The sequence below is a fragment of the Sorghum bicolor genome, chromosome 1 (genome assembly GCF_000003195.3).
Source record: "Sorghum bicolor cultivar BTx623 chromosome 1, Sorghum_bicolor_NCBIv3, whole genome shotgun sequence".
Lineage (NCBI taxonomy): Eukaryota > Viridiplantae > Streptophyta > Magnoliopsida > Poales > Poaceae > Sorghum > Sorghum bicolor.
Window position 1 is genome coordinate 27,356,911 of NC_012870.2, and position 72,089 is coordinate 27,428,999.

The following is a 72,089-nucleotide window of genomic DNA, read 5'->3' on the forward strand; positions in this document are numbered from 1 at the left end:
AATCATTATGCAACATTGAATTATTTTCAATCAATCTTGATTTTTGCAGAAGTCAAGCTCGGGGGATATGCTTTGACAGATACATCTATTTCAATGTTGCTACATCATCTTGGTTGTCCCTACCTTTAAGATATGCTCAATTTGCTAAACAATAATGATGCTCTATCATCACTATTTGAGTAAACATCTATAATGCTCTCAGGCTACCTTTGTTTGCTATAGTATGTGTAGGTTTTAAAGTCTTTTCAGATACCTTTTTAAATTAGGCATGGTGCTTAGTTTAAACTGTTGTTCTAACTTAAATTAGACAAGGTGTCTAGTTTAACTCTTGGACCAAAAGGTGTGTTGATCTTACCTCTAAAAGGTTTTTAAATTAAGTGTGGTGCTTAGGTTGAAATGCCTTCCTGAATCAAATTAGACGTGGTGTCTAGGTTGATTTTTGAGCTGATAATATGCTATAGTATATATTGGATATTTTGTTGGACTAACCCCTGCAGGAAAACTTTATACCAAAATGGGCATGTCCTAAGTTGAACTCACACTAGAGATGAAGAGAGACACAACTCACTCATATCCAAGAAAAAAGAAGGGTGCCACAAAATATGAACCACAATCGAAGCACTCACTCCATGGAGTTACATTCTCTTGTCAACCACTCATTATCAGGAATCAAGAAAAGATTGACAAGAGAAGAGCATGCAACGTTCTGCACCCTCACCTCTGCGGTCGAGAAGCTGAGACATGAGGAAGAAAAGGTCAACTTCTTAAGATGATCCAACCAAGTTCTTCCTCATCTCATGCTCTCATCGCTCCACATGCTAGTTTGCAATCTTTAACTTCACTATTGCTTCATTTCTATGAGTTTGAGTTGATTCATAATGCCTATATTTGATAATCAAAACATAAGGTGGGTAAATAAAATCAATCCTTTAGAAAGAAGTAATTGTGAATAATAGATGTGCTATGCTAAGTATGCTCAAGCAAGTTCTTTTTTATAGCATAGAAAGTGACCCTTAGCTGTGTTACAACAATGCCCTTGTCATTACTTGTATATTCCTTCGGGTATGTGTTGTCCACTAGTGATTTGCAGGAATAAAAAAATAAGAAGAGCTAAAGTCCAAGCACAAATTAGACAGAGAACAAATGATGACATAAGGTAAGAAAGGAGTGCAACAAAAAAGATAGTTGGTGCATGAACAAAACACATAACTAGTCAAGCAAGAAAAGCTTCCACAAGGTGTTATGGCTTCAAGATGCTTCAATACTCGGGGGCAACTTGCTCGCGGCGGCGATTTTTCCACGTACCACTTGCGTACTGCGAACTCCCTGCCATCCATATCCCTCCGCCAGCTGCAGTCGCCGAGGCGCCGCCATGGACCTCGATCATGGCCGTCCCAAGGAAGAAGATGGTCATCTCGTCTTTTTTTTCTTCTCGTGATCATTCTAGCCTGCCATAGCCACCCAGGTGGGGGATCTGCGGCAGCCTAGAGTGCACGCGTCATCGGTTAACACTATCCGTTGCAAGTAAGCCTAAGAATTCCAAACAGTACAACATTTTACTTTTGTTCAAGCATGTTCGCTTCATGGCTGTAACTACTGTTTACTAATTTATTATAAAAGAAAAATTGATTGGTGGAAAAAATACGGCTTATAAAACAAGCGAACCAGGCTAGTTGAAAACAGAGCATTCGGATGGAAAAACACTGTTGTTCAGCAATAGTTGAAGCGTTAAAACTCTAGTTGTGGTCAGAAATCTCTGTCAAGTTGCGCACTGCATGTCTGAATTCTTGTTACGTATAAATATCTTTTCATGGGCATCCATTCATAATTTTATTCTGCTATTGAAAACAAAGCATTCAGATAGAATTTGTGCATGCCTACTTTCATTGTTCCTTCGGATCATCTTTCGTTAACAAATACCCGTCATGTAGCAAAATTTTTCAAGAAAAAGGGTACAGTGTGTCCCACAGCAATTTCACCAGAATAATAGTGCCTTATACCAAATAGATTATGATCCTTACTTGTAATTTGTAAAACTGGCTGCCTCATTCCAGACGACATTGAGTGCTTCCTTTCAACATGATATGAAGATTTTGAAATCCGATAGAAAGGGGCACACGTGACTATGAGATGTTCAGATCTTTGTCTAGCATTAGCCACCGTCTGGTATAGGATTCCAGTGTCGTGGATGGCCAAATGCTAGAGTGCTAGCTAAATCGGGTAGGGTGAGGAATATATCAGCTGCTTTTGATGTGCGCTCTCCTTTAATTTGTTGGCAGGAATGTCGCCTCGGGCGTCCATGGAATCCGTCGGTCCTCCTGCATGCAGAGTAAAGAACGTCAAGGAAGGGGGATGGACGGATGGAAAAGGGAAAAAGGAAAAAGGAAATCGACCGGGTTCCCGCATACAGGCATACAGCAGGACACCGCGTGAGTCTAACGCAAGGCATATGCATGTGACGAGTCATTCGCCAGCTTTTTCCCCATTTGTGTTGAACATTGGCATTCACAAAGCAATTGTTTGGTTGAGTGTTGTTTTTTCCCCATTTGTGTTGAACACTGGCATTTACAAAGCGATTATTTGGTTGAGTGTGATAAAATTTACCGCTCATCGTAGTATAGAATGTTTGAACACATGCATGAAGTACTAAATATAGACTATTTATGAAACTAAAAACACAGCTAGAGAGTAATTTATAAGACGAATTTTTTGAGCATAATTAATCTATGATTAGACACTAATTGCTAAATAAAACAAAAATATTATAGTACCTGTTAAACTTTAACAACTTCAACCAAACACCCTCAAAGTCCAGCAAATGCCTGGCAGGTTAAAGGTCCTTTGGATATGTCAAACGCCACACGGGTTAGATCCAGTTCTCAGAAACCAAGGGTCGGGGGCGATCCACTCCTTCGTCCGCTCATCATGTGTGTGCTTGCGCAAGTGCTTGGACCATCCTTTCCATTCAGCTCAATAGTGAAACTCTAATGGTGAACATTTTGAACTTAATCATTGCGAAGACTCTCCGATGACATCACATTGCCTCTTACTGGAACATCCTTGCTGTTGTCATCAATATAGTATTTGGAACTTTGCAAAAAGCTCTAGCTTCAGCAAATCATCCGAAGATTATCCGATGTTCTCCGCCATCACAGTTGGACCATCCACTATGGAATGGGGTCCATTCACTTCCAACTTCCACCGAGGTCTAACTTGTTATATTAGATTCCTTGCTATATGATTAAGCTCCCTTGACCATTTGTTCACCATGTTGAGTTTCTCACACATTGAACACTTGGTCGAGCTTTTTTGTACTTGAATATGATCCCCTTCCGGTGATGCCTAATTTTATTGAGAGATCTTTAACCTTCATTTCGATACGGAGTCCTTGATCACCTTTTCATCATCACTAAGGGACATCTTCATATGTTGTGACCTAACATAAAACATGTTTCTCCAAAAACATTCATCAGTTATACATACAAAGTTGTCATTAACCACCAAAACCACTTACCTGAGAGGTTGGGATTCTTACAACCATTGTTAACACATACAAACCATCGATTTTACTTTGCACGGATATTGGAGGCCTTCACTTGAGAAGAAGAAAAAACGCGTGAGATCGATTTGCTTTCGTGCTAGAACATGATAGGGAGGTGAAGAAGTCGCGTGACTTTCCATTCACGTAAAGATTGGTAGCTTTTTGTGAGAAATAGTGTTGGAGGTTAATTTTTCATGTGCCCCCAAAAAAATGCCAGCTTGATAGAGTCATTTTATCAAACTCTTTGAGATGGTCGATGGTTAGTTGTTGCGTTAGGCTGCAATTCAACATGCCCTTGCTAATGAGACCTTGTTTAGTTCAGAAATTTTTTTGGTTTTGGCTACTATAGTAATTTTATTTTTATTTAGCAATTATTGTCCAATCATAGATTAACTAGACTCAAAAGATTTATCTTGCGATTTACATACAAACTATGCAATTAGTTTTTATTTTTATCTATATTGAATGCTCTATGTATGTGTCGTAAGATTTGATATGACAGAGAATCTTGAAAGGTTTTGATTTTTGTATTGAACTAAACAAGGCCTGAGTAGGAATGTAATATTTGGGACATACTGTTACCTCTCACGGTGAAAGAGAATTCTGACTTTGCAAATGAGATTTATCATAGCCAGTGCGAATTCGCCTACCAGACATGCTCGATCGTCTCGTCTCCTCACAAACATTGACCCCATCTGTCAGCCAGTCGCGGTCAACGGTTCGTTTGAACTAATAGCTGTTGCTAGCGGCGCGGCTGCCCGCTGCCTTGCAAGAATCTTCTAAGGCCTTGTTTAGTTTCGAAAATTTTTCGGTTTTCGAAACTATAGCACTTTCGTTTCAATTTGACAAACATTATCCGATTATGGAGTAACTAGACTTAAAAGATTCGTCTCGTGATTTACAAGTAAACTGTGCAATTAGTTTTTATTTTCATCTATATTTAATACTCCATACATATGCCGTAAGATTCGATGTGACGGGGATTTTTGAAAAGATTTTGGTTTTTGAGGTGAACTAAACAAGGCCTAATATGGCCATGTTTGGCTGACGGCAACCACCGCCCACACAAGAGAAGCGGTCATCGTCACTCAGCTTCAGCTTCTTCGTCTTGCCGTGGCCGTGTGTGTCCCGTGTCCGTGTGGATTCAAATCCGCTGACCGGCGGCCGCCTATTTATGCCCTACCCCGCCGGTTTTCTCTTCTCCTTTCCACGCTGGTCCACGCGGCTCCAACACCTGCCTGCCTGCCTGCCTGTTACACCAACCACGCGCGCCAAGCCGAAGCAGCCGTCGTCTTCCACCGATCCGCCCGCCCGCCCGTTCCCCATTGCTTGCCAAATTGCCATGGCGCAGCAGCAGCAGGTGGTGAGGCGGGTTCTGAAGGTGGCGCCGCCGGGGAAGGGCGACGGGGAGTGCTTTCCCACGGTGCAGGCGGCGGTCGACGCGGTGCCGCTGGGCAACCGGGCGCGCGTCGTCATCCGCCTCGCGCCGGGGGTCTACAGGGAGCCCGTCTACGTCGCCAAGACCAAGAACTTCATCACCATCGCGGGGGCCTCGCCCGAGGCCACCGTCGTGTCGTGGGACAACACCGCCACGCGCATCAAGCACTCACAGGTACGCGGCGGCGTCTGCTCCCTCACTCTCTCCGCCTGCCTGCGTCCTGCTCGACGAAATGCCCGGCAGGCTTGTGTGCATGTGCTACGGTCGGTCGCTGTGATTAGTAGGTTCATTCCAAGGACTGCGGTTGCCTGACCTGATGTGGATGTAGCTGGTCAATATACACCTTAGTTACTACTTCTTCCATCCAAATCATAAGACGTTTGACTTTTTTATCTCAAGTTTGACCACTCGTCTTATTCAAAAAAAAATTATATAAATAAAGTCAAATTTAAGTCATATTTTTAGAACTTTTATTAATAAATCAAGCCACGACAAAAAAAGTGAAATTTTGCACAAATTTTTGAATAAGACGAATGGTCAAACTTGGTGTCAAAAAAGTCAAACGACTTATAATTTGGGATGGATTGAGTAATTAATAAGAATTACATGTGTTTCAGGCTTTGATCGTTGCACGCAATGAACCTTTCTTAGTTTCGGTCACATAGTTTAGTTTGATCAAAGTCATACAAACCTTTAGCCTTTGGGGGTTTATTATAAGATAAGATGCATGTTTCTTTCCCCTCCTTTCCGTATATCAGCCTATAAGCATGGACAATACAGCTGGTGCATAGAGACAACCGTAAACTGTTTTCACCAATTTTGACAGAGGTGTATAAGATTCTCATATCCTATGAGCACAAACGGATATTCGATTAGGCAATTCTGTAGCCACACCCCCTTGAGTTTACTCCTGATCACAGCTCTAAATGTGCTTAACATTTTGAATAATTCTTATTTATATCTCATAATGATGAACTGTGCTGTTTTTTTCTCATAAAGTCATCCAGGGTTATAGGAACAGGAACATTCGGCTGTGGTACGTTCATTGTTGAGGGGGAGGATTTCATTGCAGAGAATATTACGTTTGAGAATTCAGCTCCCCAGGTATTGGTTCTTTGCTTCTTCTCCTGGCATAAACAGATGATCATGCTGTTGGTGTGAGATGGGAAGTTGATGCGTGCTACTCATTGATACAGGGCTCTGGGCAGGCTGTTGCACTCCGGGTGACCGCAGATAGGTGCGCTTTCTACAACTGCAGGTTCCTTGGTTGGCAAGTACGTCTGTCTCTTCAGCTCCTAGTGAAATCGCCTCAGCAACCAGGATATAAGAATCAACAATACTTTTCAATAACATTTGGAAACTCTGACTCCAATCAAATTTTAACAGGACACATTATACTTACACTATGGAAAACAGTACTTAAGAGACTGTTACATTGAAGGCCACTGTGATTTCATCTTCGGTAACTCTATCGCCCTTATGGAACATTGCCATATCCATTGCAAAGCAGCAGGATTTATTACTGCTCATAGCCGGAAGTCCACATCAGAATCTACTGGCTATGTATTCTTGAGGTGAGTCTGTTGTATGTTGTTTGTTTAATATGGCACTCAAATATTTCGTATTTTTAAAACTTTATTTGCTTGGTTTGTTTTACAAAAACTATTAAAATGTTTCTTTAGCAAGTTTTTGCTCTTTTTGTTTTGACACTTCAGGTGTACTATTACTGGAAATGGAGATGGTGGATATATGTTCCTAGGTCGGCCATGGGGGCCCTTTGGAAGGGTTGTCTTTGCATACACTTTTATGGATCGATGCATTAAGCCTTCTGGGTGGCATAACTGGGACAAATCCGAGAATGAGCGAACTGCTTGCTTTTATGAGTACAGGTAATAATTGGACAATTCCATGTAACTATCAGCTAGTGATATTAAACCTCCATAGTTGTCTTGTCACTAACACCAATCAATCCTCATGAAGACTATCGACTTATGTTCTTTGGTTGTTCTGGTTGTAATATGATTGTGTTGTTGTGAATCTAGTGTATTGGGGATGGATGATGTAGAGCATAGACTGACTGCAGTGGTATCTGCTAATTAACACTGGTTTCTGCAGGTGCTCCGGGCCAGGCTCCCAGCCGTCGAACCGGGTGACCTGGTGTAGACAATTGCTGGATGTTGAAGCAGAGCAGTTCCTTGCACACACTTTTATCGATCCAGACGTTGATAGGCCATGGCTCCTCCAGATGATGGCAATAAGAGTACCAGCCTCAGCATAGTTTGATCCGAGGTCCTGGTTCATGCCTCCTTTGTAGCCCATCTAATAAATAATAATAAAGTTGGTGGATGCGGATGCATTTTATATTTATATAAGTTTGTAAAGTTTGTTCAATTGGTATCCACTTTTTCTCATTGAGGGTGGTGGGGGTAGAGAATGAGAGAGGTTTTGCTGTGAGAAGCTTGTAACGAACTCGAGCACTGGGCTGAAATACATGCAGATATTATTTTGCATGTCCTGTTTTTTTTTCAATCTGATAAAAGTGCACAAACGTTTATACATGAAGAAAATGTGGCGTCCCGTTGCAGTTGCAGGTTTTTCTCCCCTGAATGCAGCGGTGAAGCTGCCTGCTGCAGGTGTGCAGTGCTGCTGATTTCTGGATGAAATTCAGCCACGGACCAGTATGCAGATTTTATACAAGAAGTTGTGCCGCTAAACTTTTTTTTAAAAAAAAAGAAGTACCTGAAAGGAACCCTTTTATGATGTGGGTACAAGTGTAGAACCGGTTGGTAGTGGATGCACAGCTAGCCTGTTGAAGTTAGACACTGACCAGTCGCGGAGCTAGAGCAAATATGAGGGGGGTGCGTTTGCCTTGTGGGTGCGTAGGATTTTTCTATGTGGGTGCAAATATGGTGAAAAATTGAGACACTGACGAAGAGCTGTTGGACAGCAACGCGGTGATGCGCCTGCCTGAACAAATGGTCGAACAGATGAGCTGAACTTGTTGCAAAAGTCGTAATGCGCTACAGTAACGGGAGGGATCTGGCACACACATTTCGCGGTGAGTGAGTACGCAGCACAGTAGCAGATTGTTGGATAGTAAGAACGTAATTTTCATCCTTCATGCCTCTTGAATAAATACTAGTAGTACCTGACTACCTGTGATGTTGGACGGAAAAGTACAGGCCGGGAGCCCTCCCCTGCCCAACACAAGTTGAAGTTGTGATCTCTCTCTCTCTTCATCAGTGTCTAGTAGGCTTGGGACATGCATGCACGGCTCTTCTTGGCTCTCTCTTGGAGGCTCTTGAGCTTAGCAGTTCTACGTTGTGGAAATATCTATGTTCCAGAAACGTGAATATTCTTCTTCTCATGGCGAGGCGTGCAATACGGGTCCAGTAGCGTCGCCGTCGGCCGTGGATATTCAGGGCCAGCCGGCCAGGCAAGCAAAGCACAGCTGATCATGGACAGACAAACAGCGATGGCAACGGCCTGCCAGCAACACATAACGACAGGGCCCACGTACGGCCGTGCTATATATGCTAGCTTTGTTTTTTTTTAAAAAAAAACTGTTTGTCATTGTGGGTACGAGTTCCCAAATAATTTAAGCCTTGTTTACTTCCATCAAAAAACTCAAAACTTTTCAAGATTTCCCGTCACATCGAATCTTTAAACGCATGCATCAAGTATTAAATATAGATGAAAATAAAAACTAATTACACAGTTTGGTCGGAATTGACGAGACGAATCTTTTGAGCCTAGTTAATCCATGGTTGGACAATAATTACCACAAACAAACGAAAATGCTACAGTGTCGCGAAAATTTTCACTTCATCAACTAAACACGGCCTAAGAGACCATGGACGGATTTACAACGTTGGATGTAGATTGAGATGGAAGGACAGGCATCAAGCTTCATCTCCATCTTAATTATATCTAAACAAGAGTTTTATATACACTGTCAGATGAGTCTCAAAGCTTGCTCCATCAGCCTAATTAAGTTTAGAATTGTTCGTCTCTAACATGTGTATATATGGGTCTCAGGTCATGGGTGTTTAATTCAATTATTTGTAGGGAGAGAAACAGCAACATCATCAAGCACCCCCAGCCTAGTAAAGGCGCTTATTTCTGTTTCTGCACCCATATCTCCGGTGGTAGCTACGTCTGCGTGTGCAAAGCACACCTGAGACGTTCCTGTCGTCTACTAATCAAGCATTGATGCTACAAGATATCATATACAATAGTAAGTTAGTAACCCTTTTTAATCTACTCTTATTTTTTAATAAAAAAATGTAGAAGCTCTGCCGCTCAGTTAAGTAAGGGGAAAAGGTTTATGTACATATTTTAACCTACTCGTACGTTGGCACAAGAAATTAATTAATCTAAATATAGGTCATCTTCTATTCTAGATTTTTTGCTAGCCAAATATAAAAAACGAAAATGGTTCTCTAGAGTGTGCAAGAGATATAGAAAAACTGAGAGTGAAATTTATGAGATGCTCTTGCAGATTCAAACAGCTAGGACCCCAACGGCGCATGCAATGCAAAGCAACATATCCATATGCTGTTGTGTGCTACGTACATTAAAATCTCTCATCTGACACCGTCCAAAGATAGTAGTTACAATGGCATGAATGAATACGAGTGTACACAAGCACAAGAAGGCGACTACAAAATAAAGAATCGTCAGGCGCCGCTCCGTGGTGCCTTCTGAAATCCTTCACTGCGCCGCTGCTGCGTCGCCGCCACCGCATTTGGCACGGCCTTTGTCGTCGTTGTCGCCGTCGACACGTCCACGGCCCTGTGGCTGGCGCACCCCGCCAGAATCCCGGCCGGCCGGTGCCCCCGCAGCTGCCTTCCAGCGACAGGAGGACCTCTCGCGCCGCCGCCGCCGACCCATCTGGCGGGGACGCGGTCGCCGCGCTCCGACGCGTCCGCGGTCACCACGCTCCACTGGATGCTCGCCTCGCTCGGCTCGTAGGGGCAGTCGCCGATCATCAGGCTCTTGATCTCGAACAGGTCGGAGCTCGACTCGCTCCCGGCGTCGTCGTCGTCGTCGTCGTTGTCGTGGAGGTGATGCGCGCCACCGACACCGCCACGGCCAACTTTACCTGCTCCGCCGGGATCGCCGACGCGGCCGCCGCTCGCCGCCGGCACGTTGGCTCTGACCGGAGCCACCAGGGTAAAGTTGCTTCTCCTCCTCATAGAACTTGGGAAGGTGAGCTCGGCAGCAGCTTCCTTCTCCTCCCCTGTCGTCACCTCCCTCCCGATGGCCGCCACTTTCGCCGTCCCAAGATTGAAGCTTGGCGGGAGACCGGCGGCCACCAGGCCATGACTGTTGCCATCCCCAGAGAGTCCGAGGGCGGCCTTGTGCATCCTCAGCTCTCTGTACCAGTCGATCCCGGTCGCCGCCGCCGGCTCTGCGGCGTCGGGAGCTATTTCCTTGGCCGCGCAGCCGTCGTCCACGCGCACCGACCGCTTCCCGGAGCACGTGCGCATGAGCACGCCGACCTGGACGCAGCACTTTTTGTCGCGGGGGGGACTGCGCCGTCGACGGAGCCCGCCCCGGAAGAGCGCCGTCTGGCTGTTGGCGCTGGACGCCGCCGAGCTCGCGGTGAAGCTCGCCGTCGACGCGCGCGTCGAAGACGGCTTAGCCATTACCACGGCCTCCGCTGCTGGCCTCGCAGCGGCCGTCTCCACCAACGGCTGCTGCACCTGCACCGCTCCCGCGGGGAAGGTGACACCAAAACCTTCCTTGCGGTCGTCCCCGTCGTCGTCCATTGCGCCTCTGAAGTAGCGCTCGGCGGAGAACACGTCAAGCTCGCCGTCAGCGTACGTGCGCCGCCGGCTCGCCATGGCATGCGCCGGCAACGGCCGCGGCGCCGCGCGGCCAACGTCGGCGTTCCGGCCCATGTCAAGGTACGACGACAGGGAGCTGCCGTTCCAGCGCCTCCCGCTGATGGCGTCGTCGAAGCTGACCACCTTGCCGCCACCATTTCCCGATCGCCCCATCTCCATGGTGCAGTGCAAGTGCAGCCAACACACACCAGTACATACAAGGATGAAGAAAATGGTGTGGCCAAAGGAGATGTTGTGAATAGGCGCACTTATATAGACATCACAGTACACATCACCAAAATAAAAATGAAGATAAAAATTATATGGACACATGAATTTCACCAACTGTTCATGTACGAAAACTACTACTATTATTATCATAATAATTCAATTCAACGGAGAAATAAACCTAATTGCCAATTTTGTCTGCATGATGGAATAACTGCAACGGCAACAGGGAGGAGATGAGGAGGCTGCAGGCCTGCAGCCTGCAGTGAAGTTTGTTCTGCTGGAGCACCGATGGCCATATATATGTTTCTTTAATTAATTTAGCAACGTTTGATGATCCAAAATTGAAAATGAGACGGTAGCTGCTGCCTTTGACATGATCCATCCTCCCTGACACTCATGCTAACAACTAAATTTGAAACTGTTGTGCAGCATGACTCCGACAGTGACCCTGCTGCGAAGGCGACAAGGAAACCGTTGCTGTTCGTCGTCAGGGAAAAAGAAAAGGGCAACGATGGCCGTTTCCTGTCCATGATCTGCCAATGAGACACCAAAGAAATTTCAACAACAGTGATGCTTTTCGTCTCCAGGTAACACTTGGGATGCATGATAGGAAGGGTCTTTATCTTGCGAGATGCTAATTTCCCGGGGGGAAATTATCAAATATGTGAATTTACGAACCGGATTTTCCGAATCAGGAGGCCAACCGCACAAGGTACTATCTATCTGGAACAGTGGTAGGAGCAAGACAGTCGGGTGTTTTATGCAACAGTTGAGCTGTAGGCGTGTACCATGGAACAGTTCATCACTCTGCTCCACAAACCGCTCTTATACTGTTCTTCAAAAATCTGCTATGCTGTCATCACTGACGATATCCAGGGGTGTTTGGTGGTCATCATTTTCATTTCACTCTTTAGTTTTTTGTTTGATTTGTAGAACATAATATGTTGATCCATTATCACCAAAATAAATGCCTCCTAACAAAATGGCTGGTTAATCTGTTGAATACAGAAGGTATATGGCAATCTCTTTTAAAGAATAAATACCTAAGTTCTAAAAATCTATCCCAGGTCACGGCTAAGCCAATGACTCTCATTTTTGGAGAGGCCTAATGCGCATCAAAGAGGAGGTGTTGGCAAAGGGTTCTTTCGATATTAAGGATGAACCACAACTAGATTTTGGGATGATACATGGATAGGTGATAAGCCTCTGAAAATTCGCTATCCATCTTTATATAATATAGTGAGAGATCCTCACGCTACAGTCTCAAAGGTTATGAGCACTAGCCCATTGAACATTTCTTTTAGGAGGGCTCTGGTGGATAATAAACTTACAGAATGACTTAGTTTAGTAGCAAATATCTTTCATGTCGAACTGGTGGATGAATCAGATTATTTTAGATGGAGTTTAACCAGATCAGGTTTATTCTCTGTGCGATCCCTGTATCTCCATCTTATAGATACAAATATACCTTTTCGTCATAGAAAGATCTGGAAGATAAAAGTACCTTAAAAATAAAAAATTTTCTTTGGTTCCTGCAAAGGGGTGTCGTCCTTACCAAAGACAACCTAGCCAGAAAAAATTGGAAAGGGAGTCAGAAGTGTATCTGCTGTAATGGGAATGAATCTATTCAACATTTATTCCTAGACTGTCCTCTTGCCAAAATGATTTGGAGGTTTATCTTTTATGCTACTAATCTGACTCAACCTAGATCAATCAGCCACATGTTTGGTAATTGGCTATCTAATCAGAATAAAAAGATTAGAAATTTGATTTGGGTAGGGGTGGCTGCTAGGCTATTTGGAGATGTTGTAATGATGTTGTTTTTAATAGAATAAAATCTAACTCTATTATGCAGGTCATTTTCAGAGGAGCGTACTGGTTATGCTTTTGGGCCCAATTGCAGCATGAAGAGCAAGCCAAGGACGCGCTCTCGATGATGAGCAAGAAATTAGAAGTCATTGCGTTAGAGCTATCCAATAAAGGATGGAAACATTTATATTGTTTGAAATAGCGTTATGGTCGTTTTATAAGACTATGGCTTCCTCTTTTTCACTTGATCCAAGTTTCTGTAATTTTGGGCTGTGTACATACTTAGATGTAGAGGCCAGATTGTTATCCATTATCTAAAAAAAATTAGTACCAGTACGAGAAATGTGGTCATTCTATTAAATTTGAGGAATGGACAAACAAAACACTCCACGAGTGTTTTGAAAAACTGCACCGTGCACATAGATTGGAGATATTCTTCTGGTAATGATAGGAAGCAGCGCTTTTGGGAAGATAACTGGTTTGGGTAGCTTAGCTTTCGCTTGAGCTTATCAGCCGAATCCGCCAACCATTCAGCAGTGTTTTTCTCTCACTGTCATGGCTTATCAGCCAAATGAAAAGAGGTACTATAGCAGATTGTTGGGATGCAGAGCAGCTCATAGTTACTTTTAAGAAAGTAGGGTATTGTCTCAGGGTCTGATGAATATGTGGCAGGGCCCTATCCAGATAGCTGAGAGCATCATTTACACTAATGATAGTGATGGGACCATTTGGGCTTATAACTCTAATGCCATATATTCATTTCAATCCTTTTTTTCTGCTTTTATTAAGAGAAGAGAGAATTGCATCCAACAATGATCCATGATTCTAGCAAGTCTGAACTTAACAATATCATTGACCGGAAGGGGTGACCTACACAATCCTTGCGGTAGAATCTCATCTTACTCGGAGGCAAACAATCTGCAACCACGCGCAGCTAAGTACTCCTAAAATGTGTCGCAAGTTTAACTAGATTTATAAAAAATATATGTAAAATTTGTATCTCTAAATAAATTTGTTAAAAAAACTAGATTTAAAGATCTTTCCAATGATAATAATTATGTACCATAAATATTAATAATTATTAATATATTTAGTTAAAGTTATTTTTCGGAAAACGAGAACGACCGTTATTTTAAGATGAAGGGAGTATATACAAATGGAAATAACAAAGTGACAACTAAAGCGACGTGAAACGACCTAAGCTACAAATACGTCCACGCAACTCTCTGTCAGCGGTGATCGGTGAGCACAAGGGGGCACAGCCCCCTTCTTGCGACCATGATGCTTGATGACTTGTTAAACATCATAATAAAAGACCCGACCACTGCTTGACGCCTAACATCTTCAAAATTCTTCACCAATGAAAGCCCACGGTTAGGAGTTGAGTCGTTGTACTCAATGATCACCTTTACAGGAGTTAAGCCAGTAGTTTATGTTCCAGCTGTTTGGAAGCTCGCTGTCACTCCCTGAGTTCATATCGACCTGTTAACTAGAGGTAACTTGAGTAAAGAAGGAAGATAGACGATCAATCATGTTTCTTTTGCTGCGAAAAATAATCAATTGAACATCTTTCTTTGATGGCATTATTGCTTGCAATCTTTGGCATTATCACTACTTTTATGAATGTACAAGTGGGTGTTGACTTTGAGGGGTTTTTTTTTAACTTTGTTGACTTTGAGTTAAGTGATTGCTGCTGCTGCTGGTGGGTAAGTAACAAGAAAGGTACTCCCTTCATACGCATAAAGAAAGTCGTTTAGAACAACGACACGGTCTCTAAAATCTAACTTTGACTCTTTATTTTTATAAAAATATTTATTGAAAAGTGGTATATGTATATTTGTATGGAAGTATTTTTCAAGACAAATCTATTCATATAGTTTTCATAATTTTAAACTTAACAACTTAAAAGTTATCTAAGATTTATATTCCTAATGGTTAACCTAAATTTTATCCAAAATGAAGTACTGTTGGCTGATAAGCCATGGCAGAAAGTACTATTGGCTGATTTATTATGAGAGAAAAATATTGCTGAACCGTGTGTGCGCTGCTCTGTTATGGTGCATTTGGAAGAAACATAATGATCTATGTTTTCAGGGCAAGGCGTGGAAGCATCTGAACCAACTGATGGAAGACATATCACATATGCAGCTCTTCAGGTTCAGGAACTGGCTGGTGCGGTGACTGCTAACACAGCACACCAGTGATGCTCCTTCGTTAGTTTAGTCATCCTGATAATGAGGACCGTGTGATTAGCACTCAAACAGTATATCAACCACGGGAAGTGCGGCATCTGCAGCTTGGTCTCCTAGCAGGACTTGAACTTCAGTTTGGTATGTCTTTTCTGTTGACCTTTATTTTGGAGGTGTTTACATTCGGTATGAACTTTATTTGCATGGAGATCATCTGCATCTTCAAGTTGTGATGCTTTGTTTTAAAATTATGTCTGTTTCAGGCCTTATTTGGAACATTTTTTTTCAATGGATTTCACAGAATTTTCACTTGAATCAAGCAAGATGCAGGCCCTGTTGGAACAAAATAAAAGATAGAAATTTAAGAAGATCCCAATCCCATAGGAAAATTTCTTATAAACCACTTTGGGACAGAAGATTTAACTATATGAAATTCATTTGGATTCCTATGGATCCAAGAGTCAATGAGAATTTTTAGAAGAAAACAAACATGAGGGTAAAACTAATGCAAAATTCATTCGTGTTTCTATCTGTATAGATTCTTGAATCTTTCCCTTGTTTCTTTCGTGCTTCCCTTGTTTCTATGTGTTTAAACCCTCAATATGGCCTTTGGATCTACAGAGATAGAAACACGAAATAATTTTAAAAAATTATGTAAAATTCTTGAATTTTATAGGCAACATACATGAATTTCACAAAACGGTTCCTTTTTCACAGGAGGCCTTCGTTTAGGCTCACAAGTTTCGTATAACTGTGACCCTACGTTTTCTCTATCCTATGTTTTGAGGATCCTAGGTTTAAAAGAAAAAAGAAATTATCTTGTTCCAAAGGAGCTGTAGATCTCTTTCTCCCAACAACCGTATGAAATTCCCCTGAAACAGGGAAAGCAGAGAAGAAATAGCTTTTGTTGAGTAAAAAATGTGGTTATGTGGGTGGGGGTATCCTGTTCTCTGAAACATAATTGTCGAATTGAATAAAACAAGATACCATGATATGCTTCCTCAAAAAAAAAAAAGATACCATGATATGACATGACACACTGAAAACCTGTGTTTGGTAGAGTTTTGTCTGTCCGATTCCGCTGCATCCAAACTTCAGAGTCCAATGCTATGCGCCAATATCTCAAATAGGAGATTTGGAGCCTCTTGGTTTGAAATAAACGAATGATCAACGATTCACGGGTGTGATTAGCACTCAAACAGTATATTGACCGCGTGAAGTGCGGCATCTGCTGTTTGGTCTCTTGGCAAGGCTTGGACTTGAGTTCGTTCCCCTTTTCTCTTGGATTCATATGAGATGGATGAAGCAATAGGAACTTTTGGAGGAAAACTAATATGAGGTTATGCAAAATTCCATTGTGTTTCTATCTTTATAGATTCTTGAAATTTCCCCGTGTTGCATTCAAATTGAATGCACGAATTTCATAGAAATCATGAATTTCATACGAATCGATTTATTTTATGTGAAAAGTGCAGTAAATAGACATAAAAGATCCCGTCTACTAAAAAAAGAAAAACATTCAGGTAGGATTAAAAGGTTCCGTACAACAGTGATCCTATCTGCCTGTACTATGTTGTGATGAGAATGGTATGGAGAGAGAGAGAGAGAGAGAGAGAGAGAGAGAGAGAGAGAGAGTTCTTCCAACTACCATATGAAATTTCCCTAAAATAAAAAATAAAAAGGAGAAAATTAAGAAATAGCAACGGTGGCGGCGTCAGCATCAGTGAAGGGGGTTACCCGTACTAAAGTGTGGCCCTAGAAGCAAAATGGCAATTGTTGAACACTACTTGTCAGAAATGAAAGAAACAACGGCAACACAAAATGCAGACAAAGGAGACAGAAATCTTTTTTTTAAAAAAAAACTTGTGGATGTCGCCCACAATGTTTTCCGTGCAATATTTGAGGTGACACGAGGCACACGTATGATCTTGTGGACCACAAGAAGTGTCTGGTTTATCTTAGCCATCACGTATGGACCCTGCGTCCTATGTTATCATGATAGGAGTTTGTCACCATTCTCCACAAATTAAAAATTGCATCACAATGATCGTTAGCATTATCCAGGTTTGACCGGCAAACCGACCGAGCAAGTAGATAACACCCAAGAGTTTGTTTGGTGCGACTTGAGCTCACATGGGGTAGAGCTACACCAAACAATATCGACATGGAGCCACAGCCGTTTCCAATGTTGGCCGCATCCTGGTCGGGTCCCCTACATTTAACATGGCGCCCAGCGAAAGCTACAGGGTATGCCTACCCATGTTCTGAAGTGACGCTGTGAAAGAATCGTCAGAGCTCTCAAAACCATGGAAAAGACACTGCAAATTTTCCAGATACATTCGTCAATTACAGAAGCAACACTGCAGAGCTTTTGCAGTTGACAATTGCAGCTGACAAGTTGGGATATTATAGTATTGCTATTGCACATGACGAGGGATGTTTTCTAGACAAACAGAAATACAACACCGTTTTTATCAGGGGTGAGGGGTCATTGAGGCTTCTCTCCTTGTTCTTGTTCTTGTTCACCTTCACCCTTCCCAACAAGCTGTCAACATTAAATAAAGCTTGAGTCAGCCCTCATAAAGAACATCATACTATGATAGCATTATGGCAACACAATTGTGTCAATTGATCAAATGTCAAAACATGATCTGTTTCAATTTTACATAGACTCATCATAAACCATGCTTTCCAGTAGTCCGCTCAAACAACTATCTCAACAGTTTTTTTTTTTTTTTTGACAACATCTCAACAGTTCAAGAGTTGCAACAATGTGAAGAATCAAACATACAGAAGTAGAGCAGATGCCGAGATTGGGGGCAAGGACAGGAACATTAACAATTACAGAGACTAAAATTAGCACAAGGGTAAACTCATCACGAGAAAGTCCTGCATCATATAGGTAATAGCTCTCGGAAGATTATAAGATACCTACGACATGCAGAAACAGCATGTCTATAAAGCAAAAACCATTCAACAAGTATATGTAACACATGGTCAAACTAAATAGAGAAAATAATAAAAAGTTCAGCTGTTATACCAGGGAACCAATCAGTTCATATGCTTCCATCACTTTCGGGTCCTCTTCATCTTCATAACCAACCTGCAGAATTCGTGGACCATTAACTGACCAAAACGACCTGCGGCCATCATCCTGAAAAAGGTGAATTTTCAGTAAGAATTAAAGCAAGTGGCAGAATAGCATGACTACATGAGATGTGAGGTAAAAAATGATATAAAGTCAGCCGTTTGCCAAAATAGCTGTTATAAAGTATATTAGCCCTGGCCTGAAACTGTTTCATGCTTGGCCTCCCAGGGTAAGTGTCTTTCTGTTACACTATACATCTGTGGTGCTGTGAATACTGAGGCATCAACACAGCATCACCTGTGCTATAATGCCACATTGCAGGGTGCTATCAAACGCCGGGGGGGGGGGGGAGGGGGGGGGGCATGCGCCACTTGAACCATCATTTCAATTCATTACAGCTAGATCATGTTGATCTACTGACCACAGCCACAAGTGCATGTTGATCTACTGACCTTCGACCAGGCATGCACCTCTGCGCATGGATTCACCCTTCTAGTTTAACAAGTACCCTATCTTAGAAAAGTGTACTATGCAGTGCTGGAAATTTCATTTACAACAGAATTAGTAACAAATCCGCAACCAAAACCAGTCTTTAATATGTACACTAAGAAAGTCAAGAGACATTTCCAAGTTTTTCCTGAGGTAACCAGCTATATATTGTTAAGGTTCACAGTAGAAATCATAATTGCACAACATGATCAACAGGACTACAATGGTAAGAGGTACAGAGGTGGACAATGCAATGGAGTTTATTTAGTCAAGACATCTTAAAACAAGACAGCATAGGATACTGTATAATTGAAAATAGGCATGCAAAATGAACCAGGAGTCACTGCCATGGAATGTAAAAATCACCTGCAATACGATCATATAAATAGCCTCCAATGCCTGCTGCCGAATTTCAGAATCATCAACAGCTTCCCGTTCATGAGAGAGTGCACTCGATAGCTCAAGTGGCATTTTCGATCTGTCTTCTTCACTATATATCTGCAGTATCAGCCAAAAGCCACATGAGTAGTAAATTAACACATGAATATCCATCATTCAGCACAAAACAAAAGAAAAGGAAAGTATTTCTGGGAAATTACTTTAGGAAGCTAAAAGCCATATGTGTGCCTCTTGCACAAAAAGGATAACAGATTCACCCTTGCTAATTATTGATCCCTATGTCTATACTTTTGCAAAGTGTACCAAGGAATTAAATGCGCAACAAATGCATTTCTACATGAAAATGTAGAAGTAGAGGTCTTCAACAAGAAGATAATATGTTGTCAAAACTTAAACTCTACAGCCAGGCAGTCTTATTGGAAACATTGCAATGCTTGTGTGTTTGAGGATGCTGGGCCTTGTATTTCGGAAGTGTTACAGGCAATGGAAAATGAGAGTAATTTGTGGTGTATGGCTGGTGCGTCAGCTCTCCATGAACTACTCATCAGGTTGCTTAACCTTGACACCTAAGGTTAAGGTCTGTTTGGTCGACATTGAGTCTCTACTGTAAGTAGTGTGTCTGTAACTAGACATCTGTGGGAGTTGGCCGCCGGCCTCTCCTCATTTTCTTTCTCTTCTTAATGAAATGAAACACAACTCTCCTTTGTCATTCGAGGAAAAAAAGGAGTCTTCTACAAGAATATGCCTTTTAAAACATTAAGAAAATGCAACGCAAGATTGCTCAAAGCAAGAAAACATACTGCTAGTTCTAAATTTTTAATTGTAAGATGTGCAATCAGCTCATGAAGTCTACACAACAGTGGTCATTACTCATTAGGGCCACTGGACCAACACAGGTTACTAGTCAAAAGGGAATGAAAATTACCCCAAAAAGAAAACAGTGGAACTGACAGTCTGGCACTCGAAAGTTTATGCCAACTAGAGGCATACCTCACATGTTGCTCTGGGAATTGCGGATGTTTCAGAATGAACTTAGACTATATATAATTACTTATACAAAGGAATAAACTATTATAAATAAATGCTAGTGGATTATGTGGCATGTTGACATGGACAACAAAATGCTTGTGTCTTGCTGATGTGGACATCACAATAGCATGTGATAGTGCATTGCTGAGGTGGACAACTTGCATGTTGAGATACATCACTAGTGGTGTTTAGGATTATAAGCGATATAGATAAAGGATACAATGATAGAAATGTTAATGATATGTAGTACCTTCTTTCCAGCTACAGGCAAAAGTAGAGCTGGCCAAAGATATTCTGCTAAAGAAAGCAAACTCTGAAGCTGAGTATCAGCCTCAAAGCAACAGTTACGAATTGTACCAGCAACCTGCAAAAAACTCATCAAGGAATAGAGAAGTACAAAATTTAGTGGGAATACATCAATTTGATAATAACTTATACTAGATTCATAACATGTCAATGTAAATCAAAAAGGAAAATTATGGCACTGAAACAGAAACTGGTTTTTAGGCCTGGTTTCCCTCATAAACTGGGTCAATTCTATTTCTTCTTATTTGAAAGGCAGAGCTTCTGCCATTGCGTTTAGAAAAAACAGAAACTGGATACAGGACAGCAACTAGTTCTAATTGCAGGCAAACCTAGAATTGGTACATGCATACAAATAACACAGCAAGGAATTATGAAATAATGCACATTCCAATTTACAAATTGAATTGTAAGCAAACTGAACTATTAACATTTCCCTCTATATGTCTGCAGTAGAACCCTTCACAGCAACTCGCTAAAACACAACAGTTGATGGTAATAATTAGCAAGTAGCAATAGCAACTGATAAAGAGCTGGTCAAAAGTAGGCAAACCAGGAGCAACCCTTTCAGTATAGATGTCACATTTATGCCATCATAAAGATTTGGCTGCACGTACCCCTTTCTTTCTAAGTTGATTTGTTGAATCAAATTGTCGAATAATCTGCTTCAGAAGACCTCTCTTAGGCTCCATCAATATTCTCCTTCCAGCTTCAACCTTAGATATATTGACAAGTATGGAGGCAACATATTCAAAAATGTCTTCCTCTGCATTTTTGTAAAATAAAAAAGGTTGTTTAGATGTCAACTGAATATTTCAGCGATGATTCAAGACAAACAACCACAAAAGTAGTTAAGAGGCTATGTAAGGGGTCACAGAGATGAGAGGTAGATCAATTAGCAACAAAAAGAAAAGGTGAATCTGGAAAAGAAGATTCATGTGGACAAAAAGATGCTTCAAGCCATGTGAAAATATTGTAGTTGCAGGATAAGGTCACAGTATAATATAATATAATCAGACAGCAAAAAAAGGAAAACTTAAAGAAAAGGAGCAAGTTCAATATGGAGCAGAATCTTCTTAAATATAACAAATAAAAAGTATAAAAAAATAATGAATAAAATAGAGGAATTAATCACAGTTTCTCATCTGAACAATGATTTCAGGTCGTCCGATTAATCGTGATTAATCGCGATTAATCGTCCAGGTCGCTCCTAGGATTCGATTAGGAGGTCCGACTCGATTAGTTCGACCAGAAAGCTGGTCGTCCGATTAATCGTCGATTAATCGCGATTAATCGGACGACCAGGTAAGATGGACGACCAGGCTTCTGTTTTTTTGGGCCTTTTCTAACTGGGAGTGGGCTAATGGGCTTTAAGTTTTTGGCCTGTTAGGGTTTAGATAGAATAGAGGGGCTGCAGGGGGGGTTTGGGACAGCAATATGGACCTCTGGACAGTGCAGAAAAGAGAAGAAACCAACTCCCACAAGTAATTCACTATCTAAACACTAATGTAATCTTGATGCTAGCTTGATTGTGTATATTATATAGTATATATAGAGGTATATATATAGGCATATATGCCCTGAAATAGCTGGACGACCAGGTGGACGACCAGGGTCGACCAGGGCGATTAATCGCCCTGGTCGACGATTAATCTCGATTAATCGCCTGGTCGGTCCTAGAGCGACCAGCTTCGACCAGTCGACCTGAAATCATTGCATCTGAATGTAGAAGCTACATTGAACAGAAGAAACTAACCTTCAGAATCACTGGACGACCTACAGAATGATCGCACAAGCTTTGCAACATACAAGCCTTGCACCTTCTCATCCCCAACCTTTCAAAATGAAGGGAGCCACATAAGTCTTTCCATGAATGATCACCAGTAAGAATCTCTATATATACTACTAAAACTTGGTGAAGCCGCAGCCTCCACCCCACCCCATCCACCCACCACATGTTTGTGCCTCCCTTCACATAAAAATCGGCACTCATAGGTGGGACTCACATTTCTCTCTCCTCCCCCATTTATTCTCTTCCTTTCTCTCTCCACTCTTGTTCTCGGAGTTCATGGCTACCCAAAAGCTCCGGGAATGGCAGCAAATCTGAGTTGTAGGGTGGGCGCTCACTGGCCGCATCATCCGTCTGCATATGCCAAGGCAAGGCTGCCATCCGCGACCGCCCTCGGCACCTACGAACTTGATTGGCGTCGCCCCATCTGCACTGGCTGTGTGTATGCCACAGTCACAGCATAGGAACACACGCTCTCGTCTCCTTGTCACTACTGGCACCACTGGGCCTGGCGTACCTGTCTCCAAGTACTTGACACCTGCCCCGTCCACAACTCTGCTGCATTGGCGTCCTTCGATTCAATCAAGCCGACGCCTTTGACACTATCTCAGACGTCAAGCCACAACCAATGTAGGTGTAGTCAGGCACTCAGGCAACAGGCACCGCAGCAGGTGAGTTGGCTCTTCTTTCCACCCCTTCTTCAATTCAACATCCATCCAAAATAAAATTAGCACATATGGATGCATCTCGACGCAGCAAAGTGCCAGCGAACACCAGCTGTTTGTGAAATGTGCCTTGACCCAACAGTGTTTGTGTGAACGCCAATTGGTTAATTCATTTATTTATGTGTGCCCAGTTTTGCTTCTTCATATTGAAAGAATAAAATGATATTTGTCTTTAATCTACAGCTATACTAGCAATTCATTGATGTTAAGTACTGTGAACATTGGCTCACAGGAGGAACATATATGTCTTGGTTGTTAAGCATATGATTTATCTATCTATGCTTTTTTTTTTAATCTCTTAGCTAGGGACATATTATATACTCCCTCGGTCCCTCCATTCCATATAAGACGTTTTGGCTTTTCTAGACACATTGCTTTTACTATGTATCTAGACATAGTGTATATCTAAGTGCATAGCAAAAGTTACATATCTAGAAAAGCCAAAACGTCTTACAATTTGGAATGGAGGGAGTATATCTCAATCCCATTACATGTAGCATAATATACAGCCTGACTGTGGTTTCACAATGATAATATTTCAGTCTTTACTCTGTTTCTACAGCAGGCATTTATTTTTGATCTACAACAGGATAGTTCACCGATATTGCTGTGGGACCTGATTAAATGCTCTTTTTCAGAAACTGATCTAGAACAGCTATGGCTTTCCAGGTTATCTGAACTAAGCTGCAGCACTGGCTTGGTGCATGTATAACTGAAACTCAGGCCGAAAGAAGGATTTATTGTAAGGTATTTTTGTTCCCATGTCCACAAATATTACATTTTATTTACCAAGGAATTCGTGACTGCTAGCTTCTCTGTCATATAATTGGATCGAAGTGGCAACATTGCATTCAATTGTTGTATCATGTGCAGGCTTCATGTTCATGCTACTGGTTTTGTTTTTGCTACCTATTTCTTGATTGTTCTTGGCTTCTTGCCATTTGTTGCAGATGAGCTCACTTGATCTGTTTTTCGACAACTGCAGCAGCTCCCAAGGATGCATAATCATTTGAATTACTGTTTATGCCTTCTCTGCCATGGTCTTGTGTGTTGCAGATCCCAGGATGCATAATAAAGGAATCACATAGTTCCGCTAGGCGGCGCCTAGGCGCGACTAGGCGCTGGGCGAGGGGTAACCGCCTCGCCTAGGGGGGTAGGCGGCATCTAGGCGCTGGGCGGCGCCGAGGTGGTCGCAGAGCTGGGCGAGCCACGAAATTTTGCCCCTGCAGGCTGATGGCACGGCGCGGAGGCGGACGACGCGGCCTTTCGCACGCGCGCGGATGGCTTCGGCCGTGGGAAATCACGCGAAATCCCCGCCGCCTCCTCCTTCCTCCTGCTCCACCGCCGGCTGCTACCCCGCCCCAAGGTCAGTCCCCTCCCCTGCTCATCTTCTCTCCCCCCTCCGGCAACTCCTCCCCTGCTCATCACCCCTCCGCTGCCAGCAGCTCCTCCTCCCCTGCTCCACTTCCTCTCCCCTCCCCTGTTCCTCCCAGCGCCTAGGGAAACGCCTAGAACGCCTAGGCGCGATTACTCCTGCCTAGGCGCTAAGCGGAGGGTCACCGCCTAGAATCCGCCTAGCGCCTAGCTGAACTTTTCAATCACCTGTTGGCTTTCAAAGGATAGTTTCGATATTGTTGCAATTTCTGCTTCTACATCCTCAGGTGGTATTGTGGTTATTTGGGAAATGGCAATTGGGCCCACCCCTGATTTTAAGATGGCTTACACTTGTGGACTACGAATGTTCCTGTCAGGAGCTTAAACTTAAGAGCTATGCTGGTTTAGCTATCCAAATTATTTCTTTTCTATCTATCTTATAATATATGACCTTGGCGATTTGGATTTTTTCAGGAATGTGTGCTATTTTTGGGAATGGATGGTTTAGATCACATGATCCAGATTTATTGTGGGGATAAGGCGGGCAAGGTTTGTAATATAAATGTTTTGCAACAGCTTTCTTTGTTCAGTGTTCCATTCTCGCAATCTCGCTCCTTATCTGTGATGATCAGTGAAAGCACATCTTCTCCTTGTTAGCTCGTCTCAGGACATAACCAAACCATTCGGATATGCAAAATGACTTGAGAAGCTGTTTCTTCTGGCTCCACGGTACAATTGAGGAATGGAAATATTGAGATGACCTCCTAATCGATTATCCAAGGATCTCTATTCTAGCCAGTAACACAAGTTACCAAGTATCATTGAAACTTTCATGTCAAGGAGAAGGTTAGGGAGGCAAAAGTTGCTCATTTGGAGCATCATCATTTATATAAGCTATAAGTAGCACTCTCCTTGAGTAGAATGGCTCAACGGAACGGACCTGGAGGAACGCGGCGACGCCGGACTCGACGTGGGTGAGGTTGACGAGCAGCATGACGAGGCTGCGAGCGAGGGCCGGCTGCGCCCCGCCTCGCTTGGCCACAACGTCCATGGCGGCATCGACGGCCCCGAGCGCGACGAGGCGCGCCGCGAGGTCCGCGTCCTGGCTGAGGTTGACGAGCGAGTCCGCCGCGGCCTCTCCCGCGCCGCTGCCGGCCGCGGAAGCCAGCAGGCGGAGCAGCGCCGGCAGGGCGCGGTCGGCGCGCGCCGTGAGCGCCCGGAGGCCGTCCTCACCGCCCGTCAGCCCGCGCACTATGTCCACCGCCGCGCCCCGCACCTGGGGGTTGCGGTCCGAGAGAAAGCCGATCAGCTCGTCGAGCTCGTCGGCCATGGCGCGGAGGCGGCGGCGGCGGCGGCGTCGAGGGTTTAGCGGGCCTTTTGCTCGGGTTCGGGGATTTTTTTTTTTTTCTGAGATGATGCAGCACACAAACAGCGGCGGCGGGATGAATACGGTGATGTTAGTTTACGTGAAAGTGGCGCGAACACGGATTTGATGGAAATTACGTATCCTTCGTTGGCGACGCGAACGACACAGGTCTTCATAGTGTGGTGGGACGGAGGCGGAGGGGAGGGAGGACCGGGGACCACAGAGGATCAGTTGCGCAGAACACGTGTCGTGGTCCCATTGGGGACCGGGGACCAACAGGCCACAAAGGATCAGTTGCGCCCGACACATGTCGTGGTCCAATTGGGGCTAGGGACCAACAGAGTGTACGGTTAGCATATGGAGGGACCAGGACAGGGACCCGCGACCTCGCTAGGCTAAAATTTTATGTATATTAAATATGTTGATGTAGAATTGTATTAATAAAAAAAGAGATAATAAAAATTTCATTCCATAAAACTCTTTTATACTATTTTCAAAATATAAATATATTGAAAACCATGTTATGAAACTTACACTGAAGATGACCTCACAAACATGTTTTGTTTTTATTAAGCACCAAACTCTTCGTGTAATCAACACTTTAGAAAAGGCCTATGGCGGAGCAAGGATTCGGTTGGCTATCATTCAGCTAGTATGTACTATCAGTTTTTTTATTTAAGAATTATAAGAAAAAAAAACTCATAAGTGGGATATTGGTGCAATTTTATGCCTATATCCATATACATATACTCACGTGGATAGTGGGTCTCCAAGTTATTCACACTCGAACAGAAATATAACAATAGAACTTCAAGCGAGCAGGGCCATTAGACTATATGCTCCACTAGCCGTTGTTGGCCCAACGACTACTATCTGATAGAGAGCGCGTGAGGGAGCATCGTAATGGCATCAGATTGGTTGCCTTAACATTGGAGCATGCACTACGCCTAAGCATATACTTTGATGGGTTAATCCGATGACCATCAGAGGACCTAATGCCACCAATTTCTATGCACTGAGGAGCCCAACGGCTATCTCGGCTTAGGTGTTATAATAGAAGTTGGTTGGGTCTTAGCCATCTCTCTTGCATTATAAGTAAGCAAACACCCTTGTGAGCATCCAAGAACACCTCCCACTCACCTCTTTGCCTTCTGCTTTCATCCAAATCGAGATTGGAAGCAATCTAGTGCATTTTGCATTGAGTGTTGCATCTAGTGGCACTAGTTGGTATTTTAGGCTACGATTTTCTTGTTACTCTTCGCGGTGACTGCCACCGACATCTTAGAGTAGCTTGGGGTACTTGAGGAAGATCGGTGATTATTCTTCATGCCCAACAGATGTTCTTTGTGAGAGGTTTTGATCCCAACTCGTGAAGTGCAAAGGGATACTCTAGTGGAATGCTCAAGACTAGTTTGAGTGCACCATTTGATTCATTATTGAGGCATCCACGTTGTGGGTCTAGCTTGTCACGCTAGTTAGCGCTCAAATCATCACTTGGAGACTCGCTACAGCGAGGAGTAGGTTGTCAGCAAGCAATCAAACCTCAGGGATAACTCTTATGTCTATCACTCATACTCATTGGTTTATCTTCTACTCTTACTTTTATTTACATTCATATATTGCTTGTGAGTGGTAGTTGCTTGCCTTGGCTAGCTAGAGTAGCTTAGTAGTAGCTGTACCATTAACTAGTGTTAGTTGCTTTGTTTAGTAGCTCTATTGTCTCTGGTGTAGTTCTTGTTGGTAGTAGCTTGTTTGGTATTGTGCTTTAGACTAGAAACCAACCAATTAAAATTGTGTAGGTGCTTTCATCGGGTGAATTAGAGCTAGTGCAAATTGCATACAAGCAGGGCTTCTTGGTGTACTAATCAACCTTTTGATCTGCTGGTGTTGTGTCTTTGGCTCTGTTTGGATACTCTAACTAAGTTAGAGGTTAGAGTTATTCTCTAGCTCATGACTAACCCTCAACTAACTCTAGCCAAAGAGGTGTTTAGATGCAAGGGTTAGATTGACAATAAATATACTTTTCTAATCATTTAGCTCTTTCTCGGCTGGATTTGGTGTGGCCGGCTGTTGTGTGGCCTCCTCCCGCTCATGGCTCCGGCTCGCGGTGGGCAATAGGGAGGGAGGCCGGAGCCCCTCACGTGGCCACGGAGGAGCTCGTCACCGTCGCCCTGGAGGATGGCTCCGTAAAGCCCAAGCCCTAGGAACCCCTCCACCGTTGGCGCTTGCGAGTTGAGATTGAGATCCGCGAGTTTAGGGCCGCTCAACGACGGTTGCGAGCCCCATGTGTCGAAGCCATCTCCGTCCATCGACGAGAGGCGGTGGCGAAGCGAGCTTATGGCGGTGGCACTGGTTCCCGGGAGGCGGCAGCGTAGCTGCGGGTTCATGTCGTGCGTGGGGATGAAGAGGAACCGGCCACGTGACGGGAGCCGATCCCATGCGGCAAAACAACGTTTTTCCTATGGGCCCCACCTCAAATAGCCCCAAATAGCCCAAATAAGCACCTCTTTAAGGGGATAATTTTTTAGGGTGGGTTAGATACAAATAACCTCAATCTAACCTTTATATTTGGATGCTTTAGGGCTATTTGAGTCCCAAATAGCTAAATCTAACTCTAACCATGGATCCAAACAGGGCCTTTGTAGAGAAATTTTTAGGCTTCACTCTGTGTAGTCATCTAGATTCTTTCAGTATTATAAGTCTCTTTTATGCCTAATATATTTTGAATTATCATTATGATGGTTGAACTATTTATATTGTACGTAATTTGTGGCAGTTTCCAACTTAATATTTGAATGTAATACTTATTATTTGATGCTGGTACATCAAATTATCTCCTACAACTAAAAAAACTAAAGTGTGGATAATTTTTGGTTCGTCCGTCTGCTTGGCCACCTGCGAATGACGCCCCACTCGCAAGATTAGGAAGTTTTTGCCTCCGTTAATCAGGACATCTCTTTCCTCTCCAGCGCCACCAATCACGGGAGGATTCATTGTTCGTACGCCGTAACCTGTGATCCCTCCCCTGCGATAGCGCCTCCCTACCCTTCTCTCTCGATACCGCCTCCAGCTACTCCCGTGATATGCGTCTCTGGCACACTTGCCCCCCCGCCTGCTCACACGCCCTCTTGCTCGCCCGGCACTGCGTTGTCGTGCACGCGCCGTAGCCATAGTCGCTGCGTCCACAGCAGCAGCGCCGTCAGGATCCACGACGACAGCGCCGCCACCACAGGGTCGAGCAGCCGCCTCACTCCACGACTGGTACGACTGCCCCATCTATCCTGGTGGATGATGGCGCGCATAGCCCCTCCGTCCCAACCCCGGCGCTCAGATCTGCTGAGTAGGAGCGTGGCTGCAGGGCCTCGACACCGACACGACGACGAGGCCACATCGGGCGTCACTTTCTCCATATCCTTAGATGTATGAGGCTCCTGCACTGAGGTTTCCATTCGAGCAGGAGGACCACCACCATTGGAGGATCTACATTCAAGCACTAGGATCAGCGTGGAGATACTAACTCGCAATGCTGTTTGTTACATACGTAGACCATACCTAAGTCAGCACTAATAAAAACTTATGAAATACCGCTGTCCAGTAATATTGTTATCGCTTACAGGGATTAGAATATGGCTCGTGAAGATGTTGCATCATTGGGACCACAAGCAGTCACCAAGACCCATCAGTTTTTTGACTGGGAGAAGAAATCTGATAGGGGTTTCCTCCTCTTCATAGATGAAGCAGATGCTTTCTTATGTGAGTAAGTGAAAACAAAATATTCATATACTTTTCTTGTAGCCATCTTTGATTCACATATCTGTTGATCTCCATTTATTCAGTGAATGGTATCATTTAAAGAAATATACAGTGTCAGCGCATAACTGTAGATCAATCCTGAAAGAACAAATATACAATGTAGAATATCTATCCATCAGATCTAATGCGATCATGTAATTGTGGAACAAAACTAATTTGTATATATGTCTTCAATTAAAGGGAGAAGTCATTTTGGAGCCATTCAATTACCATGTCGTGAGGTCATCACAGCAACATACTCCTATGAATTTCATGGCCACTTGATTACCATATCGTGAGATCATCATAGCCACATCAATGAATTTCACTTGGGCAAAAAATGAGATATAAGGTGAGGGACTATGGGGCATCACAGTTTGTGTTACACTATTTATTTATTTATTTATTTTTGTTTATTTTCTGGTTTTGATGGTCACCAATTTAATAACACTGTTGATTGTGTCTCATTAGCAATATACAACAACAAGAGATGGTAATAAAGTTATCTCTGGCTCTCTGCACCACAAAATGCATGTGGGAATGACCTTTATCTATTGTCTCTCATTAATAAGTGGAATACATATGTTGTACTAATCTCAAAAATTGGCAAATAGGAATATTCATGATATAGGTTTTAGCTTTAACTAATCGACACAAAATGGCTATCAGCTGCAAATGATTTCCTCATCTAAAGTTCCAGGAATATGTGTTTCCACCTATACTAATGGTTTAAATCAAGTTCAGAGGGACTACTGTTAGATTGCGAAGATCCTTCATCAGTTCAAGCTTCTCTGACTTTTAAGGCATACTGATATTATTGAGGAAAACATGTCATATTACATCTACTGAGGAAGGATTTCAAAGATATTTATGTTGTCTTTTGAACTAATGGATATCGACATGGTAATTCAGGCTAATAGATATGATGGTACATTGCTCCTGACCCATGTGGGTCTTTCTTTACGAAATATTTCATATTGTTGTTTTGTTAATTAATCTACTCTTATTTCATGGCCTCCACCTTTGTGTTTAGTCTCAAACACCTATGTAATCTTGATTATATTGAGTTATTACTGCAACTTTGCAAAATTATATTATTTCAAAAAAAAAGTGTTGTATGAAAGATCAGGCCGTGGATGATGCTCAATTTAAAGGCATTGGAAAAGTGAAGAGGGATCATCCTGCACGCTAATTTTAAAATGGAATTTGAGTTTGATCTGTTGCTGAACATTTAATTAGTTTTATCATGTGCTGAACATAGAGTTTGGCCAGAAAATATTTGCTGCGTAAAGTTATTTTTTATAGCATATCATAATTAACTCAAGAAAATAAAGTAATTTAGTTGGCAACTGTACATGCTATCTTCAGACCAAATGATTTGGAGTGAACCTTCAGCCGGCACAATGGAAAGATCTGAGGCTCAAAAGATTCATCTCGTAAATTATAGGTAAACTGTGTAATTAATTATTTTTTATCTATATTTAATGCTCTATACATGTGCTGCAAGATTCGATGTAACGGGGAATCTGAAAAATTTTACAATATTTTTTGGGAACTATATTGAACTAAAGCCTGAGTTTTTCAAATAGGCTTCGGCATGCAAATTGTTTGTCACCTATACAAGATCTTTGCAGCTGCTGAGAAAAACATTTACAATGGTGCGTATTTTATTTTGGGTCACTTTTCTGATATATATATATATATATATAGTTTTTTCAATATTGATTTAGCATAACCAGTTTACTTCTCATAGTTTTGATGTGGTATATCAAGGAAATATTAATGAAAGAAAAATATATCAAACAAATATGATCAGTTTTTATTTGTGTTTTGCTCTCCTATGCTTCATTTCTTTATCTCTTGATTTTGATATATGTCTTGCATACATTCATTGGAGAAAATCAGAGTACTCATTACGCGGCATTATGGTGCCATTAGTTTCTCCAATTTTACCCTTATTACAATTTAAATATATGATTAATTACTCATTGTTATTCATCTACATCCACAGTCGCTGGCTACATCATGCTCTTTGTGATTGTTAATTTCATGAACATTGCTTTTGGACTAAATGTAACATCGGTATTTAATTTTACAGTAATATTATTTTATAGTGCGATCCATGTGTTTTTAGTGTAAAAGTTTTATTGTCCCGTAGCAACGCACGGGCATGCTACCTAGTGTTAGTACAAATTTTATAATACATGTTCGGTTGCCCTTTCTTCTACAGTAACTTGCAGCCACTGCACCTGTGACTGTGAGGCAGTGATCAAAAGTGACAAGTGCAGCCACTGCCGCTAGAAAAACTATCAGCTAAATCAAGCCTTGTCTACTCAAATAGTTTTACCAAATTGCATATACTTTTTTTTGCACAACATAAATTTTAGGATTTATTTGGTACGATTTTCTCTCTCGACCTAACCTGTTCGCTTATCTGAAAAGTCATGCCCGAAAAATACTGTTTGCTAATTTGTTATGGGAAAAAAAACACTACTAATTCAGCAAATAAGCTCAAACGAACAGAACAATATTTTTTATAACTTCAACTTCTGTTCACTAGAAAATAGCTCATCTTCTTAAATTGTTTGGTCTGCCGGTAGAGCCTTAGACCAGTTTATAAGATTTTTCATCATATCGAATTTTTGAACTTATCTACACCTAATAATAAATTGTGAAAAATTTAGTTCACCACAGAATTCTGTTCACCATGAAATTCTGTCCACCAGTCCATCCGTATAGGACTATGATTCTTTACCTAATATTTAATCATGAAAATTTTAGTCTGCTCACTTCTTCTGTCCGCCTATAGTATATGAACACAGCCCGGCCGGGTCAGTTGAGTTCGAGTAGAATACGGAGTCCGATCCGTTTCCAAATTCCAGCAATGCAACAAATTAATCACGGCATCGACGGACCCGGCTAATAAAAAATCTATTGTAATATAGAACGTGTAAATCTTTACCTGATATTTAATCATAAAAATTTCAGTCTGTCCACTTTTTTATCCGCCAATAAATTATAAATTAGGAAAAAAAATTACGCAAGCCCGAGGGCTTGAACCCAACACCTAACGAACCAAAATCTACCTAGATACTAGAAAATCAAGAACATAATTAAAACCATTCTTTTCTTTTCTTAATCCTCAGCAAACAATCGTAAGAGTTTGCATAGGGCGAGCGGCGGGGCGTCATGCTGGAGTGGTAGACAAGAACCTTATGGTTAGTGTAGGACGTCGTGAAAGGTTAGTGAGACAGTGATCATGTGTGAGGTGCCAATTGTGGGTGCTAGAAGTCCAATGGAGAGAGAGGCAACTGAGGAGTGCATCATGCAGTTTACAACCATGCAATCCTTCTCTCGTAGCAACGCACGAGCATATTTTCTAGTACATGAAATATTAAATATAAATTAAAATAATAATTGTATAATTTATTGTAATTTGCGAGAGCTTAGTTAGTTTGTAGTCGTACAATAATTATTAAATATAAATGAAAATGTTATAGTAACCAAATTAAAAAAATTGATCTAAACGAGCGTTAGTAGCGTATAAACATGGCTTTCGGTCTTAAATGCTTGACCTTGATTTTTGGGAGCCGAGAAGGATGCGTGTTGATGTTGTAATCCTATAGAAAAAACATGTTGATCGGTGTATTCCATACGGTGTTTTTTTAGCACTAATAGCATATTAGCATGGAGTATATTATTGGCTTTTGCAACAACGACGTGACTCACTTTCCTTGCCTGTCATATGTTATCATCAGTTGTCTGTGTCTACTGTTCTCTTGCGCCTTTTTGTCCGTAGCTGTTGAAAAAAAGGCAATGCCAAACTCAATCTCCAAGACGAAGGGTCGTTTACTTCACCCCAAAACCAAAAACTTTTCAAGATTTCCTGTCACATCAAATCTTACAGCACATGCATAGAGCACTAAATATAGACGAAAATAAAAACTAATTGCACAGTTTACCTGTAAATCAGGTGATGAATCTTTTAAGCCTAGTTACTCTATGATTGGACAATATTTGTCAAATAAAAACAAAAGTGCTACAGTTTTGAAAATCAAAAAATTTTCAGAATTAAACAAGGCCTAGTTATAGAGACAGAAACTTTGTAAAATGGTGTTTGGTTTCTAACTCCTAAAATTTAATCTTCGTCGCATCGAATGTTGGACACTAATTTAGAGTATTAAATATAGATTAAGTATATAAAACATTGCACAGATTAGAACTAATTTGCGAAACAAATCTATTAAACCTAATTACTTGATGATGATGTGTTTGGTTGGAGGCTAAAAGTATAATATGTTTTGTCTAATGCAAATTTATTATCATATTCTAATCATACACAATTATAATATTATAAACTAGCAAACGAATACATACACTTCACAACATAATTATATATTTAAAAGATAAATCTTTTTTTTGGCTCATTTCTAAGTATTACACTCATAGTTAAGGACAAGGTATAGCAGTATTTTTCTAAGGCCTTGTTTACTTCCCAGAAAATTTTGCAAAATTTTTCATATTCTCCGTCACATCGAATCTTTAGACGCATGCATGGAGTATTAAATATAGACGAAAATAAAAACTAATTGCACAGTTTTGTCGAAATTGACCAGACGAATCTTTTGAGCCTAGTTAGTCCATGATTGGACAATATTTGTCAAATACAAACGAAAATGCTACGGTGTCCATTTCCCAAAATTTTTTGAAACTAAACAAGGCCTAATAAAAAATGGTGGTATGGTTGTATTTAGCAGTGAGGTAATAAATAGAGAGAGAGAGCAATGGAAAGAAGAAGAAAAAAAAACAAAATACACATATGGACCAAAAATGCTACTCTCTCGGTGTCATGATTTTGATTACAGAGCCAGACACGCCCTGACGCTCGAAGGCCTTGTTCAATTTTGCAAAATTTTTTAATTCTAATTACACAATTTGTCTATAATTTATGTTGTAGTACTTTCATTTGTATTTGATAAATATTGTCCAATCATGACTAATAAGACTCAAAAAATTTGTCTCATAAATTACAAGCAAACTATGTAATTAATTATTTTTTTTATCTATATTTAATGCTTTTATGAATATAAAAAAATTTTAAAATTTTTTTAGAACTAAACAAGCCCTAAACAAGGCCTCAGTGGCCTGCTCTCGCTGCAGTTGCCCTGACCAGTCACTACTCCACTCCGAGCCTCCAACCAAACACCGAGCGCGAGTACGTCCTGGTAACTTTCCCCACATCCGGCCAATCCAAAATGTGCTGGCTCCTCCTCTTCCTGGTCCTGGATGGCTCGGAGTCGCAGCCCACCACAGACCGCAGCTACCACCAGTACCCCCAATCCCTTTCAAAAAAGCGCAGGCAGACGAGAGCTGCTGCACGCGGCCGCACGCACACCCCTCCGCTTGGCTCTTCCGTTCCGTCCGCTCCAAGCAAGGCACCCCCATCCAATTCCAGATGGCGGAAGCCTGGGCGGTTGCGGCGCTCACGGCCGCAGCGTGGGCGCTGCGGGCGGCGGTGTGGGCGTGCCTCGCCGCGTCGGCGATGCTCGTCGCCGAGGCCGCGTACATGGGCCTCGCCAGCCTCGTCGCCGCGATGCTGTGGCGCTGGCGCCGCCTCGACGAGAGGTACCGATGGGAGCCCATGCCCATGCCCGTGCCCGGGTCCGGCGCCGGGGGCCGCGACGACGTCGAGGCGGCGGCGGACTTCCCCATGGTGCTCGTGCAGATCCCCATGTACAACGAGAGGGAGGTGAGGCGCTCTCTACTTTTGGCTTTGGCCATCACAGCTACCTATATCTAAAATTATCTGTGTGCCCCCATTATATTAATTGATTGCTGGCCCATTCCCCTCCAACCTTTGCATTGCCTGTTATACGTCGCGATCATATCGCGAGAATTGTACTACTGCAACCGTACTAGGTAGGATGCGGCGTTATCAGTTTACCAGGTTTTAGACGTCGACCGTAGTTAGTAGGGCCGCAATACCTTAAATGCATCATCATGCGGATCATTTCTGAGCACTTTATCGACCAAATTTGTGGGCGCGCTGTGTCTAATACACAATTACACATAAGGGTTCTTAGGGGGTCCTTTCTCTTGTTTCTGAATGAGATGGGGGAGTTTATTATGGATATGATTCAAAACAAAGTGTTAAGTGTGTCCTTGTGTTTCTTCTGTACTTTCTCAACTCTCAAGTTGCAAGGTGGAGCTAGTATCAGAAATGGGCCCCACTGTTTACGCGCAAGCTGCCTTTTGTTACTGCAATCATGATACTAGTACTAAGGCACAGTTATGGTTTTTTTTTTCGCTACAAGTGACGGCATTGTGGTTCAGTTATGAAAGAAAATCTGAAAAATACCATGGGAACCTAAGGAAAAAAAAAAGAATCCTATTAATGAGGACAAGTGGCACGCAATGCAGTGTGTGCTTGTGCTATCCTAGTATTGAGTAAAGGAAACCAGTGATGATTAAGATGGATGGGGACCGTCTCGTTTTTCTTGCTGTGCAGACACTGCCACTAAGCAAGTTTAGTCCTTTCTTTACATTGCTGGGCATTTGACTATCAACGCTAAAAAAACAATAGTTTTTCTTTTTCCAAAGTGTCTGAACAATGTTCCTGTGTGTCTTGCAATGTTATAAAGTTTCACACTGGATCATTGCAATGGTCATTTCTTTGTACAGGTGTACAAGCTATCCATTGCTGCGGCGTGTGCCCTCACATGGCCACCAGACCGTATTGTAATACAAGTCTTGGATGATTCCACTGATCCGATTATTAAGGTACACCTTGGTTTCGGAGACATAGCTTATCTTGATTGACTAAAAGACTAGAGATATTCATATGATTTTGGGTCAAATTGTGGTAGATATGATGCATTTTAAAAGTTAATTGTGACTTGCAATTATAAAGGAATGATCATTTTATCATCATCAAATGGAGCATATGAGTGTTGATACTAATTTGCTAGGTTAGCTCCAACAACATTGTGTTGGTCTAATGTATGTATGAATAAGATCATTAAGTCACTTAGCGAATATGGAAATATTGATGCTGACTAAAAAATTTAAAATTTAGTAATGCTTTGGATCAATATACTGGAATATATAGACAAAAAGGATTAACAAAGCTTCTGTATGTGGCTCCCCCCAGTCAGTATTAATTGGCGTTCAGACAAACAAAAAGTAACCAAGTCTAAGTCAGTTTAGTCCATCTGAAATGTCAACTACATCTGACTGGAGGTGGCACTAGATAATTTGATTACTGCATTGCCATTGTGTAAGATATAAAGATATTTGTGTTGGCTAGCAGCCTGGTATAATGCAAGTTACAGGATATTTTAAGTGTCTAGTATAAGGTTAGCTTAGTTTGTTCTGTTTTTTCTACAGAAAGGACATTTAGTATGTATGTTTTCAGTTCCCCCACATGCTAAATGCATCAAGAGCTTCCATTTCATGGTTGTATATAGAAAGTCATGCCACTGTAATATTTTGAAACCATTTTCCTTGAATGCAGGAACTAGTGGAGCTTGAGTGCCAGGATTGGGCAACCAAAAAAATTAACATCAAGTATGAGGTTAGAGATAACAGAAAGGGATACAAAGCAGGTGCGCTGAAGAAGGGCATGGAACATATATACGCCAAGCAATGTGACTTCGTTGCTATCTTTGATGCCGATTTCCAACCTGAACCTGACTTCCTTTTAAAAACCATACCGTTTCTTGTGCATAACCCAAAGATTGCACTTGTACAAGCACGTTGGGAGTTTGGTAAGCATAAATATATCATTTTGTAGTCACACATATATTTTGGAATACTCTGTTTTTGGAGTTCCTACTTTATCTGTGAACAATATGTAGAAAATTTTAAAAAAAATGTTATGTGTGTGGTTCTGACACATGCAGTTGTCCACAACAAGTTTTATTCATGTCTAGTTATCTTTATTCATTAGAGATTATGTTGGTTTGGTTAATTTAGATTCTTTTGTCTATTTTAATTGTTTCATTACAGAGCTTATTCCTTAATTCTCAGGATTAGTCAATTCATCCTTGTAAGAGACATGGTATTTGCTCCTTTTAATTAACTAAAGACATCACCCAAGAACTCATGTGCTAACTTGGATGTGCATACCTGATTGGCATTTGGAATGTTTCCACCTTACATTGGATACGTGATATTCAACATTTAAATTGATAGTGTTACCTGTATAGTTAAAAAGTTTATACACTCCCTCTGTCTCAAATACTTAACCTTATAGCATTCAAATTTTGTCCCAAAATAGTTGTCGTTCTCACTTCCCAATGCACCCTTCTCTTCTCCCAATACGCCTTTTTCCTTTCCCAATACATCTCTCTATTTCTAGGGGTACTAAAGTTATTTACCTTGAGCATTTCTAGTATTTGTGATAGATCCTAAAACGTCTACTATTGTGGGACAGAGGGAGTATTTCTGATAATTTTGTCTGGACATGGAGAAATGTCATGTTATCTTTTAGTAAAGACAGTTTTGTCCTGAATTAAAGAAACATTGTAATCTTTTAGTAGAGTGTTCAGAGTGGTGACAAAATCTCTGGTTTAGTACACAAATAAATGACAAAGTACATAGTTTGTTAATTCTGTTTCATTAATGATCCTTTTGGGGAAGCTTTTTTGTACGCTCTTCAGTTTAGGCTCTTAATAACAAAATTTTGAGTGACACTGACACAGTAATATGTCAGCTGACAATTTTAAGCTGTAAAAGAGGTTCTGATTACTACTGATGTTCTGATGCAATTTCTTTGGATTTGCTATGGCAGTGGTCATATTGATAAAGTAAGCGACAAATTTTGTTCATTATGATTACAGGATGTTCCTGACCTGGCCTTTGCCGGGTGATTTTGCAGTGAACTATGATGTTTGCCTGATGACAAGGATACAGAAGATGTCTCTGGACTATCATTTCAAAGTTGAGCAGGAATCGGGATCATTTGTGTATTCATTTTTTGGCTTTAATGGTAAGTGCCGGTTCGTAGCCATACACTGAGGTTCTGATTTTCCCTGATAAGTTTCTTGTCAGTTGTCACAGGATGGGGTGGGATAAACTATGTGAGAAGCAATAACTATATTCTGTTTACAGGTACAGCTGGTGTGTGGCGTGTATCTGCTATTAATCAGTCTGGAGGATGGAAAGATCGCACCACTGTAGAAGATATGGACCTGGCTGTACGGGCAGGCCTCAAGGGATGGGAATTCTTGTATGTTGGTGATATTAGGGTATTCCACTGATTCTCTGTGAACTTCGAACAGTTGTTTTCTTATGAAGCTATATATATTGTACCATGTCAGCATTACAATTATTGCAAATCTTATGCAGGTTAAGAGTGAACTACCAAGTACCTTCAAAGCCTACCGTCATCAACAACATAGGTGGACCTGTGGTGCCGCTAATCTCTTCAGGAAAATGGCTTGGGAAATCATTACAAACAAGGTTTGTCTTCTTGGTCCTCACCTCACAAGGAATTAACATGAGTTTGTTATGTTATAATTGCCATCTGCACATGATGCAGGAGGTGTCAATATGGAAGAAACACCATCTGCTATACAGCTTTTTCTTTGTCCGAAGGGTTATTGCTCCCCTTGTGACATTCTTGTTTTATTGTGTTGTCATCCCTTTGTCTGCCATGGTTCCTGGTGTCAGCATTCCTTTATGGGGGCTGGTCTATATTCCCACTGCAATTACATGTATGAACGCCATAAGAAATCCTGGGTATGAATAATACAACAATGCACAACCTTCCATCTCCCGTCAATGTGTCCATCTTCAGATTATATTGTGTGATATATCAGGTCTCTCCATCTGATGCCCTTCTGGATTCTGTTCGAGAATGTTATGTCCATGCACCGCATGCGTGCTGCTGTAACTGGTTTACTTGAGACTGCACGTGCAAATGATTGGGTAGTCACTGAGAAGGTAGGAGATCTTGTGAAGGATGACCTGGATGTTCCACTCCTTGAACCAGTGAAGCCAACAGAATGTGTCGAGAGGTAACAGAAGAGGCTTACATAGTTCAATTCACTTTTTCAGTGTTGAAGGAATAAAGGATGAATACTGCTACTTGTTTAATGTGCTTATTTTTCAATCATTGCCTTTGCAGGATTTATTTTCCTGAGCTCTTGCTTGCACTACTCCTCCTAATATGTGCTTCATATGACTTCGTACTTGGAAGCCACAAATACTATCTTTACCTATACCTCCAGGCCTTTGCATATGTTGTAATGGGGTTTGGTTTCGTTGGAACAAAAACTCCATGTTCATAGCTGCTGACATAATGTTACTATTTCCCATTTGACAGTTAGTTCCTATGAATACTGCCACTATGCGCAAAGGTGAATTTTATCTGATGGTAGTGTTATTCAGGTTGCAGGGCCATGGTTAGTCTAGTGGGGTTGGGGTTGGGGGCTGGGTGGGGGTTGGGCCTTTGGTTCTTAGATTCCTAACAAGTTCCTCAACTACCACCGGTAAACTCAGTTTTATGATTTGCCACTGGTAAACGCGTTTTCACTGACATACATGTGTTTTCTCAATAATCACCTTGTGCTAGATGTATTCATCTGTAACAGGTCCCATCTCAGAACTGAGAGTGTATTATTGGCATGGATTTCAGATTATGGATTCATGGTTGTAATAGGGAGAGAGGCAAGGTTGTATCCTAGCTGGATTTGGAACTTATTGTAGCATATTCTTATGATTGCCATTTGTAGATTGGCACTCAAAAGGATGTATGGGCATAACGAGAAGATGTTGAAAGATGAAATTAATTCTTGTATTGTGACATAGCAACAGCCATGTCCTGTTCGCTTGAGCTTATCTGCCGGTGAATAGTACTGTCCATTATGCAAATCAGAGCAATGTGTGTGTGTGTGGGGGGGGTCCTACATTGGTATCAAAGCATAAAGGGGGTCCTACATTGGTATCAAAGCATAAACCATATATTTCGTTGCATGACGATACCTATGCTACATAGTTATGTAGACCAGTAATTTTCCTTTTATACATGCCAGGGGAGATGATCATAAATGATTTGTATAAATGAAACAAAGATGGATAATAGGCAGTGCTGATGCAGCATCAATGTGAACGATGCAACCAAAGGCTTTTCATGGGGATGTAACAATAATTTTCTACAGGAACCATACTAGATGTCAAGAGCGAAGTGCAGCATAGCAGCTCCTAATTTACAATAGATGCAGAGCTGCCAAAGATCACAAAGGGCCGAGCTTAATATGCAGGTGCACATGCAAGGGACCTTTTTTCGTTTTTCCAAAAAAGGAAAGCAAAAGAGTGAAATAAAGGCAAAGTATTTTTTAATATAAAATATAGCCTTCCTTTTTTTGCTTTTCTTTTTTTTACATGTCTCATGAGATGAGAGTTTATATCAATCATGTACAAATCGGATTAGAACATAATCTAATTTCCATTATGAGTAAATTGCACTCACCATACAACAACTAATTAAGTGGGTGCATATTAGTCCATTATTTTCTAATTTGTTTAATATAATACGACAACTATCTAGGTGGATGTTTATTGGTCCAACATCTTCTAATCCGTTTAATTTGAAGTAAAAACTTAGTTCATTGATGCATGTATGTTCCAAACAGTGTTTTTGTACACTCTAAATCCCTATCATCGGAAGTTACATACCCTAGCACGCTCATTTCGTCCATCACTCAACTTCAATTATTTATTATATTATGATATCATTTTTCTGACTCTGTCCAAATAAAAGCTTACATTCAACTTCTATTTTAAACTTGAATATAGGAAAAGTCATACCATTAAGAGAGACATAAAATGGTAAGGTTATGTGGAATCAAATGCTCACTACCTATTCTTCTAAAACTTCCGCGAGAATTCTGTAGAAGCTCCGCATTATGCTAATCCGCTAAATCGAGTTTTAAGTTTTTACAAGGCAATTAACCTCCCCCTCTCTAGGCCTTTCCTATCCTTTGGACGGTGCAACTGTTGCATCGTCTTCTTTTTTATGTCTACTACATCATCTTATTTTTTTGTGTGTCTACTACATCCTTTAAAAGGTGGAAACCACTTTTTATTTTCTTTTTTCTTAGCTTGGTAAACCTATACAAGAACTTGGTTAGTTTGGTTATAGGTAGAACCAAACAAAATTTTTGTTGATTCTCGTTTTTGAAAAAAACCATTCGGTCCCTGATTCTTATGATATGGACAACCCACATATCAGTTCAAGCCAGCCATAAATGACAATAGGTTGAAATTAAAATAATATTATGGTATAGAAAGAAAAATGATCGGTTTGGAATTTTTCATATTTATGAAATCAATGACAACTTTTATATTTGGCCGGGTTCATAAATGATATCGTATAGTAAACGATTCAAGCTGATTGATGGATGAGATGAGCATGCTAGGGTCTACAGCTTGCAATGACAGTGATTTGAAGTGTACAGAGATGCGTTGCTACAATACTTAGACTGTATATACACGAATAAGTCTTGTATCAAATTAAACTTATGAGAAGATTGTGGATCAATATGCACCCACCTATATTGTTGTTGTATTAAATTGGACAAATTATAAGATGTTGGACTAACATACACCCACTTAGATACTTGTCGTATGGTGAGTGTAATTTACTCTTCCGTTATTATTAATGAGAATTTCTTAAGCCAACTGTCATTACAAATCATGTATTTATACTTACGGTTCTCTTAAGCCTACTGCTAGTGTTAGCAGTACTCTTAAGATATCTCAATATAAATATATGATATTTAATGATGGTAGGCTTAAGATATCTACCAATAAAGATGTTTACAACTTGACACTAGTCGAGATAATTGAAATCATTTTAATATTTTTTGAAATGATCTTGAATGGAGGTATGATCTAAAAGAAAGTTGCAGTACTCGAAAAGATCTGCAACTTTGTAGCTGATTACTTTTTTTATTTAAAATCATTTAGAGCACATAAATTATGTTCAAAGATTAATAATTTTTTAGTTCATATTTATTGTATTTTTCAAATGACCTTGGAAGAGAAATAATCTAAACTGAAGTTATTGAAGAGATCTAAAACTTTCATGATTAAACTTTTTTATTTGCATTCGTTTAAGGTCTTAAATATGCATTACAATATACATTAAAACAAATACAAATGTATTCATATTAGTGAATACAAAAAGAATGTATCTAGTACTCAGTCTTAACTAACTTTAAGACGTAGTGATTAAGGAGTGACTGAACGACATCTGAGGTTGTGAGTTCAATCACTAGCAACTGCATGCACACAACAAAAAATGTTGTCAACTGCTTTAAAACGCCATTGATTGTTTACCAAATGTTTTCTCGAAAGAAAATCAATATGACTTTGCAATATCCGAACTACTGGACCCATAATTTTCGGTTTACCGGAATATCCACCCACTGCCAACAAACAAGCCCTTAATGCAAATTTCACAGAGATAAAGGTTATCCTTGCTAAAGAAAAAGGACAAATGTGAATGGACGGTCTATTTCAGCTAGTTAGCTTTAAAGTCAAGGAAAGATGTCGTTTCCATTTTCTTGCTAGTCCTCATTGTGGAAATTAAAGTGGATCGACTAACTGGGATGTTACCGAGGATGGGGACTAAAGAAAAAAAATATTATCTATTAATTAAAGGTGAAGAAGTTTCTGGAAGAGGAACGTGGAGTTCCATTCCACGACGACGCGAGTTGGATGTTTCATTGCTCGTTTGACTTGGGCCTCAACAACAACTTCAGTTATTTGAGCTTATCTACCAAATCTACCAATCATTTAATAATATTTTTTTCTCACTAATAAAAATACTTTCAGCCATAGCTTTTTGGATAAGCGAACAAGTTCATAAGTTATTGCGTACTCCTATTGTTTTTTTACGAAACACTCATTTCTAAATAACTTCATGAGTCAAGCTGTTTGTTTGCTCCTCTCACAAAGACATGCGGTGGGATGAAGTTTAAAAAATAGCTTATTCCAACTCTCTCTCCCTCATTTCTCTCTCTTATCCATACATGAAGTTGTTGGTAAAGTTGTTTTGCCAAACAGATTTTCCAAGACATCTTAGCTTCACCTAGAAAGTTGCTTTGAAACTAATTTTAAAAAACAATTTTACTAATGAAACCGAGCTAGGACAAACGTAGCCTTTGTTTTTTTTAAAAAATAAAGAAGCCTGAGCTATTTTATAGCTCATCTAAAATGGCTCTAGCTCGCTTCTCAAGAGGAGTCCTATGAAACACCCCCTAACCTCCTCTCTTTTCTTTCTATGTTTCAACTTAGGAGACATAGTTATGATAGAGTATATATACATGATGATATGGCATTTAACTAAGGCCTTGTTTAGTTTCTCAAAAATCTTGCAAAATTTTTCAGATTCCCCGTCACATCGAATCTTTAGACGTATGCAAGGAGTATTAAATATAGATAAAAATAAAAACTAATTGCACAGTTTGGTCGAAATTGACGAGATGGATCTTTTGAGCCTAGTTAGTCCATAATTGGACAATATTTATCAAATACAAACGAAAATGCTACTATTCCTACTTTGCAAAATTTTTTGGAAGTAAACAAGGCCTAACTCTTATTTTTTATACTATTTGTGTGCATGTTTGTAGTGTTGCATGTAGTCCAAACGAGACAACATAATGGCAAAAGAAAAGAATGTTATAAAATAAATTAAAGCGATAAGAGAAATGCAATACATATACTCACTATTCACTTACATATCTTAATAAACTTACAAAGCTAGCCCTTGCAGAGACCAAAATAAACTCCCTTTTCTAAAAAAAAGAGGTTAAATTTCTGGACAGCCTACATTTCAGTGGGTCTTATTATTATAATTAAAGAGGTAGAATTGGAGTGCAAATACAGTAATACAAGAGTAATCTATCTATATCTCTTATATAGATAAACCCCACTAGCTAATTCTCTTGATGTGCAAAGCATTCACATCATCATCTACTAGAGCATCCCACTAACTACTTCTCTTGCCATACAAAGCGTCCACATCAGCATCCACTAAATCATCCCACTAATACATTACCCCGCTATGCAAAGTGTTCACATCATTATCTATTAATAAATCGAACTAACACATATCATTTTATCCTGTATCTATGTTATTCACATTAGCAACCATATTATTTTCTAACATATATTTAGTTGTCCATGCTATAATACTAAAAATCATCCACTAACATATATTACGATAGTATAATTTTACCGGTAATTTCCGCAGCAACGCGCAGGACATTCTCCTAGTAACTTTGAAGGAGAAGTTGATGGTGTAGGCGTGGTAAGAAATCAAATTAATAATCTAGCTAGAAAAGGCAGTGAGAAAATCCAACTTGGCATATCATTATCATCAGCTTGTCAATATACCAGTGTGGGATCGAGTGTGACACATAACAGGTGTAAGTATCAACCTGGTGGACCAGGCCCATCTAGACACTTTATATATGGACTTCATTGGGTGGTGAGTAGGAAGGAATTGAAGCAAAGCGAAAGACGATAAACTCCTTTCTCCCTCCACCATCTTTTTTCCACGCCATTTGAACCTTTTTTTTTCAAAAGGGAATCGAAACGCTTTAATACATATATGTACTCCTCTTTTAGAGAGAAAGACCCAAAAAACTCAAAACACATACACTATTTTTTTATAACTGAGTTTTGAAACATTTTCTTAAGAGCATCTCCAAAAGTATTCAATTTTTCCTTAAAAACATATATTTTTGCAACTCCTAAAAAGATATTGGGAGAAAAAAATAAGACATCTCCAAGACTTTTCAATAATCCACTCCTAAAATATAGAAAACAATTTTACATTAAGAATCTTGTAATATTTCTAAATTATTGTAACCACTTTTATATATTCTTTCTCTTTCGTATATTTGTATCAAGAACCCTTTTCTCCTCTCTATTCTTTCCCACACTCTGCCACCTTTAGATTGACTGAGAAGACGGCGCGGGGAAGAGCGATGCGCGCAAGAAAGGCCACATGTATTTTTACGCATGATGCCAGCCTTGTTGGGTACCATAATAAGGGATACCCAAATCAGAGTAACAAAAAACGCGAAGGAACATACTAATTACAATCATCAGGGCCTCGGACGCAAGTTCCGACTCGCCCGACCCCTCAGGGCCTCGGACGCAAGTTCCGACTCGCCCGACCCCTCAGGGCCTCGGACGCAAGTTCCGACTCGCCCGACCCCACAGGGCCTCGGACGCCAGTTCCGACTCGCCCGGTCCCGTCCAGGCTCGGGCACCGGGCCCCACTCCACCTGGTCAACAAGACTTCCCCCGACGTGACGGATGTGACGGCCCCCATGACGCGGCAGGGCAAGGAGACGACTGTTCCAACCGCCCCAGTCAATGTGGCCTTACCTCTGTCACTATACACCCTTACCCCTGTTCACTGTAGCACATTATCGCACAGTAGAAAGGGAATGTGCGAGGTAAAGCCGCACCACTGTTTGTGGTCATTTCCCACTGTTGACAGGATATGCAGCAGTGACCGGTGATCCGGCCCCCGCGACCCCTACAGGACTCGGTAACCCTCTACAGGAGCAGCCATGCCGTCGACCATCCCCCAAGGACGAGATGGACAGGCCTCAACAGGGTCGGGACTGTGTTTTCACCCCTCAAATAAAAGAAATCTACTCATGTAAATACCTGGCCTCCCCTTGAGACTATAAAAGGGGAGCCAGGGTTCACAACTGGGAGACAGGTCCAGAACACGCACACAACACTCTTTCGCAGAGCAGCAGCCCGCACTCTGTCCACACCAAGCCGAGACCTGGGACTTAGCCCTCTCTCGCAACCAGCTTGTACCCCCTACTACAAGCACCTTTGGGTGCAAGGTTATACAGAATCCACCACTACACTGGACGTAGGGCATCCTTAGCCCGAACCAGTATAAACCCTCTGTGTCTCACTTGCATCACCATCCAAGCTTGGTCAGTCACGCAGATTTATACTTGTTAGTGCCTAGACCGCGAGTCTAGACGCCGACAGTTGGCGCGCCAGGTAGGGGCCTTCTGCGTGACGCTCTCCAGTCCCTACTGGGGAGGTTTGGATGGCAGACGGATTTCACCCGCTCCGTCGCGGCACCATCATGATGTTTGGGAGTTTGGAGTTCATGTCCCTCGGTTCCGGCTACGACATGATCCTCCTCCCGCCACGTGACAACGTCGAACCTAGCCCCGAGCCGATCCCACCACACTCAGGGTGTGGGAGACGTTCGGGACACCATGCGGGGGGCCCACGGAGGGGGCGTCAAAGATTTAGGATCTCCGACCCCACCACTGAGGCCAAGGTCCGTCCGGTCTTCCCCCCGCATGTTCTCATCAGGTCGCCCGCTCCTCCGGTCCAGCCGGCGCTAGAGGAAGGGCTCGCGGGGCATCAAGCTCCGCTCCTAGGATCAACAGAGGGTCATCGCGGCCCCCCGTCCCACCCCGTTCAAAGGGGAAGGCACGGCCCGCGCCTGTTCCCCGCAAGGGGGACAAAGGGGCCTCGACGTCCCGTCCTCCTCCACCTGCGGATGACGTAGCAGCGGCGGCACCTCCCGAGTTACCTTTCGGGCTCAGGAATGCCGCCGCTACCTACGCCTCTTCCGTAAGCACTTCATTAAGTGCGTACGCAGAACTTCCCGGGCACCACTTAAGGTCTACACTGGACCTCGTCTCCACACCGCCCGTCTCATCCTACCCAGAGGACCTCACCTCGGGCAACGACGAGTGGGCCGGCGCTGATTTCTCCGGGTATGGCGACCCGGAGACTTTCATGCGTTTCCTGGAGGCCAGCAACTATTGTCTCGGCTACTCCGACTCCGACGACGAAAGCTACGACCCGTCACGAGAATGCTTCAACATAGAAGTCGGAGGTACGCCGCACGGCGCCCACACGGACGCAGGGCCCTCTAGGCAAGAGGACGCAACTCCACCTCCCAATCCAACTCCCGGAACCAATCTCGGAGCCCGTGGGGTGGCATCTGCCCCCGCTGGGGGACACCATCCTGACCTCGCACAGCTCGATGAGCTGGAGGCCAGGCTCGAAGAAGAGCGCACACGCCTCCGCCAACTCCGCGAGGCCCTAGTCCGAGAGCCGTCCGCCCGCGGAGACGGGGGCGAAGCCAGACGTCGCGCCCGAGACGTCAACCGTCGCATTGTTGCGGACGAAGGGGAAGACGCCCCAGTCTTCAGCATGGCCAGCCAGAATGTGATGGCAGCCGCGCTCCTCCTCAGGGCGATGCCCGAGCCTTCGACTCCTGAGGGAAAAAGAGTGCGCCAGGGGCTACGTGGCCTTCTGGAACAGGCTGTGGTGCAGAACGCGGAAAGTTCTGCTTCACAATCCCACAGTACGAGACATCGAGGGGAACGCCCCCCTCCTAACAAGGCACCAACAGTACAGGGTCCACCGCCCCCTGACCCACAAAGGGGCGACAAGGCCCCGTCGGTGCACGAGCGCGTCGGAGCAGGCGCGGACGTGCGGGCCACCCTCGAGGCCAGGCGACGTGACAGGGATGAAGCCGAGTCCCGACGATACCGACCCCGCCGAGGTGGGAGGTACGACCCCGATCACGATCGCAGCGCGTCACCAGAGCCTCCGGGTCCCCGCGTCTTCAGCGAGGCCATTGTTGACGGTCCTTAATGCTCATATTTAACCATCAATTAATCATAGAAAAGGATCCAAATGCAACCAACACCTAGACTTAGGGTTTTATCTGACAGAATTCCACAAGTTTTGGTGTTTGTCTATTTCTGCAGGGGGTTATCATGAAATATGGAAGAAAGGCCCACACGTCGGGTTTACATAGAGATATTAACGTGCCGCACAATTTTCTATCATCTAGAAGACTCCAGAAGCCACGGGACCGAAGCGGAGGCCGAGAGGACACAGGGACAGGGCGCCCGCCCTCCTTTCCTGGGCGCCCGCCCTCAGCCAGAGTCCAATCAGGACTCTCTTTCGGGATATTGCTCCACCGACCTAAAGGATCAACAATAACCGTTCAATCAATGTCGGTTTGATCCAACGGCCCAGATTCACTTGAAGGGACTATAAAACCAGACCCCCCTGGCCCCTGGAGATCATACCTCTTCTACAGAATCAAAGCTAGGGTTTCAATTCTTCATCCAAGTAGAGAGTATCCCTCTAGTTCTTCTAGTTCTACCTCTAGTTCATCTAGATCTAGTTCTAGTTCATCTAGTTCTAGTTCTAGTTCCTCTAGTTCTAGTTCTAGTTAGTTCTAGTTGTAATCTAGAAAATAGGGAGAGAGAAGAGGAGAGCGGAGGAGGAGCCGGATCTGTCGGATCTTCCTCAACATTATACTTTTGCAGCATCTGGTTCGTTCTTCATCGTTCTCCAGGTTCTTCAATTCATAATTCCTGAGTTCTTTAATTACTTTTATTTACATTCAAGTTATTTATTGGATTCCCGCTTGCATCAAGTGCTCTAGTCTTTATAACGCTAGAGTAGTAATTAATAGATTAGACGTGGTGTTTAGTCTTGCGATTACATGGAATTGCACCCAATCCCACGGATTGTTGTGGTAGCCCTAGGGTAGTGACAGCCCTAACGGTCGACGTATTCCACCACGTTCGGATCGGTGTTTGTAGGACCATAGTCAGACCTTCCTAGCCCCCTTCTCATATCTTTCTGTGGTTAGTGCTCTGATGTCCCGATATAGATAATCTTGAAGTAATTCTTGATTCTTAGATCAACTAGAGAACTCTCAGGAAACTTCCTCTCTTCCCACCAAAAACAATTATATAGTTATCCTTGGGCGACCTTGGATCTTAATTAGTACACTCACGTTCCCTGTGGAAAATCGATACTCTTGAATACTCCCGGGTGAAGGCTACATCGGTATCCGTGCGCTTGCGGATTTTTCTGTTTGCGTTTAAAATACCCAACAAGCTTTCTGGCGCCGTTGCCGGGGAACGGTAGCTGTGCTAGTTTCGAACCAAGTCGTCCGTGTATCCTTTTTCTTTTCTTTTTTTTACCACAGTCACCATATCATTTTCACCACACCACATGGATTCCACTCTAAGCATTAATGAGCATGGAATTTATTTCATAGCCACTTCATTTACTCCATGCTCATATGCAATATCTTCACAATCCATTGGTTTTTCCAACATCACCACATTCGAGATCTCCAACCCCCTCATCCTTTCTATTTATAAAAACTTTAAAAGGGTGGTTGTCGATGCATATGTCTATATTAAATATTGTAGATCTCGTTGTGTTGATCTTGATATAGGTCAGAGTTGGAGGGGAAACCACTTCGCTGACATAAATTGATGGTTTCCCAAGGACAAGCTTAGTGTCCTAAAACAAGTAGTGATCAGATTGTAACATGAGCTTTTAATTATTTACAACATTACCTTGTGTATTGAGCATGTAAGGATAATTGTAAAAAAATTCCTTCGGGTATTCTTGTCACTAACCTTTTCAGGATTGGAGCAAGAAGATCGGATGAATGACAAGCACAAGGTATGTCCAACCAACCATCATACAACATTGAATTAAATTCATCCAAACTTGAATTTTGCAAAATTCAAGCTTGGGGGAGTAATTTACATAAAAACATCCTTTGCCATGTTGCTATGTTGGTTGTCCCTACCTTTGAGACATGCTCAATCTGTTAAATACTAATCACACTACTTCATCTCCACTTGAGTAGATCTCTATAAATGCTCTCATGCTACCTTTATTTGCTTTAGTATATTTCTAGGCTTGGAGTAGTTTCATTTATCTCTTAATTAAGCATGGTGCTTAGTTTAGGGCTGATGATCTTACTTCCAAGGGAGTTTAAATTAAGCATGATGCTTAAGTTAAAATGCCCTCCTAAATCAAATTAGACATGGTGTCTAGGTTGATCTTTGAGCCGATAGTATGCTATAGTAGATATTGGATATTTTGTTGGACTAACCCCTGCAGGAAAACTTTCAATATCGACCTGGGAAGTCCTGAGACAAACTCACATTGGAGACAAAGAGAGAGGCACATAAAGTTTAACAATTTACACAAGGAAGGCATAGCTCACAAGAGATGATCCATGGAGGGTGCCACAAACACGATGCACAACCGCTGAGAAAGGAAAGCTTCCACAAGGAGATATCGTACCATCATTCTTCAAGTAAGGTAACATCTTAAGGTACTTGACTATCACTTTTATAAGCTTCTCCTTGGTTCTGGCGTTCACATGAATAAAAGAGACAAACATGTATGATCTACAACTCTAGATTAACCAACCCAATCGATTCAACATGTTTAGTCCTTCCACCTTTGTGATTCCACACTCCTAATCATATTAGCTAAAATGTTGCACACTCAATCTTTGGAAGATATAAACAAAACATATATATAGATAGATTATCTTTCCATTAGGTTGAGCGATCTGATCTGACAAATGTTTTAAATGCTACACTCATGATCTTATTATCCATCAACTTTGTTTTGCTCACTATGCTTAAGGATAGAGAAGAATAAATACACTTTTGGTTCTGTTGGTGTTTTCCACCAACAGGGCCCATGCACTTGATCTCTGCCTTGTCTTTATGAGCAGGTACACTTCGAGCAAAATATGAATGACTTTTACAACTCCCAGACTCCACCAAGTGAAGAACCTAGATCTACGAGCTCAAACACACTGGAGATACTGGACACTCAGACAATCACTGCCCTGAGATGCTTGAGGATGTAACTACTGGAGTAACCCCATTGTGGAAGTAATTACTGACCTTCTGCCAGTCAAGAGAGACAATCCAGGACGCCCCATCATCCCGATCTCCATCGGCATGCTTGCAGATCGTACGCTAAGTTTCCCAAAGGGAATATTGAAGAACCTCTGCGTCCGAGTTGGTAGCTTGTACGCCCCAGCAGACTTCGTGGTGATAGAGACTGCTACTGATGAGAGGGCACCCATCCTAGGGAGGCCATTCCTAAACACCTCAGGAGCTGTCATCTACGCTAGTGCTGCCAAGATTAGTTTCTACATCAAGGGGAGGAAGGAGACGTTTTCCTTCAAGAACAAGACTACACAAATCTCAGAGCATTCCCGACATGAACCAAGGAAGAGGACCAACAGGAGAAACAGGAACAAGCAAGTGTGGACCGAGTTAGCTAAGATGGTCACTGCAGTTCAAGGAGGTCAAGATCATCTATTTAAGTCACCGTTCCTGACCAAAAAGGACGACCCAAGTATGCCAAGCATCCAGTGCGCCATTAATGGATACAACTTCCAGAAGACGCTTTGCGACACCGGGTCAGGCGTCGACATAATGGCCGCCAGTCACCTATCAGCTCCTATTCGGAACCATGCCCCTAAAACCGACATACATTCAGCTTCAGATGGCAGATCAGACATTCTGAAAGATTGAAGGTTATTGACATGGGAGAAGACGAGTACGATCCACCCATCATCCTTGGAAGACCGTTCTTTAGCACCATTAAAGCAATCATATACATTGGAACCAGAGAAGTCCACATGCATTTCCCCTCTGAGAAGGTACGCCGCTATCTTACTGACCCTAACTATATAGTTGAAGACTCTAAGCAGGTCAGGACAAGAAGGAGACGACGCAACCGCAACCAGAGGAGGCAAATCATCAAGGATGGATGGGCAGACAACGAGGAGAAATAGTGAGGTCTGAAGACATACAGCTTGAACAGAACTGTTCTGAGGAGACCATAGCACCGAGTCAGGTGTGTAGAGAGAAGATAGTTATACACGAAGAGCGGGCGCCGCCGGAACCACCGACTACGCTATCTAGCGAATCCCAGGACGAATGAGAAAACGGAGAGTCCCGTTCGGAGGACGTAAAAACACCGAACGCCTTGCCAAAAGGTAAACTTGGTAGTTATCTTTTTCCTTTCAATTATTTAAAATAGTTTTGTTAGTTAATCAGGTTCATATCATCTTGAAAAGAAAATAAAAATGTTAAAAATAGTAAGCCCCATGTGAGAATGCTCATGGCATAAAACCCATAAGTACATTCACTGTGGTGGCGTAAAAATAAAATAAATATATTCCTGTCCTATAAAAATAAAAATACAAAAAAAAATTTATGATCCTACTAAAGAGAGTAACATTTATTGAGGAGGCTCAATATGATAAAGGCTAAATATTTATGCTAACACTTAACTAGTTCCACAAAGCTTTGTTGTCTATTTGAGCTCCACAGAATTCAAGGATCAAAGAAGACTAGCAGACGGAGGACATCCTAATCGCTGTCAGAGTGCTGCCGACATTCAAATACACCTCCGCCACCTGCTAGCTACATCAAAAGGAATTATGTCAAAATCCAGCTTGGGGGAGAGCACCCCCATTTATCCAGCTAAGTATTCTACTCACGTTTATACTTTACTCTAATAATAAAAAGATGCATAATCATATAAACCCAAATAAAGATTTTGTGCTTATATACATATATCTTTGCTTAGTTTGCTAAATAAATAAATAAATAAAGTTTGCTATGAACCCTCATGATAAGCTCTCACATGGATATGATGAATAGTTGCTCTACCATGACTAGTTCTCAAAATTGAAATCTCTCTCAAGTTTAGGCATGACTGTTATTAATTAAGATTTGCTCTAAACCTGAACTTGTGGGAACAGTACTTGATCTAAAGTCTAAGTCGTTAACGGATATGATATGGGAAGGTTGAGCTGCTGTTTATCTGTTCCTAGAGATGCTAGAATTCTGGAGAATTTTATCTTTGAAAATCTTTAAAATGTTGCATGATGAGTTCCTGTATGATGAGTGTTTAAATTCCTACCACAGCCATATATACATGCTTGCTAGACTATGAGCCACACATTTACTTTTTACTACTTATGAGCATTGAGTGTGGTCAAGCTGTGTAGACCCTTAGGAGCTTGTCATGTGGTTAAATCAAGATTCACTTGCACGTTCACTCATACATGCTACTTCTACTTCGGAAGTACGCATCCACATATGTCCATCCATTTCCATCTCCAGAACCACCCAAAAATATTCTACTCCTAATCTGGGAGAGAATAGCCAAAAACATTCTCCTATTTCTGTTTTTCCCTGTGAAATAAATGCTCAAGTTATCTTGGTTACTACCACTTGCTATATTATTTCATGAGATGAGTGCTCTAAAAAAAGAGAGAAAAAAATACGAGGAAATAAAAAGGGGCAAGTGCCCGGAACCTCGAAAGAAAAGAAAAAGTGAGACGAGAGGTAAAAATGGACAAGTGTCCGACAGTAGAATTAGGGGTACAAGATACCCACCTGAGAGAAAAGAAAAAGAAAACATAGAGCATCTCATTCTCCTCAGAAAGTTTTAAAAGTGCAAGAAAGGTATGTATTCCCTCAAAAGAGCATATGTAGAATTAGACTTTCACCATTGTTATCACCATCATCACCATATACTATTCATTCGCCACACATGCACATCTTGATTTGACTTATTGACTTGTTCTTCTGGATCCATGGTTTGACTATGCAATAAATGTCTTGTAAGTATGTATTAGCTGTCTCCCACCTATGAGCTCCAGATATCAAAGCCTTATTAGAGTAGGGTGAGAGAGAAGGCAATGTCACTATGCCTTATACCACAAATACCACATACTTTGAGAGAAGGCATATACCAATACTGCCTTGGTAAGGATCCAGAAATACCACAAAAGAGAGACTAGAGAGAGTCATACAAGGAATCTCTGAGTTTTATTTGAAAATCTGCAAAAACTCCAGAGCTATAGTTAATCGAAGAACAAGAGACATGGTGCTTGACTAGACTGTTCTATCTTTTAACTACTCAAGACAGAAGTGACGGTTACAAGTCCCATGGTGAAAGGTAAATGAGTAAGTTTTAAGTCTTAACAGTTTACTCTAACCAGAGATGAGATCTTGTTTAAACGCATGTGTATCTTTAAGTTATGAAACCACTGCAGAAACTCTTGAGTTCATCTTTGCTCAGGGACGAGCAAAGGTTAAGCTTGGGGGAGCTTGTTGACGGTCCTTAATGCTCATATTTAACAATCAATTAATCATAGAAAAGGATCCAAATGCAACCAACACCTAGACTTAGGGTTTTATCTGACAGAATTCCACAAGTTTTGGTGTTTGTCTATTTCTGCAGGGGGTTATCAGGAAATATGGAAGAAAGGCCCACACGTCGGGTTTACATAGAGATATTAACGTGCCGCACAATTTTCTATCATCTAGAAGACTCCAGAAGCCACGGGACCGAAGCGGAGGCCGAGAGGACACAGGGACAGGGCGCCCGCCCTCCTTTCCTGGGCGCCCGCCCTCAGCCAGAGTCCAATCAGGACTCTCTTTCGGGATATTGCTCCACCGACCTAAAGGATCAACAATAACCGTTCAATCAATGTCGGTTTGATCCAACGGCTCAGATTCACTTGAAGGGACTATAAAACCAGACCCCCCTGGCCCCTGGAGATCATACCTCTTCTACAGAATCAAAGCTAGGGTTTCAATTCTTCATCCAAGTAGAGAGGATCCCTCTAGTTCTTCTAGTTCTACCTCTAGTTCATCTAGATCTAGTTCTAGTTCATCTAGTTCTAGTTCTAGTTCCTCTAGTTCTAGTTCTAGTTAGTTCTAGTTGTAATCTAGAAAATAGGGAGATAGAAGAGGAGAGCGGAGGAGGAGCCGGATCTGTCGGATCTTCCTCAACATTATACTTTTGCAGCATCTGGTTCGTTCTTCATCGTTCTCCAGGTTCTTCAATTCATAATTCCTGAGTTCTTTAATTACTTTTATTTACATTCAAGTTATTTATTGGATTCCCGCTTGCATCAAGTGCTCTAGTCTTTATAACGCTAGAGTAGTAATTAATAGATTAGACGTGGTGTTTAGTCTTGCGATTACCTGGAATTGCACCCAATCCCACGGATTGTTGTGGTAGCCCTAGGGTAGTGACAGCCCTAACGGTCGACGTATTCCACCACATTCGGATCGGTGTTTGTAGGACCGTAGTCAGACCTTCCTAGCCCCCTTCTGATCTCTTTCTGTGGTTAGTGCTCTGATGTCCCGATATAGATAATCTTGAAGTAATTCTTGATTCTTAGATCAACTAGAGAACTCTCAGGAAACTTCCTCTCTTCCCACCAAAAACAATTATATAGTTATCCTTGGGCGATCTTGGATCTTAATTAGTACACTCACGTTCCCTGTGGAAAATCGATACTCTGAAATACTCCCGGGTGAAGGCTACATCGGTATCCGTGCGCTTGCGGATTTTTCTGTTTGCGTTTAAAATACCCAACAGCCATACGCAGGGCCAAGTTCCCGGCACGATTCCGACAGCCCGCCAACCTCACCAAGTACTTAGGGGAAACGAACCCTGAACTCTGGCTGGCGGATTACCGCCTGGCATGTCAGCTAGGCGGGGCAGATGACGACATGCTTATCATCCGCAATCTCCCACTCCACCTGGCCGACACGGCTAGGGCATGGCTCGAGCACCTCCCTGGGCGCATGATCCATGACTGGGCAGACCTGGTCAGGGTCTTTGTCGGGAACTTCCAAGGCACATACGTGCGCCCTGGGAACTCCTGGGACCTCAGGAGCTGCCGACAGAAGCCTGACGAGTCCCTCCGTGACTTCATCAGGCGATTCTCCAAACAATGCACCGAGCTCCCCAACATCACGGACTCCGACGTGATCGGAGCCTTCATTTCCGGTACCGCCTGCAAGGAGTTGGTACACGAGCTCGGACGCAAGACCCCCACGAGCACTAGCCAGCTGCTCGACATCGCCACCAACTTTGCCTCAGGCGAGGAGGCAGTCGGCGCCATCTTCTCCGACGGTGCGACTAAGGGGAAACAGAAGGCTGAGGCCACCGAGGCCTCGAGCTCGCGCGACCCAAAGAAGAAGAAGAAGGGTCACAAGGGGAAGCAGGGACAGCCGGACGACAACCTGGTCGCTGCGGTAGATCGCAAGAACCCCAAGCGGGCTCCTGCTGGCCCTGGCCTTTTCGACAAAATGTTGAAGAAGCCATGCCCCTATCACAGGGGACCAACCAAGCACACCCTCGAGGAGTGCACCGTCCTCCGTCGGTACTATACCGACATCATCACCAAGGAGAACACCGAAGAGCCTCCCAAGGACGACGACCCCGAAGGGGAGGTTTTCCCCAAGATCAAGAACTGCCTTCTGATCTTTGGGGGACGCGCGGCTCGCCTCACTGTGAGTCAAAGGAAGCGCGAACTACGAGAGGTTTGCGCAGTCAGCGCTGCTGCGCCCTCGTACCTTAAATGGTCCGAGAGTGCGATCACGTTCGACCGACAGGATCACCCGGATCGGATTCCCAATCCCGGGAGCTATCCGTTGATCGTCGACCCCATCATCGCCGAGACCCGTCTCACTAAGGTACTGATGGATGGGGGCAGTGGCCTCAACATACTCTATGCCGAGACTCTGGCCCTCATGGGGATCAGTAAGTCCCGGTTGAGGAACGACACTGCACCATTCCATGGAGTGGTGCCGGGACATCGTGCCCACCCCCTCGGACAAATCGATCTACCCGTCTGCTTCGGGACCCCCAACAACTTCAGACAGGAGGTCCTCACTTTTGACGTAGTTGGGTTCCCAGGGACCTACCACGCCATCCTGGGACGACCATGTTACGCCAAGTTCATGGCCGTCCCCAACTACACTTACCTCAAGCTCAAGATGCCAGGACCAAAGGGCATCATCACCATCAGCACGACCAGCCAGCACGCCTACCAGTGCGACGTCGAGTGCGTCGAGCAGGCCGAGGCTCTGGCAGAATCTCTGGCCATCCTTACCGGCCTCGGTGACTGCGACCAGGACGTCCCCGACCCCAAACGTCACGCCGGGAGCTTCGAGCCGGCGGAGGAGACCAAGCTAGTTTTCCTCGACCCCGGGACCTCTGAAGGCAAGGCACTGAGGATCAGCTCCAGCCTCGACCCCAAATAGGAAGTGGTGCTCGTCGACTTTCTCCGCGCGAACGCCGACATATTTGCGTGGGGTCCCTCGGACATGCCTGGCATACCGAGGGAGGTCGCCGAGCACTCCTTGGACATCCGAGCCGGCTCCAAACCCGTGAAGCAACACCTGCGCCGATTCGACGAGGAAAAGCGCCGGGCCATCGGAGAGGAGATCCACAAGCTGCTGGCGGCCGGATTCATCAAGGAGGTATTCCATCCCGGGTGGTTAGCCAACCCCGTGCTAGTTAAAAAGAAAAATGGGAAGTGGAGGATGTGTGTAGACTACACTAGTTTAAATAAAGCATGTCCAAAGAATCCCTTTCCATTACCTCGTATCGATCAGATAGTCGACTCCACCGCGGGATGTGAAATTTTATCTTTTCTTGATGCTTACTCCGGCTACCACCAAATCAAGATGAAAGAGTCCGACCAGCTCGCGACTTCGTTCATCACCCCTTTCGGGATGTATTGCTACGTAACCATGCCTTTTGGCCTCAAGAACGCGGGGGCTACATATCAACGATGTATGCTCCAGGTTTTTGGGAACCTTATAGGCAAAACGGTAGAGGCATACGTAGACGACATCGTCGTCAAATCCAGGAAAGCGAGTGGCCTGGTTGCCAACCTGGAAGAAACATTCCGATGCCTCAGGGCAAAAGGGATTAGACTCAACCCCGAAAAGTGTGTATTCGGGGTCCCCCGAGGCATGCTCCTTGGGTTTATCGTGTCTGAGCGAGGGATCGAGGCCAACCCAGAAAAGGTCTCGGCCATCACGGATATGGGTCCCGTCCGTAACCTAAAGGGAGTACAGAGGGTAATGGGATGTCTTGCCTCCCTAAGCCGTTTCATTTCTCGCCTCGGAGAAAAAGGGCTGCCTCTGTATAGGTTACTTAGGAAATCTGAGCACTTTTCCTGGACCCTCGAGGCCCAGGGAGCCCTTGACAAGCTCAAGGCTCTGCTCACCAAACCTCCCATCCTGGTGCCCCCCGCCGAGGGGGAACCACTTCTTCTTTACGTCGCAGCCACTGATCAGGTGGCCAGCGCAGCTATCGTGGTCGAAAGGAAGGAAGAAGGGCACGCCCTGCCGGTCCAAAGGCCGGTATACTTCATCAGTGAAGTACTCTCCGACACAAAAACCGGATACCCCCAGATCCAAAAATTACTCTACGCTGTAGTGTTGGCTCGGCGCAAGCTCCGACATTACTTTGAATCACACCCGGTCTCGGTGGTTTCATCTTTCCCTTTGGGAGAAGTGATTCAAAACCGAGAGGCCAATGGAAGGATTGCCAAATGGGCTATAGAGCTCATGGGCGATGGGATCACCTATGAGCCTCGCAAAGCCATAAAATCCCAGGTCCTGGCAGACTTTGTGGCGGAGTGGACTGGGACTCAGCTCCCACCCCCACAAATCCAGCACGAATGCTGGACCATGTACTTCGACGGGTCTCTGATGAAAACTGGGGCCGGCGCAGGCCTTGTCTTCATCTCACCCCTCGGGGTAAGGATGCGATACGCAATCCGGCTCCACTTCCCCGCTTCAAACAATACAGCAGAGTATGAGGCCCTTGTGAACGGTCTTCACATCGCGATCGAACTGGGGATCAAGTGGCTCGACATCCGAGGCGATTCCAGACTCGTCATCGACCAAGTCATGAAAGAATCTAGCTGCCATGACCCAAAGATGGACGCATACTACAAGGCGGTTCGACGCCTGGAAGAGAAATTCGACGGCCTCAAACTTAACCACGTGTTAAGAAAGTATAATGAAGCCGCCGACGCGCTCGCCAAGATGGCATCCGAGCGGGCCACTGTCCCCCAGGATGTTTTCGTCAGCGACATCTACAAACCTTCCGTCGACTACAAGGACGACGGGGGGTCGGATAAGCCCCAAAACAAATAGAGTGCCGACCCCAAAGACGCTGTCGCCCAAGAACAGGAGGCCATGGACATCGAGCCAGAGCCACCTGCGACTGACGACTCGCCTGATTGGCGCTACCCTTTGCTTCAACGCCTGGTCGATGGCACTCTGCCCCTGGACCAGGCTGAAGCGAGACGCGTGGCTCGACGTGCCAAGACCTTTGTCCTCCTCGATGGGGAAATGTACAAACGCAGCCCCTCGGGCATCCTCATGCGTTGCATCCCACATCAGGAAGGAGTCAAGCTCCTACAGGACATACACTCGGGGGCTTGTGGCCATCACGCCGCAGCTCGAACGTTGGTAGGAAATGCCTTTCGACAGGGTTTTTATTGGCCAACCGCTGTAGCCGACGCCACAGAAATCGTAAGGACCTGTGAGGGATGCCAGTTTTACGCTCGGCAGATACATCAGCCCGCCCAGGCCTTGCAGACGATCCCCATCACCTGGCCTTTCGCCGTCTGGGGCCTCGACCTAGTCGGGCCCCTACAGAAAGCGCCCGGGGGCTTCACCCACGTGCTTGTTGCAATCGACAAGTTCTCCAAGTGGATCGAGGTCCGACCCATCACAAGGATCAAGGCCGAACAAGCGGTACTATTCTTCACGGATATCGTCCATCGATTCGGAGTGCCGAACTCCATAATCACCGACAACGGCACACAGTTCACCGAACGAAAATTCCTACAGTTCTGTGACAGACACCACATACGTGTGGACTGGGCGGCAGTTGCTCACCCCAAGACCAATGGTCAGGTCGAGCGCGCCAATGGCATGATCCTCCAGGGCTTGAAGCCCAGGATCTTCAACCGCCTGAACAAGTTTGGCAAAAGGTGGCTCAAACAGCTACGACCGTCGTCTGGAGTCTGAGAACCTCCCGAAGCCGAGCCACGGGCTTCACCCCGTTCTTCATGGTCTATGGGTCGGAAGCCATCCTCCCCACCGACCTGGAGTACGGGTCTCCAAGGGTACAAGCCTACGACGAAAACAGCAGCAAGACGTTCCAAGAAGACGCGCTGGACCAGCTCGACGAAGCCAGGGACGTAGCCCTCCTGCACTCCGCCAAGTACCAGCAGGCCCTCCGCCGATACCATGCGCGGCGGATCCGAGGCTGAGCATTTCAAGTCGGCGACTTGGTGCTAAGGCTCAGACAGAGCAACAAGGGTCGTCACAAGTTCACACCTCCCTGGGAAGGACCCTACGTCATCGCCAAAATCCTCCGACCCGGGACCTACAAGCTCGCCAATGAAGCAGGGGAGGTCTTCAAAAATGCATGGAACATAGAACAGCTACGTCGCTTTTTCCCTTAGAACTTTTGTAAAAATTTCTCATTTGTTCGTCACCTTGGAAGAATAAATGAAAAATTAAGTCATATGGTCCTTTTCTATCAGGGAGCCTCGGACCTGCCCAGCAGAGTCCGAGCCTCCCTCGGGGGCTACATAGGGGGGAACCCCCGTGTCAACTCCAAATCTTTTTTCTTTTTTCGTGCAAGTCAAAAGAACCCCGACCCAAGGTCTTCCCCCTTTTTCTCTTAGAAAGTTTCAAGAAAACCAGAAATTCGCCCCACAAATCTTAAGGCATGGGCCCTAGGAAAGGTCAGCGCTCACGAGCAAAAGACCGCTCCTACTCACCTTAGATTCGGGGGATAATTTCGGACTTCTAAAAACTACTAAGGGAAAAAAGGAAAAGGACTTAGGCTTGGGGTTTCTGGCTATCGCAAGCAGCTTACCCGACCTCGCGCTGCCGAGGTCGGATCGGCATAAGGAAAAAGAAAATAAGACATTCACGAAAAAAGATTAAAGAGTAATTACACAAATATCTACATTCAACATTAAACGTTGTATAATACAAGGCCTACTGGCCCCAACACCCACAAAAAGAAAAAAAAAGAAAAACTAAGAATTCTATGGCCTACTCAGGTCCTTGACCCCTGAGGGGGGGAAGCTCCGCCTCATCATCAAAAAAGGCGGCCAAGGCGTCTCCAGGGACAGTCGCGGCGTCATCGAGCCTCTGCACCTCCTCCTGGGCTTCTACTTCGTCGTCAGGGAGGACGTAGCCCTCACAAACCGCCGGCAAGTCAATGCCGGCGTAGTGAGAGCTCACCACTGCCAAGGCCTTCTTTACCCCGGTATGGAGCGCCTCCCTCATCTTCTCCCCAGCCCGGGAGTAAAGGGCCTCGACCCGACTCCGCAGCGACGACCCCGACACCGAAACCCCGAGCCCCACACACGCCGAGGTGACCACGGCTTCAAGAGCCGAGCGGTCCGAAGCCTCAGCGTCGAGGGACTTTTGCAGGGCCTCGGCAGTAGAGGTCGCCTCGACCACCTTCCTCTCCAAATCTGATCGAAAAACAGAACAAGAAACAGGAAGTCAGGAAAAGCCGACTCAAAAAATATAAAGGGGGTCCAGGGTAAAGGGCGCAAGTCTTACCCTCGGCACGCTTCTCGTGCTCCGCCGAGCTCTGATGCCAGCGGGCCACCTCGCTCAGAGCCCCGGACAGGTCGGTCTGAGCTTGGTTCAAGGCAAGGTCTTTTTCGGCGAGCAAAGCTTCAAGCCGAGCGACCTCACCCTTGTACCCCTCAGCTGCCGCTTTCTGCGCCTCGGACTCTTGCGTGAGGGCCCCAATCCTCTCCTCCAGGGGGGCGACGTTGTCTCGGGCCTCCCGAGCCTCGGTGGCCAGTGCTGAGCACTTCTGCCGAAGGTCGGCAGAAATCTCGCACTCCTTCGCGAGCTCCCCCTCGGCCGCCTCCCTGGCAGCCCTCTCCTTCTCGAAGGACGCCCAAGCATCCTTCTCCCGACGGAGAAATACCGATTTCTCCTGGGAGGTAGCCTTGAGCGCCTGCAAGATCAGAGGTCACACAGGGGGTTAGTACCGTAAGGGTAAGCACAAAACTATTTTATAACACGGATAAAAACCTTACCTGAGCCAAATTATACATATCGCGACCCACGAGCTGGGTAGCTCGGTTGAGGGCCTCGACGCCGGCGCGCCCACACGCATCCAGGCCATGCCAGAGATAATCCTCTGACGGGTCATCCAGAATGAATCTGGCTCCTCCCTCGGCATCGCCAAGGTTGGGCCAGATCATGGGACTCCTACCCCATCCAGCTTCTTCCTCCCTCCCCACCGCAGGGGCCTCGGGCGCCGCACTGGACACCACGAGGGCTCGGCTTTCCTCAGCATGCGCAGGCCGGGCCGCACCTCCGAGGTCAACGTCCTCCGACCCTTGGGGCTTCGGTGCCCCCGCGTCTTGCCCCTGGTGGCGCCCCGCCTCTGCGTAGCCTGGAGGCGGTGGCGACGCAGGCCGAGCCGACCCAGGAGTCGACTGAGCCCCCCTCTTCACAGCCTTTAGGGGGGCCAGCGCCACCGAAGGAGCTTTTTGCTTACGGCTAGGGGAACAAAGTCAAGTCAGAAGAAAGAGAAAAACAAAAAATCGACAGAAGAATCAGGAGTCCCATCTTTACCTCGCCCGGGGAGCAGATTTCCTATAGGAGCCCGGGGCTCCTTGCGAGTCCCCCACAGCGCCAGGAGCCGGCGGACGAACCCCCGCCTCGACTGCCGACGTCGCAGGGGGCGCTGGGATGGCCTCGACCTGCGACACCTCCGCGGGGGTACCGGCTCCCGTCCCGGACGTTGGGATGGGCTCGGCCGGACCCTCCGGCGCTACAGACTGAGGGGTCTCCTCCGCCTCGGCCTCCGACGCCTTCTCCCCCTCTTGGAGGCCCACGGGGGCCGAATCTTCACGAGGGGCGCCGCCCTCGTCGTCCACAACGATTTGGGGGACGGGCTGCCCACCCCCCGGAGTCTGGGTCCCCTCGCGGGTCTCCGACCCACCTCGGGCCTTTGACCCCTCCGGGGCCTCGATCCCCCCGGCAGGAGGGACTGCGTCGTCCTCCTCCATCAGCTCGTCGAGCCAGTCGACGTCGCCGCCCCCGCCCTCTATCTCCGAAAATGAAGTCTCAGGAGACGGGGGCAGGGCGACCCCTGCCTTCTCGGCTTCACGGCGGTTCTTGGAGGCGACCTCCCGTCTCTCCGCCCTTCGCGCCGCCTTAGCTTTTTTGTCTTCCTTGACCTTCTTTTGTTCTTCGTTCCGGGCCCGATTCTTGGCCCGGATCTCCTTGTCCTCTGGGACAGGGGGTGGGGAGTCCTTGACGGCCCCGATCCCCTGCGGAGCAGGAAGATCAACGAGGAGTCAAGCGAAAGAAGAAACGAAAGCAAAAGATCAAAATAAAGAACACCTTCTCACCAAAGAAATATAGCCCTTTTCAGGGCGCATCGGCACCACCCGGGAGTTCTTCATCTCCGGGTGCGTGGTCTTCTCGACCCGGGCAGCGATGTCCGAAGCCGATATCAGCTCGGCTAACATCCTCGTCCCTGCCCAAGGGACGTCCCGGGTCATTTCGAACATTGGCACCCGGCGCTGCGCCAGCGGAAGCAGGCTCCTCTTGTGGAACGCCGTTGCCACCGTGGCCGCAGTAACTCGGGCCTCTCGCAGCTTCTGAAGCCCCGCAAGATGCGGGGCGAGCCTTTTCTGCTCCTCGGCCGGAGCGCCCCACGCCCACTTCTGGGGGCCTCTGTCACCATCTTTTCGGAGTACTTCGGCAGAAGACCACCGTCATTCCGGAGGTAGAACCACGCGCTCTGCCACCCCCGGTTTGACGACGGCATCGTGGTCCAAATGTACAGTCCGGACCGTTGCTGGCGAAGCTGCAGCGTGCAGCCGCCGGCCCGCAGGGGGATCTTTTCCTTCCCCACATAGCGGGCCGACATGTCCGCCTTGAAGAGGTGAAGCCAGAGGTTCCAATTGACAGGAACCCCCATGAACCCCTCGCAAATCGTGGTGAAGACGGCGGCCTGCATCACCGAGTTTGGGTTCAGGTTGTGCAGCTCCACCTCGTAGTAGTGGAGGATGGCCCTGATCAGGCGGCCGGCCGGAACACCGAACCCCCGATCTAGGAACGACAGGAAGCACACCACATAGCCCGGAGGCGGGTTTGGCTCCCTGTCGTTCGCCGAGGGAACGATCCATTCCGGGAACCCGACGTCCTTGAGAGGACGAAGAATCCCGGCCCTCACGCGCGCCTCCAGCGCGGATTTGGTCACGTTGCTGGGCGGCCACGCCTCGACACCGGCCATGGCTCTGGGAGGAAGAAGGAGGCCTGTGCGATGGAGGTAGAAGAGACGGCGGCAGAAGAAGGGGCAGGAGGCAAAGGTTTTGTGGCGCAAGAGCAAGAGGAAAGAAACCAAAACCCCAGCGGCCGCTTTTATAGAAGGGAGCGAGCCACGACCACGCCCCTGCGAGGAAGGCCAAGAGAGAGAGAAAGAGAGCAACCGTCGCCCACTCAGGTGAAAAACTCGAAGCGCCAACTCCCTCCGATTCCCGCGCCCGCCGCACGCACGCATTAAATTCACAGGCGAAACGTCCCGTCCAAACCGGGGCGAGACGGCACAGCCGTTTCGAGTCCCCACGCGCCGCGCCTCAAAAGGAGCGCCCTGAAAAGTTATGACAGGGCGGTTCCTTCCAAGAGACGCGGCGCCCGACCCCCCGCTGGCTAAACATCGCATGGAGGTCTCTGTCGGGCGTCAGACTCCGTCTCGCCCGACCCCAACACGAAAGAACGGGTCTAAAGAAAACCTTTTAAGGCCCAAAATCCCCAGGCCATGGCCACCTACGTTCCAGAGGTTTCGAGACTGACCTGCGACACAGGTTCGAACAGTCGCCTCAGGATAACTGAGTGAGGGATGACTGGAGATGAGCACGATAGAGGCCAAGGTCCGAACCCTACAGGGAGTCGGCGCATCTTTGCAAGTCATATCCGAGACCCATGCGGGTGTCACGAGAGTGGGATCCCATCGAGGGAGGCATCGAGCCCTCGGGACCTAACGAACGGTTCCGACATCCACCGTGACTACCCTCGGGTACCTTTTGAGATGTGCCCATAAGGCCACTAGCCGACCCCTATCGAACGGGACTCGGACATCCACTCGGATCTACCCGCCTGCAGCTCCCGGGAAGTGTCGTCACTCGCCCACCGAGGGTAGGACGGCACGACCCAACCCTCCTCCGAGCGAAAGGAAGAATGAGGGACGGAATTACAAGACGAGAAAGAACCTGATCGACCCTTGCGGGGAAAGGGCTCGGGGGCTTCCTCGCACCATGGGAACAGACACTACGTGTAAAGAACACGCAAACTATCCCATAAAACACTCCAGACTAAAGATGTCAAGGGGTAAAAGCCTTTGAAGGAATAACACCATTCCCCCAAAAGGTTCGGGGGCTACACCCGGCGGGTGCGCTCGCGCGCACCCCCCCCGGCAACAGTAAAAGGCTCCGAGTCGACTACGGTCCACGGGGAAAGAACCCCTAAAGAGGTGACCTCACCCCTTCAGAGGCTCGGGGGCTACTGTTGGGTACCATAATAAGGGATACCCAAATCAGAGTAACAAAAAACGCGAAGGAACATACTAATTACAATCATCAGGGCCTCGGACGCAAGTTCCGACTCGCCCGACCCCTCAGGGCCTCGGACGCAAGTTCCGACTCGCCCGACCCCGTCCAGGCTCGGGCACCGGGCCCCACTCCACCTGGTCAACAAGACTTCCCCCGACGTGACGGATGTGACGGCCCCCATGACGCGGCAGGGCAAGGAGACGACTGTTCCAACCGCCCCAGTCAATGTGGCCTTACCTCTGTCACTATACACCCTTACCCCTGTTCACTGTAGCACATTATCGCACAGTAGAAAGGGAATGGGCGAGGTAAAGCCGCACCACTGTTTGTGGTCATTTTCCACTGTTGACAGGATATGCAGCAATGACCGGTGATCCGGCCCCCGCGACCCCTACAGGACTCGGTAACCCTCTACAGGAGCAGCCATGCCGTCGACCATCCCCCAAGGACGAGATGGACAGGCCTCAACAGGGTCGGGACTGTGTTTTCACCCCTCAAATAAAAGAAATCTACTCATGTAAATACCTGGCCTCCCCTTGAGACTATAAAAGGGGAGCCAGGGTTCACAACTGGGAGACAGGTCCAGAACACGCACACAACACTCTTTCACAGAGCAGCAGCCCGCACTCTGTCCACACCAAGCCGAGACCTGGGACTTAGCCCTCTCTCGCAACCAGCTTGTACCCCCTACTACAAGCACCTTTGGGTGCAAGATTATACAGAATCCACCACTACACTGGACGTAGGGCATCCTTAGCCCGAACCAGTATAAACCCTCTGTGTCTCACTTGCATCACCATCCAAGCTTGGTCAGTCACGCAGATTTATACTTGTTAGTGCCTAGACCGCGAGTCTAGACGCCGACAAGCCTATTTGCCAATTACCAAAAGATAGGAAAGGGATATGGGGTACTCTTCGAGATGTGTTTTTCTCTTTTTTTTTTTTCAAAAAAACATGGATGGAGAACGGACATGGGATACTCTTGAAGATGCTCTAATAATAAAACTATCTTGAAATTGGAAATAACCCTGACCAATCGTTCGACTACAGTCACAGTTACACACGTTATGATCAGGCGCATGGCATGATACTACTTATGTCCGTGGGATTACGTCAGCTTGCAACCTCATGATCACAAAACGGTGATTAAAGCTAAGGCGAGCTAGCTAAGCTTGTACGGAAGTATCATCTATAGGCTTGAACAGAAAGAAACCAACACAGGCATATAAGTAAACGGGCCGGCCGGGCAGTGTGTACAACTACAACCACAGCCACACAGAAATTGACGGTCGAGTTAGGCGCAACACAACACCACACCATATGTCATCATGTGGGAGAGAGAGAGAGAGTCCTTGCGTGACTGCTGGATGCAACCAGAGGAAACAAAAGGAGACAGTACGTACCAGGACCACATATACATATATATATATATATGCAGCTAGCACGATATAAATATATATATGATCTCTCATGCATCAGTGTATGTACACGATGGCATGGGCAATTATTCCTGTTAAATCACTCTCTTCTAGACATCGATCAGTACTTAGGGATAATATAGGTTGTTTTGTTGACACGACACGACCGGGACTTTTTCTGTGTGGATAACGTACGTGTACATATATGACGAGGTTCAAAGATAGCCACGAGTCGGCGCTAGCTGTGCCAAGCTAGCTAGGCAATTCAACATAGAACCATGTCCACGAATGGGTTTCCAAAATAAGCAAGACAAAGAGAGCAGCAACGCATGTTTCAAGTCAATCCATATTATATACGTACTCCCTCATTTCTAATAAATTGCAAGTGTTATATATGTATTTAGATTTAGATATAATATTATGATAAAGTGGTCTAAAAATTCTAAGAATTGGTATATGAAGGCCTAATCTGGGTGTATAAGCTTGTCATAAATAATTTAAATTATTTTAACAAAGTGGTACTGTACGTTGTTCACAATTTATATTTTCATATAACTATGTGAGGGATGTACCATTTGTGAGCAATGTATGGCACCTATGTTTAAAAAACATTTGAATTTTTTTATTGGAACATTGTACATCAAAAACATGTTTTCATGCAAGTTTGTAGAATTTTCTAACAAAATTTCTAAATTATTACAATTATTTTATGTTAATTTAGAGATAGGATGATGAATTATCCATAGCATACATCCATCTCTGGATATGGCCTAGAGTGAAACATATAAGCATAAATATAAAAATTATATATTCTTGGGATCTTATTGGAGGTACCCATTGTTCAATTTAGAATTACTTTTGATAAGCACGTAGAAATTCATTTAAACAATAGAAAATAGAAAATCGATTCTCAAAATTTTGGAACTTCTGGACAACAGTATGTATTTAGCCTATTTTATGTAAAAAAATTGGAGCATAAAAGACATTTTTCGAAGGTTGTTTCACGAGTTGCTTTCTATATGTACATGAATAGAAAACAAACCATATGCAAATGATCCAAGAAACAATAAATGGTATCCAAACAAATGTTGTAAATTGGTAGATCATGATTTTAGAAAAAACTATCATTTGGAGTTAGTATATGGAGAAAGACTAGTTACAAAATTTTGTCACAAAAGGAGAAAACTTTTTTTAACGTTCTTGATTTTCTAGTATTTTTCTATGTGTTTTGCAGAAACCGTCACAGTAATGTTAATTACCAGGATGGTATATTTAATAGCCGTCAAAAATAGTTTAAAACCATCAAGGAATTAGGCATTTTTCTGACGGTTATTTATTTTTCCTATCGATTATATGTACTCACAGGTTAATTAGAAATTTCCCTGACGGTTATTTATTTTCCTGTGTGTTTTCTAAGAACCTTCAAGATCATACAAATTATCCTATGTTTTTCAGGAACCGTCAAGTTTACTCTGATAGTTTATGCAATACTGTTAAAAATAATTCAAAATCATCAGAGAATTTCAAGTTTCTAGTAGTGAATGCATATCTAGGTGCATAACAAAAACTAAGACGGTTTGATTTGGGCCAGCAGGGAGACTCACTCAGGCAAGTAGATTCAGCCCAAGGCGTTAGAAATCAATCGTCTGGGTGATCTGCCTGGTCCAAACAAGTTTCCCACCAGTTTTCTTTTAAACATTTTCTATATTAGAAAAGCCAAAATAATTTACAATTTAGAATGGGGGAGAACAATAAAATACAGTCAAACGGGGATTGCAAAAATAATATTCACTGACAGAGCCACTTACATCATCTCGTAATAACATAAGTATACAAACCTTGTAAAGCCACATGGAACTTGCAGCAGGCAGTCGCAACGTACGTGCAAACACACATATCTTGTCATTGCTTAAATAATCGCTCCATCAAACTTAAACCTCATGCAATTACCACCGTGTGCATTTCTTGCTGATTTCTTTCTGAAAAAGGGCAACTTTGCAGTGCCAAAGTTTGGTTTTTGCAAGAAAAATGGTGTAACCAAAGTCTGAGACGCTACATGAAAAACTTTGTAATATCGATAATATACATCCAAAATTGTCAAGATCATGCATGCATGAATCCAAGTTTCGTTGAACATGACAATAACCTTTTTTGCATGGAACAAAACCAAGTCCCAAGATAGCCACCAAGCAAGGCAATTCGACAAAAACATCAGGAACGAAAATAACCTAGATGGAGCTTTGTGTATGGCGACTGATGGATTTTAAGGAAAGCAACAGGTCCTAATAGAAAAATCATATAGATTATGTTTTTTTTCTTTTTGAATCACAGTACAAATGTATAAAAGCAAACACTTAGGCCTTGTTTAGTTCACCCTAAAAACCAAAAAGTTTTCAAGAGATATTCTTCCTTTGGACAAAAACTTGAACCCCAGTGCTTCTATCCCCAAATATAATTGGTTCTAATTCATTCACGGTCAAGCTATTCTTCCTTTGGACAAGTTTATAAAAAATAGCAATACCATTTATAATATTAAATAATAAATAAGTATCTAGATCCATTATGAATTGTTTTACTTTTATGATATTCTTGGTTGTGATATATTCTCTTATCTATATCTATAAATTCTATTAACTTAGGATTTTTTGACTTATGACAACCTCAGAATCTATAACGTACAATACATGTTTTAAGATAATATCAAAAATATTTCTCGTATGAAGCCACCAAGTATGCATCCCACAAAACAACATGGAAATTGTACCATAAGTAGACGTACGAAAAGAAAAGAAAAAGGAAAAAAAAGGGAAAACCAATGGGGTCTAGACCATTCGAGCTCAAGTTCTCATATATGAATTTTTGGAATGATATATGGCGTCATAATATAAGCATTTCTACATCTGGGTCAACAGTATCAGATGCAGGAATAACTGCAAATAAATAGTTTGGAAGAAGCTAATTAGCCAAGGGGTTGGATGCCAGAGGCCCTAGATATGCAATCATATATAGGCAAGCAAACTCTGCTATTGATCCTAATTCATAGTTCAATGGCATGCATATCTAACCCTGTGATTCAGGAACACTTTCTGTACATGCTATGCACAAAGATTGCATCAACTTTTTGCATCCACACATGAGCAATTATGTCAAAAACAGAAAACTTTATTACTACAAATCTGGCTCGCTTGCATGACAGTATCACTCAAACTTCTGTATACAGAAGGCAAGACACACTAGAGCAGTACACAGTAACTCCAAAAATTGCAGCAACACACAGGCTGTGTGTTGGTAATCCCTTGCAAATAGACGAAATGCAGTCAGCACACAACAGATGCAATTAAAGGGACAACATGCTCACTCATATACCCTGGTACATCATAACACATGGTGAAAAAAGTCCTTGTGCCCACACAGTTGTCCACCTGCTACACCTATCTTTTGGAGTCCGGCCACTGTCCATCAAACAAAATTATCCATGTGGAGTCATAGGGTTTAATTGGACGCATGATCGATCATGTTACAAAGATAGCCACGAGTTGGTTTTCAAGGTAGCATGGCCACAAACGCACCGCCGCGTTAGAAAAAAAAAACAATACATGTGAACTGAAAGAAAATCCGTTACTATACTATGTATATAGAGTTCCACGGGTGACGCCAATTTAAAAGCTAGTACCAGATGGAACAGTTTGTAGTATCAACGTACAAGGTGTGGGTTTTTTTTGTGTAGAAAAAACATAGAATTTAGTAATAGGTTTGCTACATTCATCATGCATGCATGGTAGCCGAACCGAACCCTTTCCATGTATACTAAATGAATGCGATCAAGGAACTAGATAAAAGTACAAGAGCCACATGATCATCTTTAATTAATTATTAATCAAGTAAGAGCAAGTATTATAGTGGGATGTAAACTAGCTAAATGCTGAGGTGGAGGAGAGAAGGGAGGAGAGAGAAGAAGCATGCTGTAAGCTTACAGCCAGCTTAGACACAAGAACCAAGAAACTTTGTGTGAGAGATAAGTGGACCATGTATTAATAGTGAATAGCTAAGAGCAAGAGCAATGATACCGCCCGCCGGCGGACGAAATGAAGTCTAGCGTGGATTCTAATTAAATGTAGCAACGGCAGCTGCCGTACATACATCCAATATAGAGCTAGCACAACAGTAGAACAACCAATAAGAATAGAGCTCTTGCGTATCCGCCCGCTTTTCAGGTCGCCGTTTCGCGAGACGTCCGCTCTGTACTCTCTCTCCTTTACGCTCCCTGCCAGGTCGGATTTCGCCGGCTTACAACCATTCATTATACTTACTCTAACTATTGTATAGGTGGGCTGAGAGAAGGCTGTAAGGAATCTTACAGCTAGCAAGTGGGATGTATTATTAAACTTGCTTTAAGTGTTGTACCACTAGCACATGAAATGCTTTGTGTTTGAGGAGGCAGACACTCCTGCCATCCCGCCTGCAATTTCACTGTAAAAATCGTGACAGGCGGGCTGAATGCCCAAATATGTAGATGCAATTAACAAAAAATAATAAATACAACTTGATGAGCTTGGTGCGGTAGCCTACTGAACCCACTATAGATGTCACCGTAGAGCTCATTGTTGCCCGGGGCTCCATCGCCGAGCCCGCTCTCCCACCTTCACCACCCCACGCTTCCTTCATTGTCACTACCATCACCACCTGTGGATCCCTACCACCATGCACCACCGCCAAAAGGGGACGAAGCCCATTCACCACCAGTTCCATATGGGTGTGATGGCCGCTCCATTGCCATGTTATTCACCGCTCCGTGAGCCGCGCCCCCTCCAGAAGAAGCACTATCACCAGATTCACTCCCGCCCTCGTGGATATGGGCGCAACTAAACAACATGCCATCACCAGGAGCCATGCTACAAATGGAGAGGTGTCGCCACAGGATCCACCTCCACTGTCAAAGGGAGGAAG

At 44.1% G+C, this 72,089-nt stretch overlaps 4 protein-coding genes across 4 annotated transcripts; 2 read left to right on the forward strand and 2 right to left on the reverse strand.

Annotated features, from left to right (window-relative positions):
- LOC8062269 (pectinesterase 31) lies at positions 4,591–7,494 on the forward strand. Its single transcript, XM_002464591.2, has 6 exons — positions 4,591–5,153; positions 5,979–6,083; positions 6,176–6,253; positions 6,366–6,553; positions 6,695–6,868; positions 7,095–7,494. The coding sequence occupies exons 1-6, from the start codon at positions 4,716–4,718 to the stop codon at positions 7,255–7,257; spliced, it is 1,146 nt and encodes a 381-aa protein (XP_002464636.1). The 5' UTR covers positions 4,591–4,715; the 3' UTR covers positions 7,258–7,494.
- On the reverse strand, positions 9,441–12,042 carry LOC8064931. Its single transcript, XM_021454789.1, has one exon. The coding sequence runs from the start codon at positions 11,189–11,191 to the stop codon at positions 9,659–9,661; it is 1,533 nt and encodes a 510-aa protein (XP_021310464.1). The 5' UTR covers positions 11,192–12,042; the 3' UTR covers positions 9,441–9,658.
- On the reverse strand, positions 17,318–25,660 carry LOC8062270 (protein HGH1 homolog). Its single transcript, XM_002467222.2, has 7 exons — positions 25,176–25,660; positions 22,104–22,182; positions 20,965–21,113; positions 20,295–20,408; positions 18,983–19,114; positions 18,080–18,193; positions 17,318–17,584 (listed from the first exon to the last, which is right to left on the reverse strand). Exons 1-7 carry the CDS (start codon positions 25,563–25,565, stop codon positions 17,528–17,530), a joined length of 1,035 nt encoding a protein of 344 aa, XP_002467267.1. The 5' UTR covers positions 25,566–25,660; the 3' UTR covers positions 17,318–17,527.
- On the forward strand, positions 34,701–40,200 carry LOC8057786 (probable mannan synthase 2). Its single transcript, XM_021451851.1, has 9 exons — positions 34,701–35,142; positions 36,075–36,173; positions 36,907–37,159; positions 38,272–38,382; positions 38,505–38,641; positions 38,742–38,855; positions 38,935–39,134; positions 39,215–39,412; positions 39,523–40,200. The coding sequence occupies exons 1-9, from the start codon at positions 34,849–34,851 to the stop codon at positions 39,683–39,685; spliced, it is 1,569 nt and encodes a 522-aa protein (XP_021307526.1). The 5' UTR covers positions 34,701–34,848; the 3' UTR covers positions 39,686–40,200.

Excerpts from the sequence above, each read along its gene's own strand:
- LOC8057786 (XM_021451851.1), top strand. The coding sequence starts at position 34,849 with ATGGCGGAAGCCTGGGCGGTTGCGGCGCTCACGGCCGCAGCGTGGGCG. Across the intron at positions 35,143-36,074 it reads CCATGTACAACGAGAGGGAG|GTGTACAAGCTATCCATTGC; the intron begins GTGAGGCGCTCT and ends TTCTTTGTACAG. Across the intron at positions 38,856-38,934 it reads GGGAAATCATTACAAACAAG|GAGGTGTCAATATGGAAGAA; the intron begins GTTTGTCTTCTT and ends CACATGATGCAG.
- LOC8062270 (XM_002467222.2), bottom strand. The coding sequence starts at position 25,565 with ATGGCCGACGAGCTCGACGAGCTGATCGGCTTTCTCTCGGACCGCAAC. Across the intron at positions 19,115-20,294 it reads TGCCTGTAGCTGGAAAGAAG|ATATATAGTGAAGAAGACAG; the intron begins GTACTACATATC and ends CTGATACTGCAG. Across the intron at positions 17,585-18,079 it reads ATGAACTGATTGGTTCCCTG|CTTGTTGGGAAGGGTGAAGG; the intron begins GTATAACAGCTG and ends TAATGTTGACAG.
- LOC8062269 (XM_002464591.2), top strand. The coding sequence starts at position 4,716 with ATGCCCTACCCCGCCGGTTTTCTCTTCTCCTTTCCACGCTGGTCCACG. Across the intron at positions 6,554-6,694 it reads ACTGGCTATGTATTCTTGAG|GTGTACTATTACTGGAAATG; the intron begins GTGAGTCTGTTG and ends TTGACACTTCAG. Across the intron at positions 6,869-7,094 it reads GCTTGCTTTTATGAGTACAG|GTGCTCCGGGCCAGGCTCCC; the intron begins GTAATAATTGGA and ends TGGTTTCTGCAG.
- LOC8064931 (XM_021454789.1), bottom strand. The coding sequence starts at position 11,191 with ATGATAATAATAGTAGTAGTTTTCGTACATGAACAGTTGGTGAAATTC.